The 72089-nt window shown below is 38.0% G+C and overlaps 3 protein-coding genes across 3 annotated transcripts; 2 read left to right on the top strand and 1 right to left on the bottom strand.

Moving 5' to 3' along the window:
* Positions 1 to 21849: 21849 nt before the first annotated feature.
* LOC113336646 (ornithine carbamoyltransferase, chloroplastic-like) lies at positions 21850 to 26190 on the bottom strand (the record flags this gene model as incomplete). The annotated part of the gene is made up of 6 exons (XM_026582294.1): positions 21850 to 22342; positions 22836 to 23111; positions 23251 to 23382; positions 24008 to 24342; positions 25927 to 26043; positions 26175 to 26190. Coding segments are annotated over 6 exons (1059 nt in total), but the record flags the coding sequence as incomplete, so codon positions are not given.
* A 7169-nt stretch (positions 26191 to 33359) lies between these two features.
* LOC113336647 (testis-expressed protein 9-like) lies at positions 33360 to 34340 on the top strand. The gene is made up of 2 exons (XM_026582295.1): positions 33360 to 33729; positions 34048 to 34340. The coding sequence occupies exons 1-2, from the start codon at positions 33360 to 33362 to the stop codon at positions 34338 to 34340; spliced, it is 663 nt and encodes a 220-aa protein (XP_026438080.1).
* Positions 34341 to 43905: 9565 nt separating this feature from the next.
* On the top strand, positions 43906 to 44961 carry LOC113336648 (F-box/kelch-repeat protein At1g57790-like). Its single transcript, XM_026582296.1, has one exon. The coding sequence runs from the start codon at positions 43906 to 43908 to the stop codon at positions 44959 to 44961; it is 1056 nt and encodes a 351-aa protein (XP_026438081.1).
* The last annotated feature ends 27128 nt before the right edge of the window (positions 44962 to 72089 follow it).

Below are 72089 nucleotides of genomic sequence, written 5' to 3' on the forward strand. Positions count from 1 at the left end.
TGCCTGTCTTTGAGGATAATGATAAAGTGTTTGCCGAGATTCCTTTAATCTCTAGTGGACAATAATCTGGTATAAGTTCTCCTTTATGTTTCTAGAATTTTTAAACTGTCCAATGTTTTGCATCTCTATATTTATGATGATATTATTATAGTTATGATGATAATATGACCGGAGAAAAGTACTGGTGTTGATATTTCTGTTAAACTAGCTTCCAAGGAGAATAATAAAGTTCATGTTGAGGATATTTTAGCCTCTACTGCAAAACAATCTGGTAAGTTTTACTTTAAGTATTATTTTTAAAAAAAAATTAATTTTTTTTAAAATATCTGATTCTTTGTATATCTATATTTATGTTGTTATTATAAGATTGTTTTCTTCATTTTTTGAATAAGGTTCTGGGAATATTTCCAAGGAGAATAAGAAAGTTCATGTTGGGGATCCTTTAGCCTCTACTGCAAAACAATCTGGTAAGTTTTGTTTTAAGTATTTTTTTGGTTTTAAGTTTCTTAAAAATATCTAATTTTTTATGTATCTATATTTATGCTGATATTATTATATATTTTTTTCTTCATTTCTTGAATCAGGTTCCGGGAATACTTCCAATGAGAATAAGAAAGTTCATGCCGAGGATCCCTTAGCCTCTGTTGCAAAACAAACTTGTAAACAAACTGGTAAGTTTTTTTTTAAGTATAACTTTGTATTTTTTTTTTTAATATCCTCAACATGAACTTTATTATTCTCCTTGGATCAGGTTCTGGGAATACTTTATAAACATCTGCTGCTATTATCTTAGGAGAAGCTAAGTCTGTGATTGCCATGTTAGTTAATGACACAGTTGAACTTCACAAATAGTGATCTCATTGCTCAAAAGAATTACTCTGATAACATGTCCAACAATTCAGCTCGTATGAGGGGTTGGGAGACTATAATAACTGAAGCCCTCAAGGAAGTTCATAAGCACAATAGATTTTGATGTGTGGGGCAGTACGGGGACTTGGCATTTCTTTGATACTATGAATATATTTAGGTTTAGTAAAATACTTTTAATGGACTTTATTGTTTTCTTTTCCTTCCTGGGAAGGTGGGTTGGGTGTACCGTTTCATTTCAGTTAGTAATGGTCTTTTTTGTTGGTCCCAAACTCATGTTGTTTTTTGTTGGTCCAAGGCTCTGTGGGGCAGTGCGTGGACTTGGTATTTTTTTTATGTGATGGAAATATTTAGGTATACTTTAAGAACCCTGATTTTGGGCATACCAAAATCTTTCTAGGCATACAAAACAATAGTCCCATCTTCGGTGATCTTATAAAGGGTACCTATGGGTAGTTAAATTACCTATATACCCTTAATACAAAAATCTAAAATCAGTTTTCTAAAAAATCAAAATCAGTTTCCCTTACCATCTCTTCTTCCTCCTCCTCCTCTAGCCGAACTCTTCCCCCTCCTGCGAAAAAAAATTCATCATCGTGATTATTTGTCGATTCGTAAAAATTTGATCGTCGATTAAACTCAACCACATAATGACTCGTACAAAGAAAAGAAGGGACTAGGAAAACCAAATCGTCTTCTAATCCATCAATTGAAGAAGAAGAACCAATTGAAGATGAAGGTGTAGAAACTGAAAATCAACTACCAATTGAACCAGAAATTGAACCAACTTCATCTCCAACTCCGGAAATGAAGATAAGAAAGCAAGTTTTACAAACTCAATCTCCTATTTGTTGTTTTTCATCGATTAAATGACGGTTACAGTGTTGGGTTCGGCTCAAAATTGAGTTGCGTTTTTAGCCGAACTGTTCTTCACAAAAGCTTCCTGTAAGTGTATATGAACAGTTCGGCATGAAATTTCATGAAATTTCAAGCCGAACCTAGTCACAGATAGAGATGCATAGGGGTTTGGCGTATTCGATAATCATAATATGTGCCGAACCTAGCACATTAACGAGGTTCGGCTATTACGATATTCTCAATATGTGCCGAACCAATAACAATATTTTAACCCAAAAAATAACAAATTGATGTTCGGCTCATACGATTTTCGAAATATAAGCCGAACCGGTAATTATTTTTTTTCCGAGCTATCCAGGATGTTGTTCGGCTTACTATGAAACTTTCATATAAGCCGAACTAGTGTCTAGCAAACAGTTCGTCACATGCAGTAAACAGATTCAGTAAGCCGAACCATTCATCAATTGGTAGATTCGGCTCATAGATGTGAGCCGAACCTCAACCTGTTTCGCCGAACCATGATTCAAAAAACCTAACTTTTGATAATTGAGAGCTATAGAAGTGAGATTAAGTATAGGATATAAGTGTACCTGTGTATTAGAAGCATTGGGTTCGTCATCAATGTCTTCATCATCAGGATTTGGCTCATAAAAATCATCATCTTGAGTTTGTGTTTGAGTTTGAGCTTGAATTTGAGTGGGTGTAAAATCATTCTCATAATCTAAGAAATCAGCCATTTCTGGATCATTGTTGTAGTTGATATGTATTTTCCTAGGTTTTTTAGATGAATGATGACCCTCCTCATCCTCCATTGAATCAAGAATTAGAATTTTCTCACTTTCTCCTTCTCTTTCTCTCCTTCTTAACCAAACCAAAACTTTGATTTTTTTTTCCTTAAATTTTTCATCTAAACAACTCTTATAATTCTGAAAATTATTTTAATCACTAAACAAAATATTTAATCACTAATCAAGATTATTAACACTAATACGTAAAGAGCAGATTTTCCATTAAATTTTTTGGGTTAAGGGGTTATCTGATTTTGCTATTTCACAACCTTTTTTATCTTCATTCAGTATGCCTTGAAAGATTTTGGTATGCCCAAAATTATAGTTCTACTTTAATGGTCTTGCCTTTTGTTATTTTATTCGCTTTTTTCCTTCGGTGTACCATTTCAGTTAAAAATGTTATTTTTATTGGTCCACTCATGGACTTTTTGTTCTTAGTTATTGCATTGTCAGATAACCCAGATTTGGGTATGGACCGATAATTTCAATTTACATTTGCTTTATGCGGATGCTAATTTCATTGCTTGGAGCAATTCAGAAAGTTCCATCCCCATTAGGCCACTATAACAAACACCGTTCCAGACCACGTTCATGGATAATAATTTTTACTTCAATATAGTCCAGATCTAGGCTGCAAATGTTAGGAAATAGATGAGCAATAATATTTATGCAATTCCAAAGTTATCAGGCCAATCTCAGGCTTGTTCAAAATAAATGTCAGATTATTCATTTTTGATCCAATCCAATACCAAACAGAAACGAAAAACAAAAATAAATAAATAAATATAACATCAAGAGAAAAGTGAAATTTTGGTAAAAATTTGGAACACATGTGAACTGAAATAACCTTTCCACAAAGAAAAAAGTATCCCCCAATTGCGCGTTCTAAACAAAAGTTCAATTGTGATCCAATCCAATACCAGACAGAAACGAAAAACAAAAATAAATAAATTAAACATCGAGAGAAAAGTGAAATTTCGGTAAAATTTGGAACACCTGTGAACTGAAATAACCTTTCCACAAAAGAAAAAAGTATCCCTCAATTGCGCGTTCTAAATAAAAGTTCAATTGTGCTCTAGACAAAGATAATTGAGAGAAATAAAAAAAGTTCTTATTGGTCGATATGTCTGTTCTTGAATACATTGTGGAAGATCTCTATTTATATGCATACAATACGATAGAGTAGGTGTTTAATATATTATTAGAAAGGAATCAGTACATTCATGTACTAATACTATGCACCATGCATAATTTAGTGTAGAGTTACACGAAGTAATGGCTGTAACGATAGTGATATAAGTGGGGTGGAAATCCATCACTATTACTTCAACACTCCCCCTTGGATGACACTGATAGGTGCTTAATTTACATGTTTAGAATGTCAAATCCATACTTGTTTAATCTATGTTTCTTGCATATTATCCTTGTATTACTCTTCTTTTCTATTTTATTTGTTTCTTTGGGTGAATCATCCAAAATCAATGGAAATAGAGTTAAAAGGACCTAAGAAGAGGAAAGAAGTTCATTCCCGCATGAAAATAAGAAGTTGTAAGGTGCAAAGACAACTCTTGGTATGGTTTGGAAAAGCATCCCCAAACCTAACCGTAAAAAGAGATGAACTTCCACTACAGTTTGCATAAGGACTTACGACTAGGTTCAACCTAACCGTAAAATAAAGTGAATAAATATGAAGTTTTGGGAATTTCTATATTTTATAGGAAGACGATATGAATCCAACCTAAAAAGAATGAGGTCAATCGGACGTCGGATGAAGAAGTTACGGCCGAAATGACGAAAGATAAAAAGTTACAAGGAATAATTACGGCTAGGTCCAAGAGACTCGGACCCAACCGTAAATCCGGGTATTTTGAGACAAAAATCTTATCATAACTACGAATGGGTTTAACCCAACCGTAACAAAGATGTTTGGCACGAGTTTGGGCTTCTAAATCAAAGAATACGCGGTCCCGACGGGTTCTAAACCCTAGATCATGTGAGCACTATATAAGAATAACCTCAAGACATTAAGAAGATATATTTTATCATCTTTTACATAATTCTACCTCCCATATTAAATTTGCTACATCTAAGCCCAGGGTTTTCCACTTTAGGGGGAACAAATTCTCTTTTGTAATCATGTGTAGATAAACTTTAGTTGATTAAGGATGAATTCAATGTTCTAGCGTGAAGCTTTATCAGTTATATAAATTTATTCGGAGTTTAAATCATATTATCGTTTTTTCTTTACTATAATTAGGGTTTATGAATGATTTTTAAATTGTTCAAGTGTACAATTGGATTATTCTATTGATCATTCTATTGCTAGTATAGAGTTGGAGCGATCCATAATTGTCGTGTATCTCCTACAAAAGTAGAGAACTTGAGACCTTGCAGAGGGATTTTTTGGAGAACTCGTGTGTGAAGACAACATTAGTAAGTGGACCTTGCGCTAAGAGTCTAACTTCTAGGATCAACCTAAGTTCACATAACTTAAAGCTTCCGATTGGTTTACACATTGAGTGCGCTACTACTTGGTGGTTCGGTTGGATATAACTTGATATGTGAGCGCTTCGGCATCAGGTTACACAAGGGACTTTGGGGAAACACTGCTCTAGTTGTTATTCTATGGTTGGTGATGAATGGTTCTAATGAAAATAGATAAGTATACTATTGAGTCAACGATTGGTAACGGCGAAGGACTCCTTGATCGTCCCTTTAATCTTATTATTTTTATTTTACTTTAACCCCCCTTTGTCTTTTACTTTGTTTCGTTATCTAAATAACCTATCGACTATACAACTCTCTGTGGGAACGATCCTTACTATCACTATATTACTAGTTAATTAGTTAGAAATATCTAGATCAATTTGTTGTGGTTACGACACACATCAAATTTTGGCGCCGCTACTGGGGAGCGGTTGTTAATTGATTTGTTATTTGTTTAGCTTGTTTTTTTGTTTTTGTTTTTAGATTTTATATTTTGTTGTCGTCTATTAGTTAAGGGATCCTGAATACTAGAATCACATACCCTTATCTTAACTATTAAATCTTTTCTGACATTAAAATAGTTGTCAGAATTTTCATATTCAGATCCAGGAAGAGACAAGCGAGTATTCTCATCTTGAAATTGACTTGTAAATGAGATTATCATCCTGTCATGAGGTTCATGAATTTCAAGAGTTTCTTAAAGCACAGTTTTTTCATGAGACCTGGGTTTAATCAAAGAATCTTTGATAAACTTCTTGACAGATGGATATAAACATTATCTCTTAGATTATATTTTTTTAGCAAGCTGTATGAAAATTTTAATCTCATCTTTGTCATCTGAATCTGAATCGTGCATCACATGTTTTTTTTCCTACTTATTAACTCATTATGGTTAATATGCCCTGAGCTGTGTTCAATAAATGAACTAACAGTGTTAAGTTGTTTATCAGGATTTGAAAAAAATCAACTTTCTATAGAGTATACTGTGAATACAGTATATCACCATCCTGTGATACATTAACTGAATCAGTCACTTGATTCAAATTTTATAGGATGGATCACACTGAACACAGATTGTTAGATCTTTTCGTGTATGTCTGCTTTGATACCAATTGAAAAGATGAGAGTACCTAAATACACCAAAATCTTTTAAATGTCAACCTATAAGTCCTACACCAAGTGTGATCGTATTTTGAAAAAATCTAGACAATACGACAACTATGGTATACACTTTGTGTGATCGTCTATGGATACGAGATCGAGACAATACAACAACAAAGTATTCACTTGATAATATGTATGGTATAAAACCGAAACACTATAATATCAATATCAAGTGATTAGGATTAAAGCACAAGTGTATTTACTTTATTACAATATAAAATAACTATAATGCAGAAGTAAAGTAAATAACACAACACAAGATTTTTTTTAACGAGGAAACCGCAAATGCAGAAAAACCCCGGGACCTAGTCCAGTTTTGAATACTCTCGGAATTAATCCGCTAACAAAATCCAATGCCAACTTCGTATAGTTGAGACCAAGTAGACTACCCCTAGCTACTTAGTTTCCTCAGTATCCCTGCGCCTTCGACTTCTAAAGTCACGCACGTGAATCATCACTTTTTGGATCGTATTCCAAACAGTAAAGGAATAAAATTATTTGGTAACCACTCTATTCAATATTTAGTGAAAGATATGTTTGAGTTGTCAACAAAGGCTCTTCCATTTAAACTAATAAACTCCTTTGTCCGGTTAGATCAATCCAAACCTTGATTATCAAAATAACCAATTTTCGGATTCGCAATCAAACAATATAGAACTCAAAGAGTAACTATAAAGTGATGCCGATCTTACACAACTAGACAATCAAGTCTATCAAAGATAAACACGATTCTAGTTGGATCACAGCCGATCAAGATGTGTGCACAAAATTCACAAGATACGAAAACTAATTAGAATTTTTTTTTCTTCATATCTTCAATTTCCTTCTCAATAACCCACACAACACAAACTTGAACCCCCTTGTGATCAATCATGCAAAAAACATAGTCTGTTAACAATGGATTATCACAAGATGTCTTTAGATCCACAAATGGTTTTAAAGATCCCGTTGATACTTTAATCTAGTTTGAGTGACCCTTATGTCAGAAGAGAAGGCTCTCAAGAATAATCAAACTCGATGCAATCAAAGTTTCAATAACCGTTAGTCAATCAATCAATAATCAAAAAATAAAATAATAATGCAATTATTTGGTTTCCCATGCACCAATGGTACTTGTAGAGCTTCTTTATCCCACAAAAGTCTTTAAACGAGCAGTCGTAAGAGATTTCTCCCAATTAGGGAACTTTCCTCTCCGGATAGACGGCTCCACCTGAAACAACACGAGTGAAGTTTTCCTGACTCTTAGGATAGTTTGCAAGAAATGCAAACTCAAGTATTTGTAGACCAAGATTGTTTGGACAACAAGGAAATTCCAAAACCGAAAATATTCTTAAGAGATTCATTAAAGTACCTAATTTCGGTTTTCCAATTTCCAATAAATGTTAACCAATATTTCTGAAATCTCTCTTAGAAGATTTCTATTATTAGTGTAGCACATTAACTAATAATTTTTTTCCAAAGGATATGCTTAATTGCTGGTAAATAAAACATATATTATGAAAATCATAATTAAATCCTACCCACCTTGAGCATCAAGGATGTACATGTTCAAATAATGTCGACATCTAGAAGTTTCTCTTAGCAAACCCTAATTCCTAATTCACACACAACCATGAAGAAATGTATGAACTTTGGAAACTTGGTTTTGCTCTTGGGATCGGTTATGGCAAGACTCGCAATATAAGTTGTGAACGGTTATACCATGCTCCCCAAGATAGGTTGTGACCGGGTACACCTTACTTCTCAAAGTAGCTTGTGATCAGTTACACCTTACTTTTTAAAGTAGCTTGTGACCGATTACAACTAACTTCCCAATGTAGCTTGTGATAGGTTACACCTTGCTTCACAAAGTAGCTTGTGACCGATTATAGCTAACCACACACTATAGGCTATGACCGGTTATACCTCAATTCTCAAAATAAGTCAAGATAGGTTCTACCTTGTCATCTAGTATTGGTCATCCAAAATATATTCAATAAAGAACAGGACCAACATATTCATGATTTCCCTTTCAATTATGAAACAAGTTCATAAATCTACTTTCTTAAACTAATGTAATAATACATAGTTTTCTATGATGAAATCACACATATATCCTTACACATAATCAAGTAACTAAATACATGGATTATGTTAATGTCGTATTTATGAATTTTCAAAATATAAGCTTTTAAACTTCGTAGTATAATTCCTTGATACTTTGATCATAATGCTATGACCAAATCTAATCATTAGAGTATTATAAATACAGCTTCCCATGTTTTGTTTTCAATATGAAGCGACTTGAAAGATACGTTAGGAATGGAAACAAGATCAAATCAACATTACTAACCTCAAAAGGAAGGATGATGTCTTCATTGCAGTCGTTACTTTTCCACTTTCTTCAGGTCTTCAGAGTAATACTTGTACGTATCAACATTCCTAGACTTTCTAGTCCAACTTAAATGAAGTTGACTCTGGTAAATAATCAAGCGACTCTAGATGAGTTTTGCTACTAAAATATGACAACCAAACTTGACATACTAATGCTTGGTGGATTCAACCGAGCTATGCTCTAAATTTTTTATCTTATTCACATGTGATTCAACATCATCAACTTGACCCTAATAACCCTAACTTAGGATTCAATTTTCTAAAGAAACTAAAACTAAACCCCATATAACCATCTTTGGCTTAATTAATAACAAACCCTAATTTCACTAAAATATCAATTCATCCTATGAGACTAGATTTCACCTGTAATTTCAACCTAATCCGTTTAATTAATTCAATACCCATCTCGAATCTCAACCTATGTCTTCTTAATCAAACCCCTCTTCCGAATTCTGTGAAAAATCCAATCACAACCAAGAACCCTAATTTCTATTTTGGGGAAGAACATAAAAATCAACTGAATTCAAAATCAAATCAGAAACTTTAATTTTGATCCTCTCAGTCTTACCATGTTCTTCGACATCAACACATACTCTACAGTTTATCATCTCTCAGTTAAACTAATTCTTTTCAAATTTACTTCGGAAATCTCTCACTAGAAGTTCTACTATCTGAATCGGCAGAGAAGAATAGAGAAGAAAAACTGAAGAAAGAAGAAAATGAAGTCGAGTTCTTCTCGACTCGGTTGGTTTTGGGATTGAGTCCTACTAAGGAACCCATTCATTGGTTATGGGTTTCAAGTGTTCAAAGTAGAAAACTTGGTTGCCTTGATAAAATTTATCTGTAAAAGGACCATTTTACCCTTCATACACAAAATGAATGATTTCTTCTTCTCCCTGTATCCGAATTAAGCGTTCAAGTAGTCCATTCTGAGTATTTTTTAGAATCTATCTATCAGTAATAGTTTCATGTCCAAGGTATTGTTTGTTTTATTTTTATTAATTAATGTTCATACTTCAATTAATCATGTCATTAACAGCTAAATCGTCTCTTTTACCAATCAAACAATATTGACGAGCTTACGGGTCTTCATATTCTCCCCAGTCCTCGAAAATTGAGAAGGTCCTTCGAGTATTTAAAACTCCCCACCTTATAAAGAAAACTTCATGTCATCTCATACTTACAAAAGTTCAAAATTCAAATCCATCTAAGATGACTTTGAGTACCCAAGAATTGATATAATGAGATTTATATATTACTGTTAAGTTGATGAATTGATATCTGAAGTTAGAGACACTAAAAAATCGTGATACTGATATAAAATAGATTGTCAACTCTAAATAGGGCAAAGCATATGAAGTGTTTCTCGTCAAAGAAAATGTAATTAAGGAAACGTATATATATGTTTTTCTTCGGAAATCATATACTTGCGTTAAAAATAAAGCGGCTAACTCAATTGTTTTTCTAGGATCCAACTTCTTGTAGTTCTTGTAGTTGAATGAAAAATCACATGTGTTATATAGTTGTGTTGATATCTGACATTAAAGACACTAAAAATAACACAATATCAATATAAAACATATTGCCAACCCTAAATAGTCCAAAGCATACAAAGTGCTTCCCGTAAAAGAAGTAATCAAGGAAATATCATTAGTCATTATATATGCATCGATATGTGATATTAGAGACATTAAAAAATCATGATATTAATATAAAATAGATTGCCAGCTCTAAATAACGCAAATCATATGAAGTTCTTCTCGTCAAAGAAAATGTAATTACGGAAACACACATACATATTTTTCTTCAGAAATCGTATATTCACGTAAAAAATCAAGCGGTAACTCAATTGTTTTTCCCGGCTCCAACTTCTTGTAGTTGAATGAAAAGTCACACATATTATATAGTTATGCTGATATCTGACATTAGAGACACTAAAAATAACACGATATTAATATAAAATAAATTGCTAACTCTAAATATCGTAAAGCATGTAAAGTGCTTCCCGTCAAAGAAGTAATCAAGAAAATGCACTGATATATCTTTCTTAAGAATCATAAGCTTGCGTTAGGAATCAAGCAGCCAACTTAAGTTCTCTTCCAGGCTCCAAGTCCGTATAGTTAAATGAAAAATCACACTCATTATATGGTTGTATCAATACCTGATATTAGAGACATTAAAAGAACACACGATATATAACATAAAAATAGCTTGCAAATTCTAAATTGTGCAAAACAGATGAAGTACTTCCAGTCAAAGAAGTTGTAATCAAGGAAATGCACTAATATCCCACTATAACCCCGTTTGAATACCCGTGATTGTTGCTTTAATCGTAAGGATCACCTATTAACAATTTGAGTTCTTTTATTGGCAAATGGAATCTGAATTATATTGTCTATGAATTCTCATCATTTTTTTTATTTTCCTATTTATGACTCCTACTGGTCAGAATTGTATTTATTGTTAATATAAAATATATTTCCAACTCTAAATATTGCAAAGCATATATATATGAATTGCTTCCCGTCGAAGATGATGTAATCAAGGAAATTCACTGATCTATATTTCTAAGAATCGTATACTTGCGTTAGGAATCAAGCGGCGGCCGGCTAACTCAAGTTATATTCTAGGTTCGAAGTCCATATAGTTAAATTAAAAATCACACTCATTGTATAGTAGTATGGATATCTTATTAGTGATACTAAAAATCGATATTAATATAAAAATAGATTTTCAACCCTAAATAATGAAAACAATATAAAGTGTTTCCCGTCGAAGATGATGTAATCAAGAAAATGCATTGATATATCTTTCTTCAGAAATCATATACTTGTGTTAAGAATCAAGCGGTCAACCCAACCCAGGCACCAACTCCTTATAGTTAGATGAAAAATCACACTCAAATACTAACATATGATATTAGAGACATTAAAAGAACACACGATATAACATAAAATAGTTTTCCAATTCCAGATAGTACAAAACAGATGAAATGCTTCCCGTCAAAGAAGTTGTAATCAAGCAATGAACTAACATCCCACTAAGACTCTGTTTGAATAATCGTGATTGTTACTTTAACCGCAAGTATTGTCCACTAATTAATGACTGGAGTACCTTTATTAGCTAATTTTTAGTGATGCATATAGCTATTTTTATTAAAGGGGTCTTTTTTTTTACATAAAACCATAGGTCAAGTTAACGAAGTGTCGTTACAACATGGTCTATTAAACAAAGCAATTTCATGCGTGTATCCTGTTCGAGAAAGAAAAAGAATAATAAGAATAGGTTTCAAAAAATACTATAATTCAATAGTCTGACAGAAACCCCACCAAAAATATCAGAAAAATTTATAAAGGAAAGCCAAGAGAGAGTAGAATGCTCTTAGAGAAAGGGATATGGGGGTTGAGAGTCTCTTTCAAAACGAAAGAGTTGATCTTATTTGATCAAATTAGGTCCTACTATGAGTAGAGGGAAACCCCCTTTCACCTCAAACTCAATTACATTCTCTTTCATTTGAAGGAGTGCGTGAAAGTTTATACTACGCGGATTTTTATTCACCATTTAAAAAAAAAACAGATGTGAAACGGCTATTTGTTTTCCGTGTAAAATGAATGTGAAAACAGACGGCTCCTGGGGAAATGTTGGGAGGCCAACTTCCAGAAGTTCCACCTTGGTAAATGTCACTCCTTCAAATGTTCCAAGCAATTTTTCGTGAAGGTATAACCCGGAAATACAATGGTTCAGTAATCTCTTATCACCCACTTGTATTTCAGCCTTATAAGATTGCACCAATGCAATCAGCCAACTCTACCAAGAGTATGCAACGGAAGTCTTACTCAGATTTTCTCTACCAAACAATGTAACCCATACTACGAAGAGGTTCTTGCCATGTTTATGCTTCACATAATTGGGGAAGTATAATCAAATCAACAGTAAACCAAAGCCAAACGTATAAGCCAACAACTCACTTTTATTAGCTTAAGGGGAAGATACAAAATCGTCCAACCAATGGACTTACAAGCTTATTCTCTAAGCCTACATGAAACTCACTCTCTACTGCAATATGGTTCCTCAACACTCGAACTATTGAACAACTTGATTTGTGTAGCTTCTCTGGCTATTTATAATGCCAAGAAGCCAAGGCCAATCCGTATGCAACTCTGTTGCACGCCCCATGAACAACCATTTGTCCATGGGCAGTTTCCTAACCGCCAGTTCCACTTTTTAACTGATAGCTTTGGTGCTGGCTTGCACAATGGCGCCACACCTGTCTTCAACGGTTAGGATATGCCAAAATCGGTTATAAAGTCTCCAACTTGCTCTTTTACTTTGGCATGTGTGTGATGCACACACTCTCGCATCTGGCACTTGCACTCACGTTCCGCAACATCGCAACATGCAACTCATCTTGCACTTCTGCCAAATACTGCTATTATGGCTTGTGTTGCGCTATTATAGCTTGCATTGTGCTATTATGGCTTGCGTTGCACTATTATAGCTTGCATTGCGCACTTAGCTCATTTGGATGTCAACTAAGTCTTGACTTGCCTAGTTCAACTTCATGCCTCATATGCATCACTTGCATCTCCTTTGGCGAGCAACAATCACCAATGGCGTGTTTGGCCTCACCATTGATGCATATGCACAGACCAAGTCTTGGCCAAAGCTTAGGACCATTCCAAAGTCATTCCATGACTTTGCATCTCATCCTTTATTCCTTCCTTGAGCTGGGCTAACTCTAAATAAGGATATGCAACACTATCGCATAATGTTGCCAATGCCAAGTAACCTTTTTTGTCTCAGCCATCTTGGCGCTACATCGTCGGTCATGCAGCTCCATCTGCAAGGCTACCAATTCTGTAACGCGTCATGATTATGTGTCACTATGCGGACCGGTCATAGTAAACCTGTTCAGCCACATTACATGTTCAAATGACACAATTCTGTAACCGACTGATGGCTTGGAAATGCTAAACCTTTGAATAAAATACACATTTCCCTCCTCGAGTTTCCCTTCAAACAGCTCTATGTAATCTTCGCCTACCCTAGCATGCATCCGAGTACCATACATTACGTCTAATAAATAATTAATTTCTACACTTGATCAACCCAAAAGAAAAAAAACTTTTACCGGGAATGTGCGTCAGAGGTCGACTAACCCACATCTTGGTTAATGAGATGCAAGTCAAGACTCTGTAATTGACCTGTTTTTTTGTTTTCAAATCTCCATTTTTTCATAACTAAATCCCGCACGACTTTCCGATGTATCTGATTCCTAACCAGGCGCTTGAAGGGGGTATAAATTGTCCCCGAAGGCTTCTTGCCTACATATACACACACCAGACATTAAATTTTTGCATTTGCTTGTTACAAATAAAAATTTCTTAGAGAAAAAAAAACAACAACCTATGAACCTTATTGCTTAGAGAGAAAAAAAACAACCTAGGAACCTTATTAATGCATATCCAAACCGTGACACTTGAATGGGTTTACATACCATGGAAATCAACTGCCATTCTCCCTATTCGATGTGATTTTCTTCAAAAGTCATAGTCGATATCTCCTGTTCACTACCTCTTTTTTCACGGAAACTGAAAGTAGTGGGTTTGTGTAGGGCTGAAGAATGATTTGTATCCTTTATATAGATGTTGGAAACTTGGCTCTAAAGAAAACCTTTACAACTGCTATGGAATTAATTCATGTTATATGGCAATATAAACAAATATAACACATAAATATGGTTTTACATTGGGTTTGTTTATATTAATAAATTAATTGTATTAATGGAACCCGTAAGATTGTTTTTAGGTGTAAATGGAACCCGTAAGATTGTGTTCAGGTAAATAATTAGATTTTTTCAGATACTCTAACCATAAATATTAATTTAACTTTACCATATTAAGTATTAGCCATTTGCTTTGTTTATATTAGTAAATTAACTGTAATAATTGAACCCGTAAGATTGTGTTCAGGTAAATAATTATGTTTTTTCAGATACTCTAAACATAAATATTAATTTAAAATATCAACTAATATAGTAATTTTAGATGTTGTTAGTAATTTTTTTTAGATGTTTATCATTAATATTAAAAATTAATATGGTCATTTCTAGAGTTTTTTTCCTTATAAAAGATTCAACATATACAAATCTTATTATTTTATTCCATAAATATGTTGAATTAATTTTTTTTATTTTAATCATAATGCCAAAATTAATATAGTAGTTTTCTTTACCGTTTCAAGAAACTTTTTTCCTTACAAAAGATTTTACAAATTTAAAACTAATTATTTTTATTTAATAAATATGTTGAGTTGATTTTTTTATTTATGCATTTAAATGTACGAAATTAATATAGTATTTTTTTATTATTTTATTGGATTTTTTATATTAACTACATGAAATTATAAAAGATTAATAAAGATTAATATAGTAATCTTTTTGTCATTTCTATATTTTTCTTTCTTTTTTTTCCTTACAAAAGATTCTAAAAATATAAATCTCATTAATTTATCCATAAATACGTTGAATTCATTTTTATTTTATTTTATTCATAAATGTAAGAATTAATTATTGTATTTAGTTTATATTTCTAAAGGAAAAATTAAACTACATAGTTTTAAGCTGGTAGCCGAGCAACAAGCTGAGCACCAACTCCTTTTTGAATAGCGGCACCCAATCTATGAAAAATAAAACTACCTAGACCACTACCAGCGTCATGGCTAACTAAACAATTCTTCAGACGCTTGAAAAAACAAATAGTATCCTCACTGAGTTCCCCTAAGGTAGTAAAAGCTAAAACACCCAAACATAGCCATGCGAGGTACACTCATCCAAATATTTAGAACGTCTACGCGAAATTGCTCTAGAGATAGCCTGGCCTAGGACGAAAGAACGAACACCATCACCAGTAAAGGGTGAGACCCCTGTGACATCCATGCATACATCTTGGCCATTTTCCCAATTGAGAACAAGGATATCCGCTGGACGTAAATCCTTGTTACTATATGTCATAAGACCCAAATTCACCTCCTTGCATGCATGGACACCAGCTTTGTAACAAATATTCGCAATTACATCGCGTACTAAGTCATGGCAGAATTTTAGTCCAACCTCATTAGCACAGTGAAGCGTGTGATCACCAAAGATATCCATGGACCTATTGCAACATGAGCATAATCCGCCTTCAACAAATAAAGGGATACCAAGACGATAGCAAACCACAGCTCTAAACTGTCTGGGGCCAAGACATTGATCTAAACCACTGATCGGAACAACCAAAAGGTAATCTTGAGCATGTTTGATTTGGTTACATTGCCAAAGAATGGAGTCTCTTGCAGATAAAGTAAATTGGTCGGGGATTTGCTTCTTGATTGCATCAAAATAAGTGACTGCCAGGGAGTGCATAGAAGAGGGGGAAGTGTTATCGACGCAAAAAGTGGAAGCCAAACCGCATACCTGAATGAATTTCTGAAGAGCCGACTGGTAGGCGACCCCATAGTCGCTGATGAAAGAATTACCAAGAATCGCCTTCCGCACCAAAGCAATATGACTCTGAGAAGCAAGATAGCAATAAGTGCGAGTGTCAGCCATGGTATATATGCCAAGACCACTGTCCTTGATAGTAAGAGTATCCAGTGTCTGTTGCAAAGGCCCAAAACCAGGACCATCTCTGGTGATTAAGAGCCTTAAATATTGGAACAAGTGGCCATCAAAGAGGTCAGAGGCCTGTTGAAGAGCTGTCAGATTAGTAGTACGCATAGCAAAATATAATCTTGATACACCAACACAGTTTCGGAGTAGCAACATCTCACTTTGGGGATCCCTGAGCTTTTTGATAGCAGACATGAGCTGTATAGTTTTATTCACCCGATTAACTGCCATGTCACTCATGAAATCCAAATCTAAGCTCACAGGTCCACCCAGAAGCTTGACTCCCTTGCTAGGCCTACCAATATCAGGGGGAAAAACACCTACCTCCAGACTTCGTGGATCAACTGTAGGCCAGAAAACCTCAATTTTCTTTATATTGAGATGAAGACCTCTGCTGGGACCTTCGGTTTCAATAATATTCAAAGCCTTGGAAACCTCCAAAGTGTCACCAATGATAGTACCATCATCCAGGTACCAGGCATGCAAATCAAGCTTACAACGAGAAGCAATGGACTTCACAAGAGGGTGAAGTGTCATGGCAAACAAAAGGGGACCGAGAGGATCACCTTGTTTAACACCTAGTGCAAAAGACATGATGTGTTAATCTTAGTAAAGATTAGCATGCCTGGCATAAAAAAATTCAACCCAACGAGAAATACCTGGACAATGAAGCTGGACCTCCTTAAGAAGATAAGATCTACTCACCATGTTGAAAGCATTCGAAAAATCAATAAGCAACATTGACATGCTATCCGAAAGACCCTTCAACTCCAGTAAACCATTGACAGCATGAAGTATGCTTTCCCCTCCCACCGGAACTCCAACGCCAAATTGATAATCCCCCAAATACAACTGCATGTCCTTGCCTACTGAAAAGGCAGCCACCTTAGAGACCAAACGACGCCAAATAGTACCAACTGCAATTGGTCTAAGACCACCCCCGGGTTTGAGAAAAGGTGTAAGTGGCGCACTAGCAATAAGCTCTTCTAAGACTTTAGGACACTTACCTGCCAGCCAAAGGTTGACAACCCCGGTAATCGAAGCCACCAACTCGTCAGCAACAGCCGCTGCTGCTCCACTCAAGACGTCGACTAAATGCTGAGCACGCAAACCGTCCCAACCACAAGAAGTACCTCTAGGAGAACTCTTAATGGCCCCAACGACAACCCTCGAGTCAAACGTTATGGAGTCACCAATTGCAATGTCATCCGGAATAGCGGGTGGTGGAGATGTAGGGTGTTTAGATTGTAACTCAGACAAGGTGCTCTAATCGCGGGGTGCTAAACCATTGGAAGACAAGACACGGATCGCAGATGCAAAAATTCCCATGGCCTATCTTCTTCCTACAAGCGCTCAAATTATCCATCTCTGGCTTCTTTTCCTTGTCCTTATTCGCAGAGAATTGTTGGCATGGTTGGCGAAGAAGCTTGGAGATCAAGGTGAAGTAGCCCATAGGTTCCTTCCAGGTGAGTAAAGCCTATTGGATGGCTGTCACTTGAAGTCGTTTCCTACTGGAGGACTTCTTATCAACAGAACGGGTGGGTCTATACAAGGATAGTGTACAAATAGGAAGCAGCAAGAGACTGATCCAAGCCGACATATCAGCAGGCTTACAAAGCACACTATCAAGACAAGACTTCAAGGCTCGAGAGAAACCTAGCCTGCACTGGTGGGGGATGCTGGAAACCGTGGTAAAACGGCGCTGGAAAACGGCGTTGAGTAGTTCCGGAGACAAAGAAGAGAACATGTCAGGTACATGCTTCCGGGAAGCAACAGACACGACAGAGTCAGATGAAGCAATACCCACGGCAGATTCAGTTGAAGCAACAAGAGTACTGTGCACAATCTCAGGCCTGTCAATGCCCTCAGCAGAAACAAGTGAAGCAATACGGTCAGTTGGAGCAACAACAGTATCATGCACAATCTCAGGCCTGCCAAAGCCCTCAGCAGATGGATCAACACGGTCAATGCACCTAGCTACAGGTTCACAAACACCAACAGTATCAAGCACAACGACAATACTCTCAGGCTTGTCAATGTCGTGTATGAGGAACCGTGCAGAGGCACCAGGTCCAGCAATGGCAACGTGACGAGCTCCTTCAATCCCTTTACAGGAGGTTCTCCAGGCATGTACGGACATACAGCAGCTACATAACCACTGACGAGACTGTTGAAGAAAATTCTCCCAAGCACTGAAGACCCGTAAATCGTTGGAGATGATAGTTCTGCAAGCAATCTTGTTATCCATTGTTGAGAAGTGTCTGTCCTATAAAGTTTTTTGCAAAAGATCCTCTTACGTAGCCTCTACCATTCACCCCATCCAGACAACCATTAAATTTTTTGAAAGGGCAATGGTAATATCCGTTCCGTGAAACAGCATCATCGATAGGGTTTTGGCGTGATATCGGCTAGGAAGAAGAACGATGCTGAGAATTCTGTGAACAGCTAGCAGCAGAGGATCGTGGAGAGGCAGGCATGGGTGAAAACCCTTCAAAAACCCTAAAAATCGAAATGGAACCCTAGGACGAAAAGGACAAGAAAAACAAGGTAAAAACAATCGTGGGAAAGGAAAAAGAAAGCAAAAACGAAAAATCAAAGAGAAAAAGCAACAGGGATGAGACGAATCCATTGAAAAATCTTGGCTTTCAGTCGCCGGCTTTTCTCGCTGAAGCTCATCGCCGGTAAGAATTAATATAGTATTGTTTTTTATTTTCTGGATTTTCTATAATAAATACATGAAATTGTAAAAGATTCAAAAATATAAATTATATTATTTTACTTCATAAATATGTTGAATTGATTTTTTTTATTTTAATCATAAATGTCTAAAATTAATATAGTAGTTTTCTTTATTTTCTGGATTTGCACAATAAATGCACGAAATTAATATAACAATTTTTCTAAATAATGAGGGCCGTCCTTCGCGCGTGTCCCCACAATCCATCCAATCTACACCGCACATTGTCAGATCAACGCACCATATCTAACGAAATTTCATCCGACGAATACGAATGGTTTCTCAATTAGCCAATAAGAGCGCGAGGTTACGCTCACCAACCAATAGGAGAAAGGGTTAGATTCACCGGCGCTACTTTTATTCTGGAGTGAGGGATGGTATTGAATTTTTAGGTCGTTGATTGATACAATACATCAAAAAAGGGTAGGTCGTAGGTGTACGCACTACGCACACCCATTAGTCATTCTGTTAACTGTATCGATGGGTCTCTAATGGGGGTCCATAGGGAAATGGAACGTTTTCTCTATCCCACTAAATAGCTGCTCTACCGAGACTTGATGGGATTATAAATCCTTCGCCATATTTTGGAACGATTTTTAAGGGACCATGGTTTTTTTGAGGGGACCATGATTTTATTAGGCCATCTTCTCTATAGTGATAAGGGGTGTCCTAAAACGTTGAAATGACTAACCTACCCTTAACCTAATTTAATTTAAAACCAACCTAAGAACCACCTATATATATAACCACCACCTCCTCCCACCACCACCGCCGATTACCACCACCACCACCAACCACCGATTACCACCACCACCACCCACCACCGCCGATTACCACCACCACCACCTCCGATTATCACCACCACCAACCGCCGATTACCACCACCACCTCCTCCCACCACCACCACCACCACCGTCTATTTAAGAAATGTAATAACATCAATGCAATCACAATTAAGTTCTGTTACATGATAATTTTATCGAGTATAAAAGACGCCAGCCGCAGCCTGATTCTGCCATGGGACCACTCCGGAGGTATTTTCCAACAAACCTTCACTTTAATTTGATTTTGATTGCTTCAATCGAATAGAAATTCATCAAAATATGGTTTTAGTAGGAGTTACAGAGCCATGTTCGGTTAGGTCGATTTTCCAAAAAACCCTAGTTTACTAACCGAACTTCTTGAAAATGAAGAACACGAAGAACAGTTCGGTTCTATTGGATTTAAAACTAAGTCACCGAACTCTCTGTTCGGTTGTTTCGCAAAAAATTTTAAAACTACAAAGTAACCGAACTCCACCCTTAGAACCGAAAAAAAAAACAAATCCAGTCTAATCGAACTGTGTTGTTGTGGCCACTATCTTGAGTTCCAAAATAACCGAACTTAGCCAGTAGAGTTAGGTTTTTTCGCAAAAAAGTTTAAAACTACAAAGTAACGAAACTTAGCCAACAGAGTTCGGTTGATTCGCAAAAAATACTTTTAACCGAACTCCTTGTATTAGAACAACAGAAGTCCATAAGTTCGTATCCTTCGCAAAATAAGGATATCACCGAACTTTAGTTTACGAAAATAATGAGAAGTCCACAAGTTCGGTTCGTTCGCAAAAATGTTAAGTTTTCTTTGTAACCGAACTCTACCTTTGAAACTTCGTAACCGAACTCTACCTAATTCGCCAAGAAATAAATTTCGTAATAACCGAACGTTTGCCTAATTGCATATATGCATATATAAGCCCAGTTCGGTTGATTCGCAAAATATGTTGAAGTTTGCGAACCAACCGAACTTCTAACACTAGGTTACTTTTAACCTGCAGTTCGGTTGGGAACTTGGTTGCGTTGAAGTTTGCGAACTAACCGAACACACAAGATGTACCCAAATAAATTGTTAAGTTCAAAGTTCGGTTACCTACCATTTTATCCTAGGTAACCGAACATTACACTGTACGACCAAAACCTCCATTAACGAGCGAGTTCGGTAACCTGCGTGTTTGGAAAACGTAACCGAACTACACTTTCAGGTGTGTTCGGTTACATGTTCTTGACATATGGTAACCGAACTAACCCAAATCTACATAAAAAATTTCATTTTTTTTGAAAGTTTGGACCAATTCAACCAACATTATCTAAGTTTGAAGCACACCTGGGTACCCAAATACCCTCCCTCCGGTTGTGGTTGGTAAAATCCATCGTTTTTCATGTTTTCCTTCTTCATCTTCTCTAACTTTACTCTCTCAATAATTCTACTTCTTTAAAAAAAAAACCATCTGATTTTTTAATCTCACTAATTATCTTTAACTTAATCATCACACAAACTATTATTAACACTAACTAATCATCATCCAAAATTAATCAGGAGGGTAATTTAGGTATTAATATAAATATCCAGATAAGGGATGACCTAGATTTATTTCTAATGTCTTTACCCAAAATAAAACCATGGTCTCCCAAAAAAACCATGATCCCAAAAAATCGTTCATATTTTGATGTTCCAAATTCCTACTCACGTCTGCCTGCGATGGGATTCATAATCTTGTTGGTGAAAGTTTGGCACTAGATTACAAATGCAGAATGCCTGTGCAAGCATTGGTGCTGAGAGGATAGGGATCAGATTGATGATGCTGATGCTTAGTCATCATGTAATTGTAACTATGGAAAATTTGTATCTGATGAGATACTTATAAATTAGTTGGCCAAGACTTACATGAGATACTTTCACAAAACTTCTATGCTTACTGAAAGAAACCTGAACTCTTGCGTAAAGATATTGTCATCAGTCCATAATGATGAACTCTTAAGTTGGCTCCTGCAATCAAGAACCCCAGCATTGTCCATATACAACTTGGTACTGGAATTGATATTCGACTCACGGTGACCAACTTTTGAAATGCCTATTTTGAGAGTCAGCATAATTCCCTAGAAGTAAACTATCCGAATAAAACAATTCAATTTGTGATTCCATGAGAAACAAACATTAAACAAATACTTATTCCAAGTACAAACACGAGGTAACAGTCTTTAACCACATGAAGAAGATAAGAAGAAACAATGGTGTACCCACTACTAGTTTTTCATTCCTAATGTAGATGACAGATATGAGGAAAGGATGGTGTTTTTCGCTCTAAGCATCGTATAAGACTAGTCTACCATCAGAAATCGGCTGCCCTACAAAAAAACACTACTACCACTAGCACTAGTAATACCAACTCAGCTATTATTTACCCTCACTTTCTAACAGTTACAAACCAAATTGATGAAGCATTATAGCATTCTGTGCATGCATACGGTTTTCAGCTTGTGGAAAGACGATGGAGTTGGGAGCTTCAATGACTCCATTTGTGACCTCGACACCTCTTTCTGCTGGTAGGCAGTGCATAAAATACGCTTCTGGTCCTGCTAGCGTCATTAGCTCTTCATTTACCTGCAATAGAGTTTTTAAGGGTGGGGAGTAATTCATATTTAGTACATATAATCACATGATGGTATGGTAACCTAAAAAAGAAGACTCTGCGCTATTTTGAGAGAAGAGGTACTCCATGCTAAGTTATGGACGAGTCAGTCGACTCACTCCAAAGGGAAAATAGAACACGGCTATTGGACTACAGATGTTCAGTCATTGTTCTAATGTTTTTTTATCTATTTTATAGATCACAAGGTTTACTTCGCCACACAAAACTAAATTCAAGCAGATTACTACTATTTTAGCTTCACCTGATCATTGTTCAGGGTTTTTCTGCATAGAGGAATCACTACGCTTTCGAAGTTCAAAGAATATATTACTATGCAGTAAAAGGGTATGGTCACCTAATTACAACACTTCAGAGTTCAAACAATCTATATGATTGTTGTGCAAAATCACATAGGTCAACATACACCATATAGAAGTCGTGATAGCCAAAGTTATGAAAGTATACCTGAAATCCTTCAAAAACTTTACGGCGGTATTCAGCCTCCCCTTTTTGACCCATACTTGCCCAAACGTCAGAGTACACAACATTTGCCCCTTTAACAGCTTCTTTGGGATCATTGGTTATCTCGATTTTGCTTACTCCAGCATTCCGTGCCTTCTCAACTGTCTTTTCATCTGGTTCAAATCCTTTAGGACATGCACAAACGAAATGAAAAGGAACCACCGATGCCAACAAGAGCCACGAATGCACTATGTTGTTTCCATCTCCTACATACACGACCTGTGGTTCACATTGACAAAAGAGCAATATCAGCATAGTCTAAAATAAAACCGAGATACGTGAAGGAATATTTGAAATAAGGAGAATTCAATTCGCTTTGCGAAGGTGTTATTCAATAACAAGAGAGGAATGAAATTACCTTTGTTCCTTCAAGCTGACCAACATGTTCAATTATAGTGAGTGTGTCGGCCATAATTTGAACAGGATGATTGTAATCAGTCAGGCCATTGATGACCGGTACAGAAGCGTATTTTGCCAAATCAAGAATGTCCTGCATTGCTAAAAAAGTTGTGGTAAATAGAACAAGAAACATAAGTACATAAAGAAAAGCACAAACAATGACCAGAATAGAAGGTTGGAGTCCTGTCCTATTTCAACTTGCTCAGTGGCAGTGGCGAAGCCACGATTCTTGGTAGGGAGGGTAAACTTAAAGGGGTTTTAAGCAGGGAAAACAAAAAGCCTTAACTAGGCTTCCTCATGCAACTTATCCAAATTTTGTCAGCTTGGATGCAAATTTAACAATGGCTAGTAAAGATATGTATCTTCTTATCAAAAAAAAGTAAAGATACGTGACTGCCAGCAGTAATTACTACCGCTAGTTCAAATCAAAGTAATCTTGAGTCAAAATTTAAACTGAACGAAGAAAGTTAGATTGAATTTACACCATGTCATGCCCGAGTTTAAAAATATATAGTTTGAATAACTGGCTTGAACAGCCAAGATCTCCTGAACTTATGCTCAACTAACTTGAAGATGATAAAGTTATGAGCTCCCGATATCCAATTTGTAAAGATGGCATAATATGCAGGATCTAAAAACAGCAAGTCAACCCCAACAAATCCCATTAACAGTAAATGTACAACTACTAGAATGATAAGCAAAACTCACTGTCATACCTGATGAGCAAATAAACGAGCCATAATGATATCATTATAGCCAGAAAGCACGCGAGCAACATCACGTGTTTCCTCCCTTTTACCCATTTGAATATCATCCGGTCCTAAATATATAGCATGTCCACCTAACAAGAAGAACCCTGTCTCGAAAGAAACTCGAGTTCTCATTGACGGCTTTGCGAAGATCATTGCCATTGTCTTCCCTTTAAAAGGTTGGAATGATCTGTCTCCTGATTTAAGTAGCGCCTTGACCTCAGATGCACGATCCAGGATCTTAAAGATAGTGTCTTTATCAAAATCACTGATGTGAATAAAGTCTTTAATCCCCAGTTTTGCTGAAAACTCATCAAAGTTACAAATTCAGCCAAGTATGTTGCAGTATTTGTGGGTTGTTTCATGAACTCAGAACTATAAGTTAAAGGTACCCTTTGTTTTTGCTGGCAAAGGAAGATTAATTAAATAAACAGCATATTTCTGGTGCCATTTTGCAAAAAAAAAAAAAAAAAAAGGTTTAAAGCACAATAGCCCAAGTATTACGGGAACTTATTCACACAAGTAACTGGTTATTCATTCTAACAAAAACTTCATAATAGAAGCATCCACTAATGTAATATGTATGCCTTCACTGCATGCGAAGTTACTACTACTTATGATCTTTGGGTATGCACGAACCACTAATAGATGTTGCATGTATTACTGTATAAGATCACTAGCAAACTTATTATTCATCAGCAAGATTAATATCTCCACGTAATATCTAGGATCAATTGCGTCAGTTTCTTCCTAGTAATCCTAATTCACTCTTCTGAAGAGTGTTGATTATGATCCTAAGTCTGAAATTGGTGATATTCTCAACACACTCCAACAATTACAATATCTGATTATCAATCTATCATCCTAATTCACTCTTCTGAAGAGTGCTTGATTATGATCCTAAGTCTGAATATGGTGATATTCTCAACACACTCCAACAGTTACAATATCTGATTATCGATCTATCATGCAAAACGAAAAGCGAAATATTTGTTCTTGAATGGTATGGCAGCAGTTGTTTTCAAGATTTTAGCCATATTTCTCTACTCAGTTTCAAAGTCAGCCAAAAACTTTGATTAGCATATTTTCATAAGAGAGAACCTAAACTATAACAAAACATTAAGGTTTCACTTCTTTCGAAACTATGAAAATCAATACACATAAAGAGGTTAAGTTGAAGTTAGAGAAAAAGTCAACAGTATTTCAATTCAAGTCGTACATTACAAAATCCAAAAATATCTATTCATCAGTTAAACAACACAACAGAGAGCGAGATAGTTCATCTGAAACCTTAGATTTTGAGAGTTTGTAGCAACTACTAATCGATGCTAAAACGTATTATTGTATCAGATCATCATTAGACCACTTACTATTGACAGCTAATCACTGATTAACTCAGTATACATTCTTCGACTATTTATGTTAACCTCTTATTTATATGTACACAACTCTACATGCTAGGACTAAAGCTTCAGCTGAAGAGGAGGATTTTTATATGTAAGCCTAAACCATAAGAAAGAACCAAGGTTCCACTTCTTTCCAGCTCATCATGGCTTACATTTGAGGTTCAGTGTAATCAATCGGTAGAAAGAGTCATTAATATTTCAAAATATAATTCACCCATTAAGAAATCCAAAGGTTTCTATTCTACCAGACAAACAAAACAATTAAAGAAAATGAAACCCTAATAATACCACATAAAAAGAAAATCCAATTCAAACTCGATGAAAAGACCCCATTTTTCTACGCTCACGAAAGCCTAAAACCCTAACCTAAATCTAAACATGGTCAATTTTTTAAGCAAACCCATTATGTAAATTAGCAACAAAAAAAAAAATTAAAAAAAAATAAAATAATAAATTATGAGATGAAATGAAAAATCTAACCTTTTCCATTAATAGAAGATGAAACGGAAGCAGAAGCAGAAGCAGATGTCTGACACGAAATCCGGTTACATTTCAACAAACTTGATGGAAAACAAACAGATTGTAGTAGTTTCTGAGCTGGAAAAGATGAAGAAAATGATGAGAGAGATGAAGTATCAGATTGAATGAGAGGGGAAGTACAACAGATGGAGGATGCCATTGTTATTTGATTGGCTTAGAACTTTTGGAACTTTTGAGGAAACAAAAACCTTTCTCCAGAGGAGTTCAGAATTTGTTGATGCGCCCCTGGAAACAAAATTTTACACAAATTAGAGAACTCTTCATATAAAACATATTTACACAACATGAGGTTCTTAACAACAAAGAATAAAATGGTCTTAAACGGTAAGACTTTGAACGGGCAAGGAAATTTTCCCTCCAATGGGCACTGTTAATGAGAACCATATAACGTTAGAAGAAACAGAGGCTGTAGGTGTTGAATTGGATCCTCGCATTATCAGGTCTACAATATGATAAACCTTACATGTGTCATAAAGAAACCACTTTATTGACCCAGGAACATAACATCAAAAAGAAACAATCAAAAACCACTATCAAGTATGAAGAATCATGGAAAGCTTTTAATGTATCTACCTCAAACTAAAACTGTACCTAACTTTGATTAAAAACTAATCAAACACAATCACCAGTAGCCATTTCACTAATATGCAGAGCAACTATAATCAAGGATAAACAACAAATCCCCATTTCATCAAAAACTGAAACTTCACAGAATTAAGGTAAACCCATTTCAAGAAAACCCAATAGTCACATCACATAAATAACAGCAAGAAATGACTTCTGAGCTAAACCCAAATTTCAAATACTACCTTAACCTAACAATCATAATATGCCACAAATGCATTCAAACAATACATTGTACATCATTTTAATGCAAGAGCAGAATAAGAGAACACTAACTTACACCAACAAACTCAATTCTCATTTAACATATTCAAATCAAACATGCAATTAAGAATATAATTATTGAAAATAACCCTCAAAACATGCAATGCAGTATATTATTTGATTCAATTCTGAATCAACATGATTAACCCTAATTTCAAAAACAAAAACCCAAATATAAGTTTAATCTCATGAAACCCTAACTTTGGACATTTTCCGGAGAACCCATATCAATTAAAGAAGGAATTGAAAATCGTGTACTCATACCTTTTCACTGAAAATCTTGATCAAATCTTAACGAGAAGCAGAAGAAAATAGTAATCCAGAAGAAAAGAGGCTGTTCGAAGAGGAGAAGCAGAAGAAAAAGTACTAGAAAGAGTGATAGAGTGACTCTGTTCGAGGGAATGAAATTATAAAACAACTAGAGTTGACGGCTATACCTAGGCTACTATTAGTTGCTGGATCAGTTTCGGTTACTATCGGTTCGGGTGTGAGTATAAACCTTAACGGAAACTGAAGTTGTCGGTCTCAAGAAACTGACAACGGTAGCTATACCACCCGAAGGTTTCCTAATTGGGAAAATTAGGGGAGACCCAAAAAAAATAATATTCTCATTGTCAAGTCCATAATTAATTTTGGGTACTGTGACATCCATAATTATTTCCGTGACACCCAAAATTATATGAAATTATTAAAAACTTCTGCATGACTGAGTTATGCATCAGGGGTATAATTGGCAACTCAACTTGGACATAACATATCTAAAAATCCGCACCTTAGAAATTTACAAATTTTATATGGTTGGAAATCTTTTAAAGAGAGCTACGCAACGAGTACAAACAACAATATCAAATTTTTGTTTTTCATGGAAAAAGTCGGAGGTGATCATCGTTTTAGGCAAAATTTTCGAAAACTTGATACATAATCATTATGCAGCCACCAAAAAGGATGCATAACGCATTATGCAGACGCATAACGAATTATGCAACCATTTTCTCGACTGCATAACAAAGTTATGCATCTATAACAAGTCATGTACCCATTGTTTTCGCACCCTTCTTGAGTATAAAAAATTGATGCATAATGCAGTATATATCCATATTTACGGATGCATATCATGTTATGCATCTATTTTCTCGATGCATAAAAGATTGTGCGATAATTTTCTCGATGCATAATGCATTATGCAGTCATATTTTCGGATGCATAACAGGTTATGCATCCATTTTCACGACTGCATAACATGTTATGTAGATATTATTGTAGGTGCATGACAAGTTATGCAACCTTATTTTTTGTTGGTTTCAATACTAACAAAAATGTTGTTGTATAACGTGTTATGCAATCATTTTCCGGACTGCATAACACGTTATGCAACAAATTTTGTAGATGCATAACAGGTTATGTAACTGTTTTTAGAGTTGCATAACAGATTATTCAACCATTATGGACAACAACAACACCAATACATCTGTAGCTTTCCAACCAACAACACCTATCCCTTTATTTCATCATCTTTACTTATACTACCATCAATACTTCTTTTTCTTCTGGTAATGTTGTGAATTGTATACGTTAAGTTGAAGATCATTGTAATGGAGGAATATTTACTAAGAGCAACAACTAATTGGTTTGATGGGTCAACAGAAGATGATGCTGAGTTAATAAGAGAGCTTTACTGCCATATACAAACCCATGATATCTGTGCCATAAACCTCCTTATCCTTGTTCATCTCAGGCTTCTAAACCACGCCCTGAGTCCTCAAACACAACCGTAAATCATCCCAGCAGTACACGGCTTAGAATGCCATCATATCTGCCTCCTATTGTTATATCTCCTTCACTGACTCTCTGTAAATATTCATCAGCATCCCTGGAAAACAGTTGCAAAGAACCATAGCAACAATACATATCTTAAGAATGAACTTCAGCTCAACATACAACCAAAATAAGTCCCAGACTTGGTCATTCCAGCCTCATTCCTTGCTTGCCTGAACTGCCCTATATTCAACAACTCTACTTCCGACGTAGCAGCAACACCAGCTCCTTCGCCTGAGAAAAAATTGACCAAACCCTTACAAACTTGAGCCACACCGCTGTCAACACTAATCCAATTCGAATCCCTGTAAACATTTCATCATTCAGTTGTATAGAAGCAACATTTTACTGCTGAAATATCAGCTCAAATCGAACCCAGTTCAGCTCCAAACTCGGCTGCAAAATCACCAAAGCACAGGCACATCTCCTTTTTCTTGTTGCAATCGAAGTGCTCTCAAAAACCCATTGCTTCTACTGATGAACAAATCTCAATTCCACTGACATCTTCACCAAACAGCAGCCACCATTTCGATACCCAAATTGACCTGCAAATTGAACTACAACCACCAGAACACAGCTTCTACTCAGGTACAACTATTGGAGATATTGAGACAGCACTATCGGTTACAAGTCATCACCAGCAGCAACACAATGATGAATCCAGTGACATGAGAATCTCAGTTTATTCTCTTCCTCAACTGCTCAAACACTAAACCCAGTTTCATATTTCTTCACTTAAAACCCCCAATTCACAACAGCAGCAGATTATCTTCTAACCCTTGAAAATCATCTGAACCACCATTTTTCTAATAATCATCTGTTTCTCAAATCGCCGCTTTGAACTAAAATTCACCACCATTTCCATCTGAATCTCAGAAGCAGATTCAGAATCCGAGCTTCAATTTTTGAACAACTCTTCTCTTTTTCTCGATCTGTAGCAGCATCAATTTCAAACCCTAGATGCAGCAACAGAGAAGAGATTAATCACAAACATTAATAGCATCACCATCTTCCAGTTCTAACTTGATATCTTCATCGAAGGCAACGACAACCCCGGCTGTATAATCTGCTGGTAATTTGATCGAAACACTAAAGAACCCATGAAGATAAAGGTCTTGTGAGACAAATCCTGAACCTGCTCCAGAGATTTTAACGATTACTTCACAGTTGGAGGAAGAGGAAAAAGAACTGAAGAAGAAGTGTAATTCGACCATTAAAACAGACGAAAATATAATTTTTGAAATTGTGGGTTTGAGAATAATTTTTTTCCAGAAAATGGGTGCGTGCCTGTAGTTTTCTGAGCGTGAGTTTCTCAGTGGAAAAATCTGGGAGAATGGGTCTCCCTGTAGTTTTCACTTCCTAATTTGGTTGGAAGATTTTTGGAATTGTAAAAGCTTATAAATAAAAGCTTGGTTGGGCACGATATGCTAAAAGTTGCATAGATAGATTACTCTCAGAGGAAAATTTGTGTCGTTATTGATCTTCAATGGAGGGAAATTTAACATCATCAGCATCAAGGGAACAAGGATCATTCTTAAACGAGAGAAGTAAACGTCAATGCCCACCACCTCCAAAAGCCGCACCCTGGCTTGTTTTTCAACATGGAAAAGGTATAAAACACCAAGCTTTTTATAATCCATGTGAACCAAATGAGAAAATAAGCACAAAATTTATACTAGAACTAAGTGGAAGTGGAAAGATGTAGTGGCATAAAGCTTGTTGTAGTGGCATAAAACCACACACTACATCCAACGAAGTATAAGATGATTTAACACAAAGTGAAGATACACAAGCAAATGTAAACACAAGGATATACGTGGTTCGGTATGATTACCTACGTCCACGGGGTGAAAGGATGAATGTTCTTATTTCTCTTCTTTGGTTACAAGTTGTTCTCTCCTTCTCAAATGGTGAAGCTCTCACAACTCAAGTATGATGCCTTGTTTTTATCTCTCTCTCAACCTGCCTCTCTCTCTCGACTTGCCCTTATATTTATAGGCCAAGGTCGACATACAACAGAATTACAATGTTGGTCACATTACATCAATTTAGTTGTTCCTTATCAGACCTTCACTGCTCGTCCGACTTTCTGGTTTGACCGATAGTTCTTCACCCGAGGCCGAGTCTTAATCGTCCGGTTAACACGATGTCGCCCTTCTCTTCTTCTCGTTCCTTTGTTTGACCATCTCCCTTCGTCTGAGCGAGTGCTTTCTGATTGTTCGCCCGACCTGTCCGAGGATAAGGATCACGTCACATCCGACCCACGTGATACCTCGCTCCTTGCGCCGTCTGGTTCTATCTTGTGCTTCGCCGCTCTTTGTTCTTTGGTGTATCACAACTTAGGATTTTGCCACCTAGCCCTGTGGATTATCTACACCTACATTTATGCCCCTTCTTTTGCTCGTGTGCTTGGCACGAGGGAAAGAAAATCGCTCCACCTTCCCACGTCCTCGAGCATGCCGAGAATTCCGCCATGCAGTCTCCCATTAATTCTCCCTTTATGACTTGTAACCGTTGATGTCGGTTGAGGCGCTGCACCCTATAAGTACCTACATTCATGTTCTCTTTCCTTTGCTCGCCATTTTTCAGAGAAACCAAGTGTTGTTCTTTTTTTTTCTTTTCCTCCCACTTTACCGACGCCATTAATTCCGGTGATTCCCTTATCTTCTCCGTCTTCGGCTTTGCTGTTTTTGTTGGTGAGGTTTGCGACAGTCGTGGTTAGTTCTTCCTTTTGCTTCTCTCTTCACCAACGTTCGTATTTCTCCGTTCGCTTTTTGCCATGGCTACTTCTTCTCCGTCAATGACTGAAAAAAGGTGTGTGAGTGATACCTTCTCCGAGGGCGATGTTGTTTCTCTTGATTCCCTATTTTGGCTTGAGAGTCCTTCCCATCACGATTATCGTGCTATAAATTCCCTTTTTCCTGATGATTCTCCCTCTTTTTCATGTAGGGCTGATAAGAGAGTCTCCAAAGACTTGTCCGATGATGAGTTTATTGGACAGTTGAAGGAAGAATTCGGTCTTCACAACTATGAAGTGACCCTAGTCTCGGGACATACGGGTGTGTTGAAGAAGACCGATGTCGATAAGCATGAGCAGTCGTCCGAGGCGATCATCGTCACTCGTGGGCAGTTGGAACTTGGCCTTCGCTTTCCTCTATACAACCCTGCCATCCCTTTCTACTATGAGGTATTGTTGCAGCTTCGTCCATATCGGGCCTTGACTCAGTGGAATGGCAACATTTTCCGTCTGATGAATGAGTGGAGAGACCGAGGCGAGGGTCGCGGATCTACGGCCGATTGGTCGACCTATAAGCCTGGAGACGCTCCCGATTACACTTCTGCCAATTTTATCGTGAACTACCAGAGCGGGACAGCTACCAATGGCGACCTTGCTGGTTTTGCTGCTAGCCCTCACCGTCAGAAATCTATGCCCGAGGGTGTTGACAGATTGATGCTAGATGTTGATCCCCTTAGTAAAGGTTCCAACAAGCGTGCTCGCCACACCAATGACCCATACTGGGACCGAGTTCCACTTATTGTTCGTGGCCAAATTTTGCATGGTAGCTTTCCTCCTCCTCAATTTCCTGCAGAGCCTTATCCATTCTGGGTGATTAACGATGATAAGGTATGTTGATTTCTTTCCACTTTCTTTGATTCCTGCTGTATCGGCTTAGTGTATTGATTACTTTCTTGTCGTAGGTTAAGCCTCAGGGCAAGCCTACCAAATCGGCTTCTATTTACAAGAAGAGGAGCGTTGGCACAAGGGTCGAGGAAGACCAGGGGAAGGTAACAAACATATAGCTTTTATTCTAAGTACATGTACTTGCCCCTGTTTTTTGCCTTCACGTGTTCTGACGCTGAACCTTGTGCATAAAATCCCTAGGCGCGAGGATGAAGATGTTGGAGGGTCCAATACTGTTGGTGGTGAAGGTTTGGTTCCAAGGCGTAATCCTCCTCGGGGAAAGGTGGCGGCGAAGGGAGTGGTGCTGAAAAGCTCGGACATTGTGATCGACATCCCCGATCAATAAGATGAGGACGATATATTCGGGGACGAGCAGCTGTTTGATGAGGATGCTGGTGGTCAGAAGGAAGGGGAGGTTCCTGCGGAAACTGCTATTATGACTCCTATGGCGCTGTCTGGAGCTCATGGGTCGACCCATACATCGCTTCAAAAGCTTCCCCAGAAGGATGTTGGGTTTCCATCGGGTGTTCTGACATCTTTTACCATATCAGGCCCTATGTGTGATTCTCTTGGTGCATTATACTCGGAGGAGTTCGGCTTCTATACTGATGAGCACATGATTGCTGTCGTGCCCCTGTATCCTGACATTGCGCCGGTCTTTGATAATTTGGTAAGTGGTTTGTTTGAACTCTTCGTTTTGATGTTTTCGGGCCTTACTAATCTCGTCTTGGGATGGAATCTGTAGGCGTTGAATCGGTCGAGGTTGGAGGCTGCACTCCGCCGACAAGAGATTAGGAAGTTGGAGGCTGCTCTTCAGCAGGAGAAGGAACGATCTCGTGACCTGGATATCAAACTCGCGGATGCTCAAGGTATATTGTCTACATAGTTGTGTTGATTGAGTTCTTCGTACCAATGTCCTGAGTCAATTATTGTTCTTCTAGCCGAAATATCTAGTATAGATCTAGACGCTTCTTCGGACTATAGTCTTATGAAGAGAAAATGGGATATCGAGAAAGATCATGTGGAGAACCTTCGACAACGAATTTCCAATAAGGATGGGAAGATAGACCGACAGGAGGCCGAGATCCAGCAACTTCAAGAGGAATTGGACAAATATCGTCTGTTTGAGTATGTCCCCGAGGAGATAGATAACTTACGGACTCGTTTGGGCATGTTTCAAAGACTTGCTAGTGATAAAACGTTACTAGCCGATAATCTGGAGAGTCAAAATGGTTCCCTTAGGCTTCAAAATCGATATCTTCATGAAGATCGGCGACGAATTTTGAGGGAAAAAGTTGTGGCCGAACAGTCCAACCGAGATCTTATTGAAAGGACCAAGGGTTTCGATAAGCTGTCCAGTGACCTAGAATGGACCCAAGCCCATTTATCGATGCTATAATTGTCCTATAATCGTCAGAGGGCCGAGTGGAACGATCACAAGAAATATTGCCCTTCGAATGAATTCAATGAACAATACTATAATGAGTTAACTTTGAAGCTTTCTAAGGCCGAGGATGAGTTGTCCAAGTCCGTGAAGTCGTCAGAATCTGTGTTGTCAACCCTATCAGGTCTTTGGAGTGTATGCTGGGGTGTCCTTAAGACCGAGTTAATTTGTTGTTTTTACTCCATGTTCTGCTATATTCCGTGTTTAACATGCTTATAATGTTTTGTTGCAGCCGAGCAGGGTCGTGCTAAGGATCTGGAGCGAGATGTGCACAACCTCGGGCAAGAGGTGGAGCAGTGGAAGAAGGCTGAAGGCGAGATGAAGGTTAATCTCCAAGCCGCCGAGTCGAGGTCCGAGCAGCTTTCTCAGCAGATTGTGGACGAGAGAAACGCTCATCAGAGCGATCTTGCTGAGGAGATCAAGGCCGGTGTAAACGAGTACATCGCGCAAAAGCGCCGCGAGGTTTCTCAGAGGAAGGGAGGGGCCGGTGCTGCTCCACCCAGGAGTTTATCACGCCTTTTGTAGTGCTGCGCCACTAATTTTCCCTTTGTTGCGGGTTGTAATTCGTTTGAACACTTGTCCCATGCTTCTTTGAACAATTTCTTTAAATGGCGTGTTGCATCGCCAAGCTTGTTTTTCCTTTTCTATTTTCCTTGACAATATCCGCCTTTTTCATTGTGTTGACAATTCTCTTGACAATTTCAGCCTTATCTTGTTGTTTATGTTACGTACCTGCATTTGATGTCACATGTATTTGTTATTAGTGCCTTTTTTTTAGAACACACTCAACGAGGAGGGTCATCGGGCCCGATGCCATGTCCCAGCCGAGGTATCTCATCACTATCTTTTAGATTCAGTGAAAGGGTTATAGTCGCCCTAGGTCTAGGCCCGACAATCCCGAGTGGTTATCGGCCAACCAACTCGGGAAAGTGGTCACGGCCACCTGCGATGGGGGTAACCTTTCAGATGTAAGTAGGTTACCTAGCTGAAAAGAAATCGTATCTTAACAACCTTTGGTATCTGGCTTCCAACCACCAGTGCCCTTAGGCTACCTCGGCACTTGCACACTGCCACTGCCCCGAGTATCGAATAGCCAGTCGACTGTAAGTCACCTCGGCACTTCCACACTGGCTTTGCCCCGAGTACGAATGACCATTCGAGTGTAAGTCACCTCGGCACTTCCTCACTGGCTTTTCCCCGAGTACGAATGACCATTCGAGTGTAAGTCACCTCGGCACTTCCTCACTGGATTTCCCCCGAGTACGAATGACCATTGGTCGCTCATGTCATATTTCCTACCCATCGCGGTTTTAAAGAAATGAATGACAAGTATGTTTACCTGTTTCCCTCGAACCCCTCATGGGTAATAGAGTTTCAGATGTTGAGCATTCCACGGTTTTAACTCGGGTTTGCCGTCTGGTTTGAGTAATCGATACGCTCCATCACCAGCTTTAGACACGATTGTATATGGTCCTCCCCACCTTGCCGCTAGTTTACCGCCCTTTTAGTCACGTTCCCAATCGGCTAGATATTTCAACACTAACTGCCCCGGTTGAAACTCTCTTGGTCGAACTCGTTTGTTGTATTCTCGTTGTAATCTCCTTTGGTAATTCTCCATTTTTTGCAACACCATCTCCCTTGTTTCCTCCAAGTCATCGAGCTTAGCCAATATTAGATCCGCCGATATGTTTCGCCTCCAGGCTTCAGTTCTTGTGGTGGGTATCATTGCTTCAGTTGGTAGTATCTCTTCGGTTCCATAGGTCAGCATGAAAGGTGATAGCCTTGTTGCTTCCCTTCGAGTGGTTCGATAGGCCCATAAAACATTGTAGAGTTCTTCGCACCAATTACCGTATTCTCCATCTAACTTTTTCTTCATATTGTCAGCGATAGTTTTGTTTGTGATCTCGTCATGCCCATTACTTTGAGGGTATATGGGGGTATCCTTGCTTTTTATGATGTTGTATGTATTAAATAGTAGGTTGATGTTTTCTCCCTGGAGATGTTTTCCATTATCCGAGACGATGGACGCCGATACTCCGAAACGACATATGATATGCTCCCAAATGAACCTGAAGACATCCTTGTCACGGATATGTCTCAGTGGTGCCGCCTCCACCCATTTAGTGAAGTAATCCGTCGCTACTATTAAGTATTTTCTATGCCCCGATCCTACATGTAATGGTCCCACGATATCAATCCCCCACTTTTCGAAGGGTCAGGGGCTTACTACCGAGTTTAGAGTTACTGAAGGTGCATGTATCTTCTTACCAAACCGCTGGTATTCTTCTCAAGCTTGCGCCATTTGTTTTGCATCATCGTTCATATACGACCAGAAGTATCCCATCGTTTTCGCTCTCGCTGACAGACTTCGTCCCGAGCTGTGATTTCCGGCTGCTCCATAGTGTAGTTCATTCAAGATTGCCTGGCCTTCTTCCTTACTTAAGCATCTTAAGAGTGGTCCCAGGTATGATTTCCTGTATAGGATTCCGTCTCTTAGCTCATAAGCGGCCGATTTTCTTTTCACTTTGTTGATCTCGGGTCCCCCCTTGGGTAACTCGCCTGTCTCCAAGTACGAATGAATCAGATTTCTCCAATCTCTGTCCGGATATCTGTCGGCCGTGTTGATAGCCACGTCGACGTGCACCTTGGGTGTCTCTGGTATAGATCGGGTGAGGAGTCTCATGACACGAATACCCTCCACACTTGGGTCTGTGAGATGGGATGCAATATATGCCAATGCTTCCGAGTGTCGATTATCTTTTCTGCATATGTGGCGAAATTTGATTCCGGGAATCTGGTCGATATAGAATTGGGTGAGCTCCCAGTACTTATGCAAAATCGGGTCGTGGATGGCGTATCTGTGATTTGTCGGATCACCATTTGCGAGTCGCTAGTTAGTCTTACATCTTGTAGGCCCATCTCGACGATTAATCTCAGGGCGTGAATCGCAGCTTCGTACTCGGTGACGTTGTTTGTCGCCTTAAATTCCAATCTAAACGAATGGACCATTTTTCGTCCCTTTGGTGTGGTAAAGACTATCCCAAGCCCCGATCCATCTTTGTTCGACTCTCCATCGACAAATACTTCCCAACGTGATGGGCTACTTGATTCGAGTAAGTTGGCCGGGTCTTCTCGATCTTCTTCCATTCCGGGTATGTCCTCGACCTCATCTTCGTCGCTTAGTGGAAAATCTGCCAAGAAATCTGCCACTACTTGTGCCTTCACTGCTGTCCTCATTTCGTAGAAAACATTGAACTGTTTAATTTGCGCCCCCCATTTGGAGATTCTTCCAGATCGGCCTGCATTGTCCAGTACCGCATCAATAGGTGATTTTGTGAGCATGCGGATCTGATGGGCTTGGAAATACGTCCTTAGCTTCAAGGTGGCGAAAGCTAGCGCTAGAATCATCTGTTCCATCCTAGTATAACTTTTCTCGGCCAGACTTAATGTTTTGCTGATGAAGTAAACGGGCTTTTCCTCGTTCCCTTCATTTCGAACTAAGACTGCACTGATAGCATATGAAGTTGCTCCGAGGTATAATGTGAGGACCTCCGACGGATCGGGTCTTTATAATACTGGAAGACTTGCAAGATGTAGCTTAATATTCTGAAACGCCTCCTCACAGGCGTCTGTCCATTTGAATTTCTCTCTTTTTTTAAGAGTGCTAAAGAAATCCTTGCATTTGTCGGACGACCGAGATATGAATCGCCCCAATGCTGTTATACTTCCATTCAGCTTTTGTACGTCTTTATTGTGGCTGGTGACGACATCTCTAGGATGGATCTGACTTTCTCGGGATCTGCTTCTATCCCCTTTGGAATGATGATATATCCCAAAAATTTGCCCGATGTGACCCAAAAATCACATTTGGTCGGGTTAACTTTCATTTTATATTTTCTCATCGTTCGAAAGATTTCCCGCAGGTCTCGGATGTGATTCTTGGCTAGGAGACTTTTTACTAGCATATCATCGACATAGACCTCAATGGTGTTGTGGATCTGGTCTTCAAACATGTTTCCCACCAACCTCTGATATGTGGCGCCTGCATTCTTCAGCCCAAACGGCATCTTGGTGTAGCAGTATAGGCCCCTTGGTGTGAAGGAGGAGGTGTGTTCTTGATCCTTGGGAGCCAGCGGGATCTGGTTATACCCCGCATATCCGTCCATCAACGTTTGTGCCTCGTACACCACTATAGATTCCACCAGTTGATCGATACTTGGGAGAGGGAAACTGTCCTTTGGACAAGCTTTGTTCAGGTCGATGAAGTCGATACAGATTCTGACTCCTCCGTTTCTCTTTGGTACCACGACCATGTTAGATATCCACTGTGGGTAGTGCGATTTCCTAATTATTCCCGATTCCTGTAACTTCTTTAGCTCCTTCTCGACGGCCGCCTGTAACTCTGGTGCGATTCGCCTTATCTTTTGTCGAACTGGCTTGAAGCTTGGGTCGATCCTTAGATGGTGACAGCATACCTCCGGATCTATACCCTCCATATCGTGCATGTTCCATGCGAATGCGTCCATGTTTTCCTTTAGCACCGCCACAAGCTGGTTTACTTGTTCGTCCGATAGTAAGGACCCGATCCTTACCATCCTTGGTTCTTCTACAGTTCCAAAATTAATCTCCCGAGTAGATTCCACGGCCGAGAAGTTTGGTTTTGATTCCTTCACCGGCGTTGTCTCCTTTAATTGCTATGAAGGCTCGTTTCCTTGTGCTTCGTAAGTCATGACCGCCTGCGAAATAACTCTTTCCAATTCTTCTGCGACTTTGGCTTCTTTAGACCTTTTATTCTCTCCCCTTTGTCGTGCTCGCCTCTCCTCATTTATCTGGGCATCGACCTGCATGCACTGTCGGGCTGCCTGTGGATCTCCTACGACCTCAGCTATCCCCTTGTACGTTGGGAATCTTAGCCTTTGATGATAGGACGATGCCACTCCTTTGATTCCCACGATCCATGGTCTTCCGATTATAGCTTCATAGGTCGAGGTGACATCAACCACGCAGAACGTGGTTAAAGTATCTAGGTAACCACCTACATCCGATACCCTTAGAGTTACTTCGCCCTTTGGGATAGTTACGGTCCCATTAAAACCGTAGATATGATATGTCGATGGGACGAGTATATCATCTGACAACTCCATCCTTTTGAACGTATCGTAGAAGAGTACTTCGACTGAGCTCCCACTATCTACTAGTATCCTTCTTACCCCCCATTCCTCAATCAGTAGGGTGATAACCAAGGGATCACTGTGAGCTTGGCCGTTTATCGGGACATCCTGAGCCGAGACAAAGATGGGTCGCATCATCCAGGATTCCATCGGAAAAGCTTTTGCTACACTGAAAATTTCCTTCCCACTATGATCTCTTTTGTGGATTCTTGACATGATTTCAGGATTCAGATTGTACGCTTGAGTGGCGGAATGGGATATCATGTTGACAAACTGTGTGGATCTGTCGATCCGGACCTGATGAACGGGTGCATCGGACGTTTCGGTCATCTGGGTTGGGTGTCGGACGAACTGCCTCAGATAACCATCTCTAATAAGGTGTTGCACGATGTCTTTCACTTCTTGACAGTTATCTGTAGAGTGGCCTCGGTATTGATGATAATGGAAATATTCCGGGTGATCCTTGGTCTCCTCGAACTGTACCCCTCTTGAAGCTGGGTATATGATGTCACTCCTTTTTTCGACCTCTTTGAAGATTTCTTCTAGTGGAGCATTCTAAGGGGTGTATGTTCTCGCCTCGTGCCTCGGCCTCTTTCCTTTAGCCACCCATTCCTTCTTCCCATTTCCTCGCGTAGGTGGGCTCGGTCTCTTCTCGGGCCTCCTTTGAACATCGTCCGATGTTGACTCGGGAACCACACTAGCCTCTTGCACTCCCATATCCCTTGACTCTTCCTGAATTTCTTCTAGGGCGATGAAATGTTCTTGCATTTTCCTCATTTATTTCAATGTTTGTGATTTTTCAGTGAACATGGCTATCCAGATGGGATCCGACCTCCCAAGTGCGTTTTCAAACCCGAATATCTACTGGTCGACGGGTACTTTCCCAATTTATGTACACAAATTTCTCCATCTATCGGTCAATGATCTGAGAGGTTCTCTGAACCGTCGGGCCAAGGTGAATAACCTGTTGACCTTGGGCCGAGGTCTGATGTTGTGCATGTATGTTTCCAGGAAGGCTTCGACCAGAGTCTCATAACTGTTCACTATTCCTGGTGCGAGGTTGTAGAACCATTTCCTTGCCTCTCCTTCCAAACTTGCAGGGAAGAACTTGCACATTACCACCTCATGGGTTTTCCATTGTATTAGGGACATTGTGTACATCTTCAAATGCTCAACTGCGTCTCTCGTGCCGTCGAACCTTGATGGGAAGGTGGGGAGCGTGCACTAAGGTGAGAAGGCCCTTAGTTCTAGCTTTTGGGTGAAAGGGGTCCTCTCGGCCTCGCTAATGACCTCGGCGATCTTATCTTCTTCGCCGGTTCCTGACAACTTCCTTATATTTTCCTCTAACTCTCTTAGCTTGGCTTCAGTCGCATTGTCGGACCTTGTGTTTCTCTGTTGATTATTCCTCTCGTGCCTTTCGTCGTCTGTCGATGAATCCTCGGGTGGACCGTATCTTCCGATAGGTGGTGTTGGGGGTGGTCCTGATCGACGATAATTGTTTGGTCCTACTGCAGGTGGTACCTGCCCGATTCGGCCCTGATGTCCTGATGTCCCTCGTCTAGAAGATCCTCTCGACCTCGAACTTAAGTTTCGTAGCTGATAGTTCTCGAACTCTAGAGCTAGGTTCCTCTGTCGAAGATCCCTTAAATCCACCTCTTGCCTTCTTTAGCTTTCCATAATTGCGAGCAGTGTTGGATCTGTACTCTCATGGCTAGAGTGGCCATTTGGATGGCCTAAATGGGAAGGGGGTGGTGCCGTCATCATAGGTGGTGGAGGTGGTACTGCGGGGGGTATCTGAGTCGATGTCGCCGGATCGATTCCGATAGTTGTTTCTCGTCCTAGTTGTACTCGCCTTAGTCGTTCTTGCTCTCGCCCGAGGGCTTCTTGATACTCAGCTTGTCGTCTGATGTTTCGTCTCTGAGCATGCAGGATTAATGCTGCCTCATCATTTTCCGTGTCTGACGCGGTAAGTCCATCTATTTGATCATCCCTCCTTGGGGGCGAGGCGATTCTCTCCAGAGGCGATGGGTCACCGTCTCGTCCCATATCGATCTCCTCGTCCACAGTTGGCATACCCCTTGCAGCAGCTCGTGATTCCTCTGGTGGTGGATGCCCGTTACTCACTCGCCTTGTCCCAGTTACTCCCCCTTACATGTTGTTACTGGAGATCGTGCGGTTCCTCAGAGTTCTTCCCATTCCTGACGTGCTAGCCATCGGACACAGTGTGTCGTTAGTCCGAGAGTCGTCCCTACCTACGTCAGTGAAAACAGACAACACCTTACTTTGACCTATTTTTGAAAAATTTCTATAGTACACACGGTTTTTAGAAGAAAAAGGTGACTGACACCAAGACTGAGTTTCAAAAGTACAATTCCCTCTGCTCTGCCATGCTGACCTCGCCAATTTTCCCTGTTCAGACTCTAAGTGTCTCCTTTTAGACGGGTATCATGCTACGTCGCTTTCAAAGTTGCACGACGTCGCTTTCAGTACCACGACTCTGCATTAGCTACAATTTGTCCTACATTCCCTAGACTCCAAATCATTAACACCTAGTTCTTTGTGGGTAAAAGGTCCAAATTCGTACTTTTATGAGGTCAGCACGCCACGGAAAAAACTGGACTAAGACTTATGCACTCCCTTGGAACTACAAAGGGATGTCTTCCCTTGATTCCTTGGATTCCTTCACCGGCGACCAATAATCTCGCTGTGCTATTGTTTTGGCATTTTCCCCAGCCAACATGGAACCTCAAACAACTTCAACCACACATCGAAGATGTTATTTGGGAGTTTATGGGTATTCCGTTGTTGAACTCGCGGGACAAAAACTAAGATCAAAATACGAAGACAAGTGTGAAAAGTACTATGAAAACGAAGATTAAGACACGAAAACAGACTCGCCTACAAGCGAGAATAGTCGACTGTTCGGGATCGACCTAACTGAAAATGTTTGCTAACGACTCGATCTTAACAACGAAAACTTAACTATCTCAACAGTCTTCAAACCAAACGATCATATATAAACTTTCACCGAGCAGAGTTCATCCCATAGCATCAACTAACACACAAAGTGTTTTTAGGAGCTTTTGGATCGTCTCTGTCGGCACATGCAGTCAAGGTATCCGGAGAACTTAGACGTCCCCTTAGTCGGCGCCACAATGTAGTGGCATAAAACCACACACTACATCCAACGAAGTATAAGATGATTTAACACAAAGTGAAGATACACAAGCAAATGTAGACACAAGGATATACGTGGTTCGGTATGATTACCTACGTCCACGGGGTGAAAGGATGAATGTTCTTATTTCTCTTCTTTGGTTACAAGTTGTTCTCTCCTTCTCAAATGGTGAAGCTCTCACAACTCAAGTATGATGCCTTGTTTTTCTCTCTCTCTCAACCTGCCTCTCTCTCTCGACCTGCCCTTATATTTATAGTCCAAGGTCGACATACAACAGAATTACATTGTTGGTCACATTACATCAATTTAGTTGTTCCCTATCGGACCTTCACTGCTCGCCCGACTTTCTGGTTTGACCGATAGTTCTTCACCCGAGGCCGAGTCTTAATCGTCCGGTTAACACGATGTCGCCCTTCTCTTCTTCTCGTTCCTTTGTTTGACCATCTCCCTTCGTCTGACCGAGTGCTTTCTGATTGTTCGCCCGACCTGTCATAGGATAAGGATCACGTCACATCTGACCCACGTGATACCTCGCTCCTTGCGCCGTCTGGTTCTATCTTGTGCTTCGCCGCTCTTTGTTCTTTGGTATATCACAGCTTAGGATCTTGTCACCTAGCCCTTTGGATTATCTACACCTACACTTGTCATCAGGGATGGTTAGTTATTCTCGATAAGAAAAGTGATCCAACAGGTGATTGTTTTATGTGGAATCCTCTCTCAATGGAGTCGATGAAGTTACCTAATTTATTTGAACGAATTAAGCATTATGAGATCTGCGATTGTGTTCTGACATTGCCGCCAAGTAACAATCGTAACGAATTTACGGTTTTCTTCCTCTTGGTCAATGAGACTACTTCTAAGAACTTGCTTATATTCAGTCACCCTGGAGCCAAGCAATGGCAAAGTAAGTGCTTGGATGTACATTATGAAAACCTTGAAGTTCATACTCTTCATTACTTGAAAGGTAAGTTATACGTTTTTTGTTGCTCAGAATATTGGCACCTAGAGATTGAACTAAAACGACAGCAACTAGGACATGGTCATGATAAAGATCAAACCCTCTCTGTAAGACGAATCAAAGTAGAGGACCGCACATTTTTTCAACATGCTGCAGGATCCACGACTTTAAGTGTAGTTGATTATGTGGCATCTTTTGATCATATCTTCCGAGTTGAAATTTTTTACAGTGAAAGAAATGTGATTAGACCTCGTGCACCTGCCTCAATATTACAAGTGAAGAGGTTGGATTTATCTTTAATGGCTTGGGTGGAGGTGAAGAGTTTAGGTGATGATGTACTTTTCATAAGCACAGAAACAACGTCGTCGTATTGCTCGACCGCAAGTATGAGTCTTAAAAGGGGTTGCTTGTTTTACACATTACCCGAGGATAAGTCCCTCTATATTTTTGAAGTGGAAGATGATGGTATTACAATTGTCTTGTCGTTTCCAAAGCTACCAACGACATGGTCCCAAGGGAGTTGGATAATGATTCCTACATGCAGGAGTACCAATGGAAGAAAAGGAACATAAAATTTCTTGAGCATAGATTACAAAGAAAAAGATGGTCAAGTTATCGCGCTAAATAAAACTTGTATTAACTACAACGATGAGTCTGCAGATCAGGATAAAAATATAGGGGAACTGGAAGAAGTAGAATCACCATCTTAATAGTAATATTCTGGAGTCAATAGCTAGTTACTTAAATTCAAAGGATTATACACAATTTCGCTCAGTTTGCAAAATGAATCGCTCGATTTTTCCTGAAGTATATCCGCCAAGAGCAAATTTGTGTCCCCTGTTGGTTTTTAACTCGTTTGATGATGATAACATTAACAACACCGTCTTCAACTTTGTGGATCCAATGCATAATGATAAGTACTCTATGAAGAAGGATCTTCATTCTGAATTGTTGGCGGGTGCTTCAATCCGTTTTTCCAAGTATGGTTGGCTATTACTAATTTCGAAAGACATGAAAACTCCGTTCTTCTACAATCCATTCACAAACGTAATTATCCGACTTCCTGATTTTCCTGATCCAGGCCATAAGTTATTCTTGAGTGGTATGTCATTCTCGTCTTCACCTACTTCTCCACATTGTGTAGTTTTTGCAATTCAACCTGGAAAGGATAATAGAATCTCAATCTACGCAATTAAAAGAGGAAGTTGTGATTGGAAGTATCTTGTCCTTCATAACTGTGATGATTCTTTCGTGCCATGTTTAAACAATCCGGTTTTCTTCCGCACGGGCTTCTTCTGCTTAGATTATTCTGGAACTTTAGGATGTTGTGTTGCAAATGATGACGATAAAAACAACAATGGACTGGATTGGGCAGTTTATGGTGATCCTATAAAGCAGTTTGACGATGCATTTCCAAGTTACTTGGTAGAATGTGATGGAGATCTTTTACTATTGAACGTAGGGACTATCGGAGAAACGGTTGGAGTATTTAGATTGGATTGGACGAACGAGGTCTGGGTTAAAGTTGAAAGTTTGGGAAAACATATGTTGTTCATCAGCAATACCTCTAGTTTCTCAGCAATTGCTCCTCCCAATAGTCAAATGGAGAACAAAGTCAACTTCCCAAGATTACATAAAGATGGAAGAAGCGTATTATTTTATTCTCTTGACACAGGTAGGTACCATTACTCTATTCGAACTCGAGCACAACAAAACAGTGTTGATGCTGCTACCAACTTCTATTACACAAAGGAGATGTGTAACTGTACTTGGATTGAGCCTGACTGGTCACAGATGAGTACACCTACTGATGAAGATGGCGTTGGTTGGCTTAGCTAGTATCTAAGTGGGCAATATCATTTATGAGCCTTCTTGGTCTACATTCTAGTTTTATTTTATTTATTTTTGGCTCCTGATTTATCTTTCTTTCTTTAGTTGATTATGTGGTATAATTGTATTTTAATGGCTACTGTTTTTTCTTTCGTTACTATAGTTGTATTTAATGGTTCCGGAATGCATACCCTTTCGCCAAGGAAGGTAAGTTTCATCAAAAGATTCTTACCCACATTTGTTGATCCAAAATTTGATGATAAATAAATCAAATGTTATAAACGTACCACCAGAACAACTCTAATACTGTAGTTTTAGATTCTACTTTCGAGGAGGTTAGTTTTGAAAATGTAAGGGTACTAAATACACCATCAACTTATTTGTTTGGACCTATAAGAGAAAACCTAATACAATGTAAGTAGAGTTAGTAGACCAACTTAATGATCCTTGAACAATATGTATATACGGTTTATTGTTCTTGTATAACCAGTAGTTTAGATCAATGATCCGTGAATATGCTGATTGTGTACAAGAATTCTTGGAGAATCTCAAACATCAATATCCAAAATCAACCAAGTATGTACCGGAATAGTACACAAACTAAATTCCAACAAGAACAAGTCCTGTAATTTATATTTCAAGATACAAATTCTCAAGAACAAGTCTTGTAGGTTCTATATAGTTTTAGTTGAAATCTGTCTAGATTGTTTATTGAATCACTTGCTTTTACTTTAATTATATCAAACACAAATATAATTCGGAAGTAAAAACTAAAAAATAAAGCAAGACGCAAAGAAATTTCGTTAACGAAAAAAACTGCACCTATAGAAAAACTATGAGGACCTCCTCCAGATTTGAACACCGAGTTGTATTAACCAACTGCAAACACTAGCATATTATCAGACGTCAGACTGGAATGTAGATGCGAGACCGAATCAACCCTCCAAGCGATTCGGTTATAACCGCGCTCCTTTCGTCTCTTGAACCTCGCAAAGCTCTACGCACTTTATTCACTTATTTGACGTCCTTTACAGCCTAAGAGTTGCTTCAGCCGCAGCGAAGACTTTTGATACCAATTTGCCTTTAACAGATAAGTCTATTTGATTTCCGTTAGATCAAGGTGTGGAAATCTGTTTGCAATAGACAAGCTAGCAAACCTCATAAATCCGGAACTTGCGACTCCCGAAGAGCGGCCTAGATTCGTAACCACCCCTCAAGAACAATCTTCAAAAGATCAATTAAGATCGATTATCAGATATCTATCTTGGGGAATCACCAAGTCAGAGACAAAAAGAACTTTGCATTTTTTTATCTATCTTGCCTGAAAAAGATTACGAAAATATTGATAACATAAAATCAAGATCATGATACACGAACTATCAAGGAAAAGGTAGGACCTGGCTTCACGAATCCCCAAAGCGAAGTCTTTTAGTCGCAAACCTAATTATGCTTCTCAGGAGAAACCTAGGTTCATAGAGGACGACTCTATATCAACTAGGACACAAAGTGTCATCGATTAAATTTCCCAGTTGAAAGAGCATTTATATTTATAGATTTTCAAGACTCTGGGTTGCTTAGAATTCAAGCTAAGATAACTTGGGAATCAAGCAAACACTTAGGTCTTGAAAATATAATATAAAAATATACATAGTGGTTCGGTTCTGGAACTGTGTACAAAGACTGTTCGGTTTGGAAAATATGTCATGTGAACAATATGCAATATGATGTTGATTAAAACACTTAAGAGTTTAATCATCATGCACACACATAAGTGTTTGAGTGATCAATGTAGTCTTAGAAATGTTTAATAGAGTTATATATAGCATTACTAAACATATTTTAAAAAAAAAAGTGTTTGAGCATCTGCTAAGTTTACTGGGACGGTTTGTGAGACGGTTTGACAACCATAAGGCTAGTTCACGAGTCAGAGAGATACAGTTTGTGAACTGGGTTGGGCAATTCCTTACTCGGCTCGAGAACTCAGATGGACACAGTTAGGGATCTGGTTTCGCCAACCGTTTGTGGTTTATGAACTTAGATGGACACAGTTTTCCAACCGGGTTCGCCAACCTTAGCCTTTTATACCAACATTAAGCAATTCAGTTCACCACGTTTTCCCAACCGAGTTCGTGAACTGTTCCCAACTGAACTTGAGGTTTGCGAATAGGTTCGCCAACCTTCATGTATTGCATACATGTTTGCCAACCTACCCCGAACAAAAATATCAAAAGTTCATAAAACTCTCTCTAATGATGTTGGAAACATTACCAAAGGATTAAATCAATTGTATAAGATATTTTCAATAGATCCACAAAGTAAGTCCTAAACAATAAATTGTTTCGAACTAATATTATTAAGGACCTTTGAACATTTATACTAGAATCATATTTCGAGGTTTTTAACAAGACAAGTTTGACGCAAAAAACTTTCTTTGTAAATCTATTATAAGTCATACTCTCAATAGATAAAATGGTAAGATAATGAATAAAATAGATTGGTTCAGTCTTTACATACCTGATACAGAAATTATTCAAATTTCTTCATCGATCTTCAGTCTTCGAGGGTGATGCATGATACTCAACTACCAAATTCTAACCTAGTCGAAGATTTAACTTAGTAGACTAGAAATCAAAAATAATTTCGATCATCTAACATTGATAACAAGCTTGAGATAGCAAACTTTGTGGGTTCAACCGAATATTGCTCTAACAATCTCCTTCGTTGTCAATTTTAGTGACAAAACTATTCAATATATATGGATTCAAAATAACTAAACTTTTCATCTCAAACTCCATTATGCTTGATTTCCCTGGCTCTTCAACAAACGCCTTGAATTCTTCGTACTTCAAGTTCGTCTATGGTTCTGCATGTGTTCTTTCAGCACCTTTGTTGTTGAAGATCCACGACATTAACAACTTATGAGAATGCTCACAAAGAGCTTTGTTAGAACGAAGGTTCACTATACTTATTCGTTGTTATACAAAAACACAGTATTGATACCTTCCTCAAAGTTCAATTGCACCGCAACTTTGAAGCGGCACTATGTTGATATGTTCCCTCCTTTAGTCAATACTTACTTTTGAAAAATAGGTAGAACCTATAAACAATAATCGACTCCCTTTTACATAATGCTCTGAAAATCCATATGTGTAGTAGGATACTACATAATAATTCTCCCCTTTTTGTCAATAAAATTGGCAAACCCTCGGTCTAAGATGTGATCCGGACACATGCATTTTGTATGTGGACCCTCTTTATTTATTAATGTGACTACTAATTTTCCCATAGTCTACGTAATGTATACAGCTCAGAGAATCTAATACTAAGTAGTATTGATATCTCCGTTGAACTGATAATGCTACGTAATAAAAGGTATTTAAGATCTCAATAATAGCGAAGAACACAAATATAATGTAAATACTGCTAAGTTATCATGAGACACAAGAGATTACGTGGTTCGACTTTTGTCTACGTCCACGGGATAATGAGTGATTGTTTGTATTAAATTTTGATGGTTACAAAGATCTTAAATGCTTCCCAAAGTAATAGAGAGAACTCAAGTTGAAGTAAATACTTAAGTTTTAAACATTAAAGAGGTATAAGCTTAAGACTAGATCTTCTTCTCCTGGGTATTGAATACCCTTGTTTGTTAGTGAAGCTTGGTATTTATAGCCCCTTCTGCTCCAGATATATCTTTGTTGTCTTTGGGTCCATCATCCCCTGATATACCTTTTGTACAAATGGTACCTTCGTTCACCGCACGCTTTCTCCAGTCAGACTCTGCCACCTCAGCTGACCCACGTTCCTTCGGGAACTACCCAGCCTCAGTACAGATTGTACCTTCGTTCACCTTTAGCCTTCGCCAGTCAGACTCTGCCATCTCATCTCTCTCCACGTGCTTTGGTTAAGCGTGTAGATAAGAGATTTGCGCATTAAGCTGATTGGATATGTCATCTACCTTTGTCCTTTCGCCAGCTGCCTCTCTCTAGGCTAGGTTCTACTTTTTCATCTTATCCGTCGAGGTATCCTTCCTTGAGATGGGATAAAGTAGATCTGAGAAGGCATCTGCTGCTCCTCGGACTCCTCTGTATAACTAGGACTATACAGTTATCCTACACGCGACCGCTAAAACCGTGACACGTGCCCTGCAGTTAATTGATATTCACAATTAACTAAAAAAAATTGCCCTTCCAAATCCCCTTAATTGCTTTACTATTTGAGAAAAAGTAGGAAGTTAAAAAAAAAAATATAAAAGATAAACAGCTAGGTAATGGAACTGTTTTGGAAGTGTTTTCCTACTTTATACAACATGTCTGCATTTAACGAGGGGCCACATACTTCGAGTATGTGTCCTGACCATATCCCAGCCGCACCGACTGGAAAAGGCAAAAAATAAGGATCATAATGAATTAAACAAAACAATATTCAAGTCTAAAAAATACATACTAGTTTTTAGTTTAGGCGATTTTACCAAGAAACTCGGTTTGCGTCAAGGAGACGTATAAGTACAAGTATCCCCTACAGTTCCACATTTGCCTCTCCCCACAAGTTAAGATATTATGTTTATGCACAATTTTAAAAGAACTCTTCCCCACTTCATGTCATTCCAAAAAAAACAACATGAGCGACCTTGACTCTAATCACATTAAATGCTGATTGGATATGTCATCTACCTTTGTCCCTTCGCCAGCTGCCTCTCTAGGCTAGGTTCTACTTCTTCATCTTAGCCGTTGAGGTATCCTTCCTTGAGATGGGATAAAGTAGATCTGAGAAGGCATCTGCTGCTCCTCAGACTCCTCTGTATAGCGAGGCCTACACAGTTAACCTACATGCGACCATTAAAACCGTGACACGTGCCTTGCAGAATATTGATATTCACAATTAACACCTATTTAACTAAAAAAAACTGCCCTTTCCAAATCCTCTTAATTGTTTTACTATTTGAGAAAAAGTAGGAAGTTAAAAAAAGAAAAAAAGATAAACATCTAGGTAATATAACTGTTTTGGAAGTTTTTTCCTACTTTATACATTGTGTCGGCATTTAAAGAGGGGACACATACTTCGAGTATGTGGCCCGACCACATCGCAGCCGCACTGATTGGAAAAGGCGAAAAATAAGGATCATAATGAATTAAATAAAACAGTATTCAAGACTAAAAAATACCTACCAGTTTTTAGTTTAGGCGATTTTACTAAGAAACTCGGTTTGCATCAAGGAGACGTATAACTACAAGTATCTCCTACAGTTCCACATTCGCCTCTCTCCACAAGTTAAGATATTACGTTTATGCACAAGTTCAAAATAACTCTTCCCCATTTGATGTCATTCCAAAAAAAACAACATGAGCGACCTTGACTCTAATCACAAGAGAAGGATTTTCCCTGTACATACAAACTTACTTGCCAGCTACGAATAAAGTAAATTCGTATCCCAATATTTTTCTCCCTTCTCACCAGTTACGAATAAAGAATTTAAAAAATAGTTATCTTAATGTTAGAGGCACTGAGATAAAATATTTTTGTGAGAAAAATAATCATCGACAAAAACTACTCTCTGCGCTAGTTATGAACAAGAGAATAATTAACGTGATATGACTCAACATATGAATTATAACTTCTCTAGCCATGTACGGACGTAGAAATTAAAGTTCACCACTTATCCCCTGTGGTTATGCAATCAAGAAAGTAAGTAGATTCCTAAAGAACATTTCACGGAATCCTGTAGCAGTATATTCACAAAAGTGTAATCATAAAGAGATCAATACTACCATTTTCAAAATAGTTAACTCCTCTTTAGCCAGTGATAAACAAATAGAGTTAAGATTTTAACTTTTGAGCAAAAATCATCATGAGATGGGGTTCCAATTATATGAATATGATAATAAAGAACAATATCTTAAAAGTCAAACAATACACAAGAATAATCATGAGGATCAAATATTTGCGATCATCTTACTCAAGATACAAACTTGCAAAGAACATACAAAATTTGATTGACTCTTAGAAGAAAAAAATAATCTTTGCCGCAAAAAATTACACAAAGAATGGCTACCAAAACCGTATGAAAAGATATCCTTGACAAAGAAGAAAGTGCACATATAAGTCTATATATCGAAGAACGTGAACTTCAAGCAATATTCTTCTTTGCAATTCACCAAAAACAAAAGTCATTGACTTTGTTTGTTTCTTCTAACCTGTATATTTTAGAACTTAAACACAAATCAAGTTAGATAAACATGAATGATACACAAGGTATATGGATCATTAGCCGTATTGGTTTGTCTATCATGTGTACTTCACCTTTGATCCATTATCCCTCCACTAATGGTGAATGATGTACCCATAATTTGTACGATTATCATGTCTTGAGAGTATTACCCAAAAATTTAAATATCAACATTATGATTAGGTGGATTATCTAATACATATTCTTCTTATCTTGTTATGTAGAAATTCTCATGGATCTTGTTCTCGTCTCTTGCTTAGGAATCAGATAGGCAGTGAGAACTCTACAAAGGGCATAAAAAGTGTTGATACCCACATGGAGTCATTATAGTTTTGACTCACAAGTGACGTGGTACACCTTGAGTCGTATAAAAATATATTGACTCTTTTAAATTTAGGTGCATATATAGAAGACAATTATGACAACCACTAAGGATATTTACAGTCATAACCATTCTCACAAGAAGGTCATATAACCTTATGGCATGGACACGAGCAATGTCTCAACATGAAGAAAAAAAAGAGAATTCTTGTCTTCAGAAACATTGGGTATTTAACTTCAAGTAAGTGTTTAAACAATTAATCACGATGATACACAAATTTCCATAAAATCACTTAGCGAAACATAAAATCTCAAAAACAAAAGTGTTTTCGGTATTAATAAATCAAGGCATCAAGCATATAATAATAAAATCAGGGATAATTGGCCTTTGGTACTTGGATTTTTTCCAGGACTAGGCTTTAGTCTAATATTTGTCCAATGTTAGGGCTTGGTACCTGGACGAGACGTTGACCCAAATTGACCAGTTAAGTTATGACGTGGCTAAATTTGCAGTTAATTAATACGTATTTACGAATATATTTTTATCTTTCGTAACAATGATTAACCGTATCCTTAACTCATCAAGCATGTGGACGATCTACATTAAATCTCCATACACCTAACAGATTAACGGCTAAGATTTCAACCTTGTTTAATTTAATCAGAAATATTTGGTGTACCGAAGCAGTGCACCGTGATGTGCCTGTGATATTTGGTGTGAGAGAAAAAAGGTGGTGGACCCCACCCTTAACCCCACCCCCATGCAAATCTCCCCCAGGGCTGCCTAATGGCCCTTGGATCTGATCATGGTGCACATCACGGTGCACTGCTTCGGTACGTGTATCATTTATGTAATTTAATTCATCCGTCACACACTTGAATGGAAACCCATTTGCATCTTCTTCTTCTAGATCCATATACATACAGATAGAAACCCAGGTCTGAAAACCATCTTCATCCCTTTTCTATTCTTTAAATCCCATATCAACGCCATCATGAAATTGTTTCCCCTCTTTTTTTTCTTTTTCTCATATGTGATTGAAAGATTAAACTTAATTTTCTGCCCTAAAAATTTCATATTTAATTCATCTGTGATTAAATCCCATATTGAAATTCATTTTCTTAAAAAATAATAATTTAAACCCTAAATCATAACCCTTAAACCCATTAATCTCCTTCCTTAAAGTTTTGTTCAAGAATCATACAAGGAAAAACCCTAACCTTTCCTTGTGTACAACAGTCTCCGATGCAAAACCTTCATCGAATTGTCTCTCGAATCTCTTCGATATCACAATTCACTACCAGATCGTTCGATTCTATGGAGAAACTGCTCAACAATTTCTTATGATAAGCCCTAATGTTGCTAACGAGCATGATTCATGTGAAAATTTTGGATCGTCAAGTGGCCCTAATTTCTATTCTCATTTTGATTCCAGCTCTGCTTTTTGGTAATTGATTCATGGGTTTGGAGGAATTTTAAGGGTTTTGGTGTGTTCAATTTTGGTTTGAGAGGCATAAATTTGAGGTTGGAGATGAAATCAGGGCTATCTGGTTGAAGTTTAAGAGTGCCCTAAGATTGAAGACTTGGTTTTTTTTTGGATTTGTAATAAAACGGTGAGATAATTAATTTTGATGATGAATCTCGGAGGTGTTTCTCAGTGAAGATATATAACAGTTACTGTTAAATCTCTCCCAAGTACTGAATATTGATGATCAACGATTAATGATAATATCTATTTCTTTATTTTTCTGTGTGATTGTTTTAGGGTTTCACTCAATTTTTCCGTATTGGGATCGTCGTAGATTTTTGCATGATGATGTAGAGATTTTAATGGTGGTGATCTTGGTATTATGGTCTTGGATGAAGATGAATGAGGCGTTCAACAGACGCCGAAATAGTGAACAATTCTATTGGATTTTCATTTCTTTTTTCCTAACGGTGCCGTTAAGGGCGTTATATAATTACATTTTATTAAATTTGTTAAATAATCATATAAAAAAAGTTTAGACTTAACTGGTCAACTTGAGTCAATGTATGGTCCAGGTACTAATCCCTAACGTTGGACAAATGTTAGACCAAAACCTAGTCCTGGACAAAGCCCCAGTACCAAATGCCAATTATCCCATAAAATCATAAAGCTTGCTCAAGTTTATGGATATATCTTTTTAGAAGAATCTAATCATGAATCCTATGACTTCACCAAATATTCAACATCTTACCCAACGTAATGTGCCCCTTAATTCTTGTGCCTTCCTCACCATCTTTCTTACTAACGCAGTTCTCTTGGTAAGGGTACACTTTCAACACAATCAAGTTGTGTTAGGGTGAATAATGTCTTGCTCACCACATGCGATTGAAACAAACTTTTCCTCACCTATGGATATTTCACCATATACAGTTTTTGGTTTAGTTTGTTTGTTCTTCCACATATTCTTGTTTTCCACCTTTGGATTATCATAAAAGGGATCACTTTTAGAACCCTTCAAATTTATATCCATCATTCCCAGGAAATTTTTAACTTCCAAAATCATGGCATAGTCATGGAATTTTCTGGGAGATCATTTCTTTTGACACTCAATGCACCATTGATGTTCTTTGGAACCCACTTCCGAGTGCTTTAGGAATGACCAGAACCTTCTTCCCATTATTCTCTTTAAGATTTCTCGGAAGAGAATTGGAATGGCGATTTTTTTGCAAGTAAGTCTTTCTCCAGTTGGGAGCGTCGGATCTCGTCGTCTTTACAAAGTTATCCTTTTGATATTATTAAAAGTCTTCGTACGACGTTTACAGGCAAATCTAGGTTTATCACAACACTAATTCCTTTGCCTAAAGGTTGGACAATTACAACCTATAATATCAATGGGATTAGTCTTAACATATGATGCCCAAACAAGAACATCGTGAAGTTTCTCATTCCTTATGCGAAAACGAGATCCCCTTTCCAGGTGACCTTTATTTCCACAATAATATCAAATATAAGGAATGTTCTTACCTGGATGCATGTGCGCTGGCTTCGGAGGTCGATAGACTTTGCTCTTTGGAACATTAATTGTCGGTGAAGGTATTTCACTTTTGACTCCTGTGGAAGCCTTTGGTTGAGAAGAATTACTGGCCTTGAAAATTTGTACCTTTTTGCTTATACTTGGAGCATCTATTCCGTTATAGCTCAATCCTCATATATCACGATGATTTTTACTTGTTCGTATCATTGTGGTTAACTTGTTCGAGCTAGTATTGAACTTTTTCAAGTCCTCTTCCAACATCTTGATTTTAGCAAGAGAAACAGCTAAATCATCCCCAAGGCGTTTTTGTCGAGCGATATACGCACTTTCTCTATTAATTAATAGGCTTATTTGTTAGAGGCGAAGTGGTATCAAAAGTCTTCACTGCGGCTGAAGCAACTCTTAGGCTGTAAATGACGCCAGCTAAGGGAATCAAGTGCGTAAATCCTTCCACAAATTGAGGAATATAATACTAGAATTAATTAATTAGTCGCTTTATACTAGTAGGAAATCTGTTTAGGAGCATTATATTGCTGCAAAACGAGGTACAAGATAGTAGAAGCACTATACCGGTTCTGAATGGATTTGTATAATGATGAATCATCTGGGAAGTGTGGCAGCAAGCACCAATGATGTTTCGAAGTCCCAATATGATGAGTCTTGAATGCATAAGAGGATACTGAGTCATTCAGTATATAAATTATAAAATATATTGAATATTAAAAGCGAGGCTAGGCGAGGCTCTAACATTGCCAGTATATATATCTGTGTTGAAGAGGTTACATGATTAGTCTGAGACGCCTGTAATAATGATTTCTTAATTCGTACATCCCATAGAATTGCCCTTACGTTAGTTTTTGATTTTTGTTAGAGGGAGAGCAAAATGTCATCGGAGGAGAGCAAGAATGGTGATCAACTCACCAACTAGGACAAACTCGATATATTTTTCAAACTCGGTCTAAAATGTCCATACGAACCACACATATATAATCTTCACACGCGTTTAAAATTTTATTTTATTTTTCTTTTATCTTCTCCACTCATATGAACGAGAACGATGATGAACCCTAGAATTTGACTTTACATTTTTGAAACAATAAATAAAATCTTTCATGTAAGACTTCTCGAACCTATTGATATGCAGGCTAAGATATAAGTATATGATGGTATGAACAAGTCTGGATTTCCTTCTTATATATTCATCCTAGTATCATACGAGTAAGTCGTATACAATTGCTTATTTACAAGATGGGTTATTTTCTGTGAGGCTTTGATCAGTGCCATCTTCCTCCATTCCCATCGTATTGTGACGAGGGTGGTACTACCTACTTTTCTAATTTGTTCATACATAATTTTGACTTATAATTTAGAAGTCCACTGGTGTTCAACTTTTTTCAGGGAAACTTATGATTCATTCGCGACAACAATGCTAACAATTTCAAGTTTCGACGTCAGAGCAGATAAAACGAAATCTCTGTGTAAACAATGTAAGAACGTACAACGGAAAATCGATTATTCAAGCATCGATAGTCATTTCCGCCTTTGAGAAATCGATTTTTTTTCTCAATTTAAAAATTAATGCTTCTAGGATTCATGTTTATGATATTTTTTTACAAAAGAAAACACGATAAAGAGGAGAAGGACTTTGATTATGTGTGAAGAATTAGTGTGGCTATAAAGGATTTTTTAGACCGAGTGAGAAAAATACAATGAATTGGTTCTAATTTATTGAGTTAACTACGATTTTTGCTCTCCCGGTAACAAAAATCTACTTTTTAATAGAAGAAAGAGATGCCTTAGGACACCCCCTAACCAAGCCACTAGTCAATGAGTATCCTGGACAAGCCCTCTATTTGATTGGATTGGGAAGCCAATTAGGTCTAAATTATATTCTCCGAGACTCCGAGACTCTTTGAGTGAACTAAAAGCGGTTTCTCCTCATTTCTCTGTCCAAGTGTTCTCTGTCTAAGTAGATAGAAAAATCAATCGGGGAAGAAGAGCAAAAGGAAGTAGTGATAATGGCCAACGCAGATGTAGAAGCCGTCGGTTTCGAACCTGAGGAGGATGATCTAATGGATGAAGGTGTCGATGTCGAAACAGCTTCTCCTAGGGTTCCTCAGCCTAAGCTTAAATCAACTATTCCCGATGGTGGAAATAGAAACAGAGCGAAGCCTAAAGGTAGAGGTATTCGGGGCGAAACCGAAACCGAGCTCATGACTCTGATGGTGGTCCTGGTGCCCGAAAATGTCAACATCAACACACTGATGGTGTTGATATACAAAGAGTCATGCAGTGCTGAGACGAAAATCGTACCGTCGATATTAATTCTAACGGTTAAGGTTAATTGGCCTTCTCACAAGTTTCTTCTCCCGCCACTCTCACTTATAAATAGTCCCTTAAGTCTCCTAAAATTCCTTTGCTCGCTTCTCTCATTTCCTTCTTCTTCGTCTTCTGTTGAGCTGATCACATAAACCGACACGGAAAAGTTTGCTCTTGTCAATGGCGTTGAATACATTCAATTGCCCTAATTCTCCTTGCATCAAGGTATTTGAACTTCCTTTTCCTCTTAATGTTCTGTATCTAATCTTTTGAGTACATACGAGATTTAGTGATTCTTCAAGAATCGTTTTGTTCATGTAAATTTGGTGTAAAATGAAGAGTCGAATTAAGTTTTAACGAGTCTTCAAATCTTGATTTTGGAACTTTTTTTTGTGTTCCTGCGACCTAACTTTGTTTGTGTTGGTGGTGGAGTTAAGAGACATTTCCAAAATTAGGTTAATTAATAATCAGATTGTAGAGAAATTTGTGGTTATTAGGTTAATTAAATCAGATTGTAGAGAAATGTGTGGTTAATCAAGAACTGGAATTAACTTAGTTTAGGTTTAGAAAAGAGTTTGGTGGAACTAAGTTGATCATGTATTGGATCAAGTTCCCCAAGATAAAGTTTGGTGTTGATTTATGATATTATTTACTGTTTACTTATTGTCTTTCTTTCCTAGTGATAGTAACATCTGATATTGTTATTATTAAAAGTTGCACTGCATTTACATCTGTTGTATTGTTTTCTATGAGTGTTTTTAATGAGTGCTTTCGTATATTGGTTATCGTTCTCGTTTGGATTTGCTGTTCAGATTAAAACTAGTTGTTTATTGGTTATACAAATGCTTGTGGAAGTTAGACCCTCGAATGTAATCCATGAATAGATACTTGTGTAATGATGATTCAGATTGTTGTCAATATCAAACTCAGTTCGTGAATCCATGAAAAACACTATACTTTTAAAAGCTTTAGTGATTTGATCCACACGAAAAACATGTGAACATCTTTGTTAATTGTTGATTGTAAATGCACAACTAGCTCAGTATCGATTCATGTAGTAATATTTGTGAAGTTCTAATTTTATAACAGATGATTAGGTCTTTTTTCCTTTATAATATTTGTTGATGGTATTCTTTTATAAGTATATTATCCTTTTTAAATTGTAAGAACAAGAACAGCTTGTCTCTTCTCTGATTTTGTTAGGAGTCCTGTTTTTGATAATTGTTTGAACAGTGATACCCTGGACCATTTAGTTTATGATGGTGTGCTTGTATGAATGTATATTTAATGCTTCTTAGTCACAATACTAACATGAGTCCTCTTGTATTCATGTCCTTTTTAAACTTATAATATTTTTTAAGTATAACTGTATAACGGTGAACTTGATGGAATGTACATATTAAACTTTCTTGCATTCTGGCGATTAAAATAGCTCGTCTTGTATTATATTGATAACCCTGAATCTTAAACTTATCTTAACTCTTGAATTTCCCTGAATCTCTATATTTATAAAGCATTAAGAACTTTTTCTTGTTTAATCTTCGTTTTGTAGAGAATTTTGTTCAATAGTGTGTTAACACATCACGTCTATTAGATCATTGCACTCCGACTTAACTATATCAATCCTACTTTAAATCGCTGAACTAAAGAATGGTATTTTGTAAACAGGTTAGAGCTCCTGCTCGTGTGGGCTTGTTGCCCCAGTTAATGATATAGTTCCACCTGGCAACACTGGGTTGGATCCACCCCAGACATCCTTCTTTCGGGTTTCCTTATAATTTGTTAAAGTTTTTTATACAGACTTTCAAAGTTGCTTATACTGACTACCTTTACTTATTTATCAGGTTCTTAACATCCCATCCAAGATTAACAAGGGTACAGTCAAAATCATCACCCCTGTTGAACTTATTAAGGAGGGTGAAAAGGTCGGATCTTCTGAGGCTGCTTTGCTTGCTAAGTTGGGTATCAGGCCATTTGCATATGGTCTTGTTGTCTTTACTGTCTATACAATGGCTCAGTTTTCAGTACTGAGGTGCTTGATCTTACTGACGAAGACCTGATGGGGAAGCTCGCTGCTGGTGTTTCCATGGTTACTTCCTTGTCTCTGGCTATCCCATACCCCAGTCTTGCTGCTGCTCCTCACATTTTCGTCAATGCATACAAGTACCTTTTGGCTGTTGCTCTTGCCACAGAGTACGCATTCCCTCAGGCTGAGCAAGTGAAGGAATATTTGAAGGTTCTTAACGTCCCAACCAAGATTAACAAGGGTACAGTCAAAATCATCACCCCTGTTGAACTTATTAAGAAGAGTGAAAAGGTCGGATCTTCTGAGGCTGCTTTGCTTGCTAAGTTGGGTATCAGGCCATTTGCATATGGTCTTGTTGTCTTTACTGTCTATGACAATGGCTCAGTTTTCAGTCCTGAGGTGCTTGATCTTACTGACGAAGACCTGATGGGGAAGTTCGCTGCTGGTGTTTCCATGGTTACTTCCTTGTCTCTGGCTATTCCATACCCCAGTCTTGCTCCTCCTCCTCACATTTTCATCAATGCATACAAGAACCTTTTGGCTATTGCTCTTGCCACAGAGTACTCATTCCCTCAGGCTGAGCAAGTGAAGGAATATTTGAAGGTTCTTAACATCCCAAGTCCCAACCAAGATTAACAAGGGTACTATCAAAATCATCAGCCCTGTTGAACTTATTAAGAAGAGTGAAAAGGTCGGATCTTCTGAGGCTGCTTTGCTTGCTAAGTTGGGTATCAGGCCATTTGCATATGGTCTTGTTGTCTTTACTGTCTATGACAATGGCTCAGTTTTCAGTCCTGAGGTGCTTGATCTTACTGACGAAGACCTGATGGGGAAGCTCGTTGCTGGTGTTTCCATGGTTACTTCCTTGTCTCTGGCTATCCCATACCCCAGTCTAGCTGCTGCTCCTCACATTTTCATCAATGCATACAAGTACCTTTTGGCTGTTGCTCTTGCCACAGAGTACGCATTCCCTCAGGCTGAGCAAGTGAAGGAATATTTGAAGGTTCGTGCTTTTTTGGTTTATAATGATTTTGTACTGATTATGTAGGTACATTTTGTAAACAGTTTTCTTTTCAATCTCAGGATCCAAGCAAGTTTGCTGCAGCTGCTCCAGCTGCTGCTTCTGGTTCTGCTGCAGCTCCAGCTGCTGCTGCTGCCAAAGAGGAAGAGAAGAAGGATGAACCTGCTGAAGAGTTCGATGATGACATTTTCAGCTTAAAAGTAATGCTTCTGGTTCTGGTAGCATTTATTATTGTACCTTTGGCCGTAATGCTTTACTCTGTCCGTGTATCTCAGTCAAGCATTTATTTATGCTTTCTTCCTTGTTTTTTTTTTCCTTTTCGTGAAGCCATTTAAACTCTTTCCATCTTCATTCTCTTTAGTGGCAGCATGAACCAGATAAGTACAGAAAGGAACTAGACTGGCGTAAAGCTGTTGAAAGTAGCTCCCTTCTTCTCCGCTTGGTATGAGTTTGCGTTTGAGTTGATTTTCTACTCATAATCACTGGATGTCTTTATATATAATATGCTTAAGAAGTCCTCTCTTTTTTTTTGGTGTTTGTGGCAGGTCCTTCATGGTGAAGGCTTGCTCAAGAAGCAAGTTGCTGCTTGTAGCTTGCCTGAACCATCATTTTTGCTTTTTGTGAGAGCGTTAACTGGAAAATCTATCAGTCTGATGGTAGGTAGCTGCACCACCATCTTATATCTGAAGAAGATGATTTATCAGAAGGAGGGAATACGCACAAATCAGCAGAGATTGATTTTTGCTGGAAAGCAGCTAGTAGATGGATGGATGCACACTTGGAGACTATGGTATCCGAAAGGAGTCAACCGTTAGTGTTTCCGTTCGTTTGCCTGGAGGTAAGTAGTGTCTTAATTCTCTTACTTTAGTTTCATATTTTATTTTAGTTGGTTAATTTTGGGTTATCTTACCTTGCAGGAATGTCACGCAGGGTACAGTATAAATGTGATACTTGTAAGATGTTTTTCACTAATTTAAAGGCACATAAGCATGATCCTAATAGTGCTGCCGAGGTTCCTAAGCCAGAGGATCCACCCCAGGAGGATCAACCACCAGGTCCACTACAGGGTCAGCTTCTGTATACAGATGCGAAGAAAATGATAAAGAGATTCAGAAAGCGACTGAACCAGTAGCAGCACTGATCCAGTTGATATTAAGAGGTTTCAAGTTTATGTTTTCGTCTGATATTGACTACTGTTATTTTCTGCTACCTAATATTTCCTATCGTTTTACTTTCTTTTCTATGACCTGACCTGTAATGATAGTTTGCAAAACTTATCAAATCGTAAGACTCAATAATATTGACATTGCTAATTGCTTTGTGGCTATTTGGTTCATCGTGTTTCTTACAGTGTGTAATACTTTGTTAGAATTGCAAATTGTCGCGGATTGAAATAGTACAGTAGTTAATTGTTTTATTAGTTTCAGTCGAGACTTAACAAGGCCAGAAAGTTGTAGGCAGTATGTGAAAACTGCAGTACAGAAACGGGGTATGCACTAGTATGACATGAGTGTATGATTGTGCCCCACAAGTTTTAGTCACACTTTGAAATTATCCTAAAACTCCTTTTACTCTATATTCATTTTCTCTCTTTCTTTAACTGCTTTAGTAGTACCGTCTATATCTCACTTGTATAGTTAGTAGAGATGTTCTCTCCCATCCTATATGATATCCCTTTGATTGTTTAATGCTCTAAAACTAAAATAGGGCAGGGATATGTGGTTTTAAGTAACAAGTAGTTGATTTAGAATGAAACAACAAAACTCTTTCTCATTACTCAGAAAAGGACATACAGGTAGTGACAGCATTGACTGTTACAATACACAGGAGGTGGACAAGCCGACTGTAACTAATAACAGAAACAATAGAACTGTTATACAGAAAAAAAGATAAACAGAGTCACTAAAATACTAAGGGCAGGATAAAAACAGATATAAAGAACACATACTGCTACTAGCCCCCTCACCTTCACCTTGTGTTTTAAAAACTCAAATTTGGGAGTACTAAGACCCTTAGTGAAGATACCAGCCGCCTGCTACAGCGTAGAAATATCCCCGACTTGATAGATTTCTAATATCCCCCTCTTTTGAAACCCATTACCCTTTTGTTTCCCAATTAGCCAAAGCTAGACCTACCTCAGATCATATTCCTATCATTCTTGACATTTCTGATCCTTCTTGGGGACCTAGCCCTTTTAGATTTGAAATTATGTGGTTTTTGGAGAATGGATTCATTAATATGTTAGAAGAGTGGTGGTCATCTTTTTGTTTTGCAGGTACTCCAAGTACTATACTTTGGTGTAAGCTAAAAACTCTCAAGGAGAAGTTAAAGGAGTGGAACAAGGAAACCTTTGGGCATACAGATGCCAAGCTAAAGAATATTCTTTCTCAGATACAATTTCTTGATAGTTTAGCTGAAGATGATCTCTTATCTGAGTCAGAACTGGATGAGAAGTTACAACATACAGCTGAGTTTGAGAAAGTTACAAAGATGGAGGAGGTTGCTTGGAAGATCAAATCAAGAACAAACTGGTTAACTGAAGGTGACAGTAACACTCATTTCTTTATGAGTAAGGCAACTGCTAGAAGAAGGCACAACAAGATACGGAAATTGTACATTGATGGGGTGTTGTCAGATGACAGGCTTCAGCTGAAGAATCACATTGTGGATTTCTATAAAAATCTTTTTATGGAAGAGGAAATCATTAGACCTCCATTGGAAGACATTAGCTTTGATAGCATTAATGCAATGGAATCTGACATTTTGGATGCCAACTTCACTGAAGAAGAGGTGTTGAATGCTATTAAAGAATTGGGACAAGACAAAGCACCAGGACCTGATGGTTATCCTCTAATGTTTTTCACAAAATGCTGGAGTTTCTTAAAATCTGATATCATGGCTACAATTCAAGAATTTTATGAAACAGGTAATATTGAGGTGAAGCATAACTCTACTTTCATAGCTTTAGTGCCTAAAAAAGATCATGTGGAATCAATTAAGGATTGTAGGCCTATATGTTTGCTTACTAGTACTTATAAGATTCTAGCTAAAGTTCTAGCTACTAGACTTAAAATGGTAATGCCTAAACTCATTTCACTAGTCCAGTGTGCATATATTGAGGGTGGACAGATTTTTGATGGCACTTTAATAGCTAATGAACTTGTTGACGCCAGATTAAAATCTGGTATGCCTGGGATTATCTGTAAGATAGATCTAGAGAAGGCATTTGATAGAGTTAATTGGAGCTATCTGGAATTTGCTATGAAGAAGATGGGATTCAGTACAAGATGGTGTAGTTGGGTAAGATACCGTTATTCTACAACATCTTTTTCTGTGTTGATTAATGGCTCAACTTTTGGTTTCTTTGGAAGCACAAGAGGAGTTAGACAAGGTTTTCCATTGTCACCTTTACTGTTCAATATTTCCATGGAAGGGTTCTCCAGATACTTAGATAAAGCTCTTAATCTAAGTCTCTTCAATGGTTTTTCAGTAGTGAAAGATGGGCTTGTTGTGAATCATTTACACTATGCTGATGACACAATCCTCTTTGTGGATAATAAAAAGGAAGAACTTACAAGCCTTTTCTCTTTACTTCATTGCTTTGAGTTCATTGCAGGTCTAAAGGTTAATACTTCTAAAACAAGATTAATTGCAATTGGAAATATGTCAGAGTTCAAGGAATGTGCAACTGCTTTTGGCTTCAAAACAGACAATCTTCCTTTCATGTATCTGGGTATGCCTCTGGGGGCTAAAGCTAACTGCAAATCTATTTGGCCTCCCATTCTTAAAAGAGTTGATGCAAGGATTTCTTTTTGGAATCAGATTTCACTTTCAAAAGGAGGTAAATTGGCTCTTCTGAAACACATTTTAAGCTCTCTTCCAATGTATTACTTTTCTTTATTCAAAGCCCCTATTTCAATAATAAATATTTTGGAGAAGAAAATGAGGAATTTTCTATGGGAACATAATTCTTATGGAAGTAACTGTTCTCATTTGATTAATTGGAAATTGGTGATGGCTTCAAAAGAAAGAGGTGGTTTAGGAGTTCTTAATCTCAGGGTAATGAATCAAGCTCTTCTTGTCAAATGGTGTTGGAGATTTGGGAGTGAAAAATCACATTTATGGTATAAACTAATTGCAGAAAAATATGGTTGCTCTTTTTCATCTTGGACCCCAGAAAAAGTTTACTCAGCCCATGGAGTTTCATGTTGGAGGACCATTGTTGAAGTTGGTGCTCTTATCACTGCAAACTATTCTCTCAGCATTCATTCAGGAGAGAACACTTCTTTTTGGCATGACAGATGGAGAGGGGAATTATGTCTTATGAAATCTTTCAGCAATCTGTATAAGTTGGATAAACTTAAAAATGCAAGCTTAGTTGATCATATCACTTCAGATAACTCTTGTAAATTTGATTTCAAGAGAACTCTAACAAATGATGAAGTTGATTCTTTAGCCGCTCTTCTACAGGTTATTGACTCAACTCCTCCAATCCTGGATACTGTTTCGGATGTTAGGAGATGGCCTCTAAATTCAGATGGAACCATTTCAGTTAAATCTTTATATTCAAAGGTGATTAGAGAAGATGGAGTAGCTAATTTTCCTTATGATTTTGTGCGGGTACATGGAATACCTCCTAAAATTAATTTTTTATTATGGTGTGTTGTCCATGGAAGATTAAATTCTCAAGAAAAATTGCAAGACAAGGGAGTGGATATTGACAGTTCTTGCAGCTTATGTGGAGACAGTACAAAATCCCAAGATTATATTTTACTTCACTGTAAAGGTGCTCATAAGGTTTGGTCATCTATAACTCCTTCTGAAAGTTGGGCATGGGTCTTCCCAGATTCTTTCTTTAATCTGGAAAATACATGGTACAATACTCCATTCTTTGGCAATGCTAAGGTGGTATGGAAACTTATCCCTGCTGCTTTCGTGTGGGTTCTATGGAGGGAAAGAAACTGCAGAGTTTTTGAAGAAAACTACACCTACAAGCTAGATGAGGAATTATGCAGTGATGCAAAAACACTAGTTCTTACTTTGGCAGCGGCTTTTGGTAACAAGGTTCATGTAAACTTTGCTTACACTGTACAAAACTGGAACATTGTATTTACTTAATTTTTTTTTCTTACTACCACTGGTAGTATCTTGTACATTCTTCTTTTCTCAATAAAATCTTCTCTTCCTATCAAAAAAAGAAAGAACTGTGTAGAAATATAAACAACCTGCAAATTCTTGGATTGGACTAACAGGGGGTCAGTCAATTGGGATTTTTAGAGATATTGAAAGAATTTTTTTTAAGAGATTTGGGGAGACTCTTTGTAAGTCTATTGATTTTGGGGGACTTTCTGAGTGATTTTTAGGAAATCTCACTGAGTCATTGAGACAAAAATATATAGGAAGTTATCTTATATAATCAAATAAGAAGAAAAAGAATTCAAAATTCATTTTATAAAATTAATATATAATAAATATTTTATAGATTTAATAAAAACAATGGAAGAATATAATCGATGAAAAATTGTAAATTTACGCGTGCCTAATAGAAATTGTGACTATTTTTTCAACCGAAAATTAAACCACATTGGACACGAACATAATGCATGGGTTGAGATTAGGGCCGTCAATAGGTACCTATTACCCGGAACCGTGCCCGGTAGATTTGGATCCGATTATGTGTCCTAAAGTTGGACCCATTAACAACTTCGGACCCGATGTTAATAGGTCCAAACGGGTAATACCCGTCGGGTACCCCATTATTCATCTTTTTAGCAAAAATATAAGTACTTTGCTAGTTTTGGTTTTGATTTTTTTTTCATTTTTTTCTTGCGTTTAATCTTTATTTAGTACATTAATAAAGAAATAATAATAAATTTTTATAAAAATAATTTATATTCAAGTTAAAAAGAGACAAACATTAAGTTTTTAATATTTTTTTTAATACCTAATGGGTACCCGAAACTTTAAACGGGTCCAGTTCTGGGTCCACAAATTTAGGAATCGGACCCAATTTTTATAAGTAGGGTCCGGATCTGGGTCTAGTGATACCCGGAAGCACTTGAACCCATTGAAGCCTTAGTTGAGATCTCGCATAATGTGGAGTTTTTGGAAAATAATAGTTATTTTTTTATATGCCTGGAATTTATTATAACTTATTGGTTTATTATTATTTATAATAAAGTTCAGTACGAATTATAAATTGTTTAATAATAAAGTTTTATTACTTCTTATCGGATAAAGAGTATTACATTAACTAGTTGGAAGCCTAACAAGCTAAGATCCAACAACATAATACGATATTAATTGAACAGGTTGATGTGCTAGCCTACCAGCGAGCCTCATGGGTAACGTAGCCAAGGGAGCCGAAGCGGATGGGGGCTGAGATTGTGTCACAAAGGGGGCAAACTAACTCTACCTTCCATGTTAATTTTTGCAATGTTACATCATTACTTATTTATTACTATTTATTTTATTTTTCAAAATATCCTAAAATCTCTCCAAATGTCACCTATTTTTGAGAGACTTTGTTTAAGCCTTTTATGGTATATTTTCACTTAAAAGTCTCTAAAAATCTCTCATAACCTTAAATCATTGATTTGGAAAACCAAATCCAATAACGGAGAATTCTAAAGACTTTCAGAAAGCCACTATCCAATAACAGAGAATTCTAAAGACTTTCAGAAAGTCATTATCCAATAATAGAAACTCTCAAAGATTTACAAAGACTCCCTATCGACTAACAAGAGATTTGGAATGTCTTCAAAATTCCCTATAAATCTCAATTGAATAACCCCCTGTAATTCTCTAACAAAATGAAAGTCCAAAGCCAAGTGTTTCATCCTTTATGAAATACTGGATTTGAGCTGGATTTGAGGCTAAAGCAATGGAGCTTTTGTTCTCACAAGCAAAAAAGATGGAGGAACAGGAATAAAGCTGTAAAGATCCTTAAGAATGTGACAAATCCAAAGAACCTCTACAGTTGTAAAAGCAAGAGATATATATTCAACTTCTATACTGCTCCTAGACAATGTAGGTTGTTTCTTGGAGAACCAAGAAATATGATTGCCACCAGAAAAGATACAATGCCCACTAGCTGATCTTCTATCATAAGGATTACCAGCCAAATCAACATCAGTATAGCCTTACAAAGCATTAAATATTTTTGAAAAAAGTAGACCATGTCCAAGAGTACCTTTGATATGCATGAGAATTCTTGTAGCAGTCTGAAGATTTACAAAAGTTGGAGCATGCATGAACTGACAAATTTGATTTACTACATAGCTTATGTCAGGTCTTTTCCATGTGAGACACTGCAAGGAGCCAACTAGATACTTTTACTATGTATGATTTGTAAATAGATCCCCATCTTAAGCAGAAAGCTTGAAGTTGGCAGGACAAGGAGATGTGCATGGTTTGATCCCAACAATATGCATTCCTTGTGACTTGCAGACCAAGAAAATAATTCAGCTCACCAAGATCTTTCACAGGAAAAAGAGTACCCAAATGAGTGATAATATTGTTACAATGAGAAATATTATTTCCAATAATGATGATGTCATCCATATAAACAAGCACAATGGTAAGTTTAGATCCCAACTTATGAACAAACAAAGATGAATCGGCTAGAGATGGTTTGAAATCAAATGGAATTAAAGCATCTGCAAGTTTTTCATACCATGCCCTTGGTGCTTGCTTCAAACCATATAAGGACTTATTGAGTTTGCACATATACTCAGGGTGATCAACGTCTTCATAGCCTGGAGGTTGTACTATATACATCCTCCTTGAGTTTGTTGATATCTAGCTGCTTAATGTGCCAACTGAAATTTACAAAAAGTGCAAGTACAATTCTTATAGTTGTTGGTTTCACAACTGGACTAAAGGTATCATTATAATCAAGACCCTCCAGCTGATGAAATCCTAAAATTCTGGTTTTGTACCTCTCAATAGAACCATGTGCATTATGGTTCACCTTATAGACCTATTTCCAACCAACTAGGTTTTGTGAATGATAAGGTGGAACTTTTCTCCAAGTGTCAGCTTCAAGAAGAGCAGTATGTTCCTTATCCATTGCAACACACCAAACAAGATGTTTACGGCTCCAACAATAATTGATGAAAACCTGTTCGAGGCAATAATACCAAGGTTAACCCCCCGACAATGTGAGAAACTAACAGCGGAAGTCACCACTGAGGAGATCAAACAGGCGCTTTTCTCCATAGGATCAGATCGCGCTCGAGGACCAGATGGATTTACCAGTAAATTTTTTAAAGTTTTCTGGGAAACAACCCAACCACAACTTATTGCAATGGTACGAAGTTTCTTTGAGTGATTTTGCATTCACCCTCTCATGAACCACACTAACATCACTCTAATCCCGAAGATTGAACATCCCTCAAAACCATCTCAATTTAGACCGATAGGATTATGTAATGTCACTTACAAAATCATATCAAAGATCTTGGTCAACAACATACGACCTATACTCCCATTTTTGATAAGCCCATACCAAAGTGCCTTTGTGCATCAAAGATCTATTCATGATAATATAATTATCACAGCTGAACTTTTTCACCACATCGGAACATCATACCGTACGAAGGATCCTAAAATAGCACTGAAACTAGACATTCAAAAGGCCTATGACTCCTTGGACTGGGGATTCATCAAACAAGCTTTCACCAGCTTAGGCTTCCCCTCCAACTTTGTGGATTATATTATGCTATGCATATCTACGGTAACCTACTCAATCAATATCAATGGCACACCGCATGGATACATCAATCCAACCAGGGGAATACGACAGGGAGACCCTCTATCTTCTTATATCTTTATTATTTGTGCGGAAATACTGTCCACCAATTTGGGAATACTTGAAGCACAAAATAAGATAGAGGGGCTCCGCATTTCTCAAAAAACTCCACCAATATTGCATCTTATGTACGCGGATGATCTCTTGATAACATATAAAGAAACTCCAGAAGGCACCAATCACCTCAAACTGCTGCTACAGGCTTACGTCACTTTGGCGGGTCAACACATCAATGACTCTAAATCCACACTGATACATCATCTGAAGCTAGAACAACCCCAATTGGATAATTTAACCCAAAATTTGAACATGCCAATAACATCGAACCCCCTACCTATTTAGGAGTACAATTTAAACATGGTAGATCCTCTAGCCACATATTTGCCCCTCTGCTTCAACGGCTGGCACGCAAGGCAAAAGGATGGATGACCAAATGCCTCAACCAACCGGGAAGATTCGATCTCATAAAAGCATCATTAACCCCTACTGCCAACCACCTCATGCAAACACAAATCCTTCCTTCTCATATCTACCAAAAAATTGATCTTATCAAGACAAACTTCTTCTAGGGTCATGATTCATCAATCATAAAATTCCACCCACTGGGAAAAGACAAGCTCCACAAACCCAAATCACAAGGAGGGCTCGGTATCCGAAGTAGTAAGGAACAAAACAAAGCACTACTCATGAAACGAGTTTGGCACATTCATCATAACCCTAACTCTATCTTAGCCAGACTATATAATGCAAAATACCTTGATCAGACCCCCATTTTCGAAAGCATCCCACCACTGCCGTCTTCACCTAGCCCTCAGTGGAGGAAAATGGCCTCGCTCATACCATTTTTCAAACAACATCTCTTCCACCAAATAGGAGATGGATTACACATCCCCATACAAGAAAATTGGATACCACAATTTGAAAATACCATTAACCCAGCTTCTTGTTATCCAATACAATCAGTAACAGACATCATCAACCCATCAACCAGGAATTGGAATCATGAAAGATTAAGCTTACCACCCCACCCCATAATTCAACGAATCATCAACATCCACATCCCATAGAGAAATCAACCCGATAGGATCATATGGCCCTTTACAAAAAGCGGACAATATACTACTGCTTCAGGATACAACTGCCTCATTAGCGCTTCTGCGCAAACTCACCAAAACCCCCTTCCACCATCCAACTTCCTTTGGAAACTCCCATGTCCCCCAAAAGTACAGCTTTTCTTGTGGAAAGAAATTAATGAGGGTTTACCAACCCTCAACATTCTTCATCGCATCCATCTCACGAACTCCTACCTATGCCCTCAATGCAGTTCTAATCCCGAAACATCCAGTCACATTCTGCTACATTGTCAGACAACTATAGATTCTTGGAACCTCTTACTAAACCACCTTAGAAACCTTCACGTCGCCTCGCAAGGAATACCCATTTCACTACCTCACCAAACAACCATATCCGAACTTCTCCAAACAAAAGTACCTGCACCGATAACAACCTTCTGCTTCCTTTTTTGGTCCTTATGGTTGGCCAGGAACGGTGTGATGTATCACCGACAGCAACAAAATTCGATAAATGTAATGCAAATGGCCATCAAGCTACAACAGGAATATTCTTGGGCCCAGACACACCTCCCACCAGTGCTCCATGGGATGCAGCCATATCCAAACCCATCATAAAGAACAGTAACAACTTCAACCATCTTTGTAGGATGACTCAGGCCTCAATCATATTGGATCAAAATCAATACGGACGGCGCAGCAAGAGGAAACCCCGGAACAACGGGAGCAGGTATTATTTGTATAAATGAGGAAACCAACACTATCCTAGCAATAGCACAACCTCTAGGCATCACCACAACACTTGCAGCGGAGACCTGGTCCATGCACATAGCGACGACGGAACGAGGATGGTCAAAAGTCCAATTTGAAACGGATTCGATATATTTGATGAGATTTATAACCTTAGATACAGACCCCCCCTTGGTATATATCTGACTTGGTTGCAGAGATCAAACAAAAGGCTCACCCAAATCCAGAGAAGCAAATCAAGCAGCAGATGGTTTAGCAAACCGAGCAGCGGATGATTGCTCCATAGGAAGACTCACGACAGCAGTATGGGAACATACAATTCCGAAATCTATCAGTTCTATTGTAATAACAAATTCTATGGGTATTACATACCCCTGTATAATTTCAGTCTAATCTAATAAATTTCATGCTTCAAAAAAAAACAAAAAAACAAGATGTTTCTTTGCTTGAGAATAACATGTTGGTGTTGGAGGTTCAATAGTAGCAATGTAAGCAGCTGGTAGTTCATGTTTGGTAGTGAAAAAGAACCTTGGGTTTGCATATATGGTTCTAGGCTCCAATATTCATAGTCCTCGGATCCTTTATGCAAAAGTGGAGGTAAAGGTTAGAGCACAAGAATTGTCTTTAGCAAATTTATGAACATAAGTGAGATTATAGAAGGCTTTAGGAACATGTAGGATTTTGTTTAAATGAAAATTTTGGGAAGGAAAGGACAAAGTACTAGAACCATGACCCAAAATGGATATACCTTCGCTATTAGTTGTAGTAACCAATTCATTTGCCATGATAAAAAGTTGAAGTTGAAGCCACCATTTCAGGGTTGGAATGGGCACTAGATTGGGTCATTAAGCTGTTAGTAGATGGCATCATTGTGGCTTCAGACTTAGCTAGTGCAATGTATGCTTTTCAAAGTGGCAATATACCATGGAGATATTTAGAAAGATGGGAAAATAGTTAAGAATCTTTACTCGAAGGTTACTTTCAAACATGTTTTTTCGTGAAATAAATGTTGCAGCAGACTCTATGGAGAAATTTGCTGCTCAATTAGCTAGGGGTTCCTCAACTTTGTTCCATGGAAGCCCAGGCTTTCTCTTTTCTTTGGAAATGCCAGGTGTTAGTTATTTTCGTTTTAGTTAGTTTTTTTGTGGCCTGGCGGGCCTTTACCTTTTGAAATAAATGTGGAAGCAGACTCTAGTCGCTACTAGTATCACGCAGGAGGCGTGGGGATTAGGTTTCCCAATTGTTAGAGTTCTCCCTTATATAGTATTCAAATCAGGGTTTGATAACTTTGTAACAACGCAATCAATATTGACCGTTAGATGAAACCTGATTTAAGATTCAAGCTAATATCTTTCCATCGTTAGATGGTCTTAGCTTACACAAAAATGAAATATATTTCATTTAGATATGGTTAACCGTGCCTAAATGTGTATAGTGAGTTGTCTCACTAACAGTTAACCGAAGTTAGCCACATGAGCACTTTTGTGTTAACCATGTTCATCTTAACGCTTCTAGATCAAATGATAATCAAATGAATCTAATTGTGTTACTCATAGAGTTTTTCAATTTTTTGTATTCTCATAGAAGAA

This window comes from Papaver somniferum, unplaced genomic scaffold (genome assembly GCF_003573695.1).
Source record: "Papaver somniferum cultivar HN1 unplaced genomic scaffold, ASM357369v1 unplaced-scaffold_154, whole genome shotgun sequence".
Classification (NCBI taxonomy): Eukaryota; Viridiplantae; Streptophyta; class Magnoliopsida; order Ranunculales; family Papaveraceae; genus Papaver; species Papaver somniferum.

Coding starts and splice junctions, on each gene's coding strand:
- LOC113336648 (XM_026582296.1), top strand. CDS start 43,906: ATGAATCGCTCGATTTTTCCTGAAGTATATCCGCCAAGAGCAAATTTG.
- LOC113336647 (XM_026582295.1), top strand. CDS start 33,360: ATGAAGAGAAAATGGGATATCGAGAAAGATCATGTGGAGAACCTTCGA. Junction 33,730..34,047: donor GGGTTTCGATAAGCTGTCCA/GTGACCTAGAAT, acceptor GTTTTGTTGCAG/CCGAGCAGGGTCGTGCTAAG.